General features: G+C 46.9%; 1 protein-coding gene across 2 annotated transcripts; it reads right to left on the bottom strand.

The window, feature by feature from the left end:
- Positions 1-25,825: 25,825 nt before the first annotated feature.
- On the bottom strand, positions 25,826-53,147 carry HDAC11 (histone deacetylase 11). Of its 2 annotated transcripts, none has more exons than XM_050328307.1 (10): positions 53,030-53,147; positions 51,135-51,283; positions 48,053-48,153; positions 42,310-42,426; positions 39,065-39,107; positions 38,057-38,133; positions 36,914-36,976; positions 34,978-35,074; positions 31,776-31,954; positions 25,826-27,662 (listed from the first exon to the last, which is right to left on the bottom strand). In XM_050328307.1, coding segments are annotated over exons 1-10 (1,071 nt in total). In that variant the 5' UTR covers positions 53,032-53,147; the 3' UTR covers positions 25,826-27,419. The 2 variants fall into 2 exon arrangements, with proteins under 2 accessions (XP_050184264.1, XP_050184266.1); XM_050328309.1 differs by lacking the exon at positions 53,030-53,147 and adding an exon at positions 52,690-52,708.
- Between the last annotated feature and the right edge of the window lie 1,241 nt (positions 53,148-54,388).

Below are 54,388 nucleotides of genomic sequence, written 5' to 3'. Positions count from 1 at the left end.
AAAGTAAATGAAACTTGGTTGGATTTTAATCTAACTTCGTTGGATTTTTCTCTAAGGTGGGCAGGGGGTTTGGGGTTGTTATAAGGAAATGAAACAAAGCTGAAATATAGCAATAAAAATTTATTGAAGATTTATGTAAAATGCAAATAAGCAAAACAGCATACTGGGCGGCCTGGGGGGCCCCTGCTCCACTCACGGCACGCAAGTGCAGTAAGCAAAACCAGTAACTTTTATTCTCTTATCAGTTTCCTTCCCATAGTCACTTGTTATCCTTCTATTGGATCCGAGTTTCAAGGTCTGGTTCTGGTTGGTTTCCCTGCAGGCCCGTTTTAGTTACCAGGTGCTTTCCTGTCCATAGTTTTAATTAGTCCTTAGTCCTTGAGGCCTAGTGTTTAGCTTAGTGTGTAGGTATTTCCAGATGTCCCCATTCCAGAGCCAGCAGGGGAAGGGTCCCCAGCCTTTCCAAAACGGGGGTTCCTGATTCTTTGCTGCTGCTCGGCCCCCCTGTCTCTGGGCAAACTGCACCTCTCTGTGTCTGACAACTGCGCAGCCCGGCACTTGTCACCTCACTGCAGACTGTGCAGGAACACCGATTCACACCTAATGGAGCCAAACACTCCCTCACAGCCCCGGGCTTGGCGAGGGCACAGGAGGCACTGCGGGGGGACAGCTGAGCCCGTGGCTTCTCACACCAACCGGAGCCTGGCACTGTGAGTTCCGAGGCCACGGCTTAGATGGCAGTGACCACGGCCCACGAGGTGGGAAGGTGTTGAGGGCCTGAGACTTTCAGTGCTTCTCCCCGGGAAGAGTGGCTGATGCTGTTTGGTTTTTTCTTTACAGTAACTGCCCTCAGTTTATTTTTCTGGAGAGCAAATGTCATAACATACCCAAAAGTGGCTTCTTATTCAGTGTTGTCATAGCTGAGATACTCGGACAGACGGTACAATTCAAGCTCTTGGATGCAAAGCTGTCTGAAGGCAGCAAAGGATAAAGTGACAGAGGACACTGTTCAGTTCTTAGGGCAGAGAGAGTGGAAACAGAAAGGGCTCCCACAACTAAAGAGCTGCATGTTCACTGTTGGTGTTTAATACATCCCTTTCCCTGCAGCAGAGCTTGTTATTTCTTTCCAAGGCTGGTGTTTCTCCATTCCAGTCACTGGAAGCCCATGGCTGCCGGAATGCAAATGCCATTGCAACTGTCAAGGGAACTGGGAGCCTAACTTGCAATAGAGGCACAGCCAGCCTTTTTCCTTGAATCTCGAGGAAGTCCAGTCTGCAATGGATTCATTGCTTGCTGGTGTTGGCTAAGCCTTGTGCTGGAACAAAGGGCCCAGCACTTGGATGGAGCAGGCAGGGACGGATCACGGGCCCACGGTGCTGGCGTTTCTGCAGCTGCCCTGATTGCCTGCCTTGGGTTGTTTTTAGGAATTACGGCACAGAGTCCTTCCCTGTTTAAATATGGGCCAAACCCCAGCACGGAGTGCACAGCACACACTCGGTGTCGGCGTGGCGGGGGAAGAGCTGGCAGGTGCTGCCTGCAAGAGTGGGAATCCCTGAGAGGAGCTGAATGTTGGACTTGGCATTGATATTGCAGGTAGAGCCATGAAACTCTCCCTTGTGCAGTGTCACATAAACCAGTTCTGATGAAAACAAGTGGATTGGACAGAGCTGTGTGGGGGGACGTGCTCCCCTTCTGTGAGGGCAGCTCCTGAGATGTGTCCTCACAATCCCACCCAGGCAGTGAGGTCACAGCAGGGTTGTGAGGTCACAGAGCCCCGTGGTCCCACAGCACCACAATGACCAACCACTCGGTCCCTGACTACAACTGTTGCGGCAGCAGCGGCGGCGGCAGCGGTGTCAGAGTTGGTGGCGTTTGGAGAGTGATTTCTGGACAGTGATTACTGGACAGAGCTTAAACAACAGCAGTGTCAGGACAGAGGGGGCAGCAGTAGCTGCGGGACGGTGTGAGGGCGAGGGGCCATGGCCCTTGCTCTGCGCCTCTCCCTCCTCCTCCTCCTGGCAGTGGCCCTGCACGCCAGGGCTGCCCAGGCTGCTCCGGTGCCAGCGCGGGGAGCAGGTGAGCCGGCGGCCTGGGGCACCTTTCCCGGCCCAGCGGGCTCTTCTCCCCGGGAAGGGTCAGGGATGGTTTTCCCCAGGGCTTTAGCCAGGGTTTCCTGGGTGCGGGAGAGAGCCCCGAGGGGCCCTTGGCTGCTCCAGCCACTCCTCCAGGGATGTTGCACAGGGATGGGAAGAGTGTGCAGAGCGGCCAGGAGCCAGCCCAGAGCTGCCCAGGCCCCTCTGCAGCTCTGGCCATGTCCATTGACATCTGGCCCCCACAGTGCTCCCCGACCCCCTGCAGTGCCACAGTTCTCTGAGGCAGAAGGGGATCCCAGCACGCAATGGAAATGGTTCCCACCTCTGTTTGCTTCTAGATGGGGAGAATGACTTGGATTATCTGGAAATTCTTGTGGATGACGCTTTGAATTTCCTGGAGAAACCTGGAGGCAAGTTCTCAGTGTCCCTTTCCTGACAGAATAATCCCTGTCAATGTGGCAAGAGCTCATTCAGGTGCCCTTTTCCTTAAGACCCTCTCGAGGTTGCTGCACTCTGGCAATCTTGGCCTGCTCCGTTCTCAGGCCCAAGAGGGATCCCACAGGATCCCTGTCCGTGGGAGCAGGAAGGAGCATTTAGCTTTTCATCTCCTTTCCATGGAAATGCCAGTTGGTCCCTCCGTGGCCGCTGTGCAGACACGGAGAAGGGCAGAGAGGGAAGGGGTCGGGCCCAGGGCTGTGCCCGGGGCTGTGCCTGGCGCGGCTCCTTTGCCGGCCCCTGGGAGCCTGAGGTGCTCCCGCTGCGGCTGCCGAGCCACGGCCCTGGCTGGGGCTGAGTTGAGAGCTGGGGCAGCTCCAGGGAGTCCCTTGTGCCCTGACAGCTCTGTCTGGGGCTCCTTTGGTCCCAGCCAGGGGCCACTGCAGGCCCGTGGGAGCTCTGCCCCTGCTCCTGAGGGGAGGGCAGAGATGAGGGCCCTGCAGGGATCCCGTGGCCGAGCTGCCCTCACTGCCCCTCCGGCTGAGGGAGAGTCTGCAGCTGTGTCAGGGAGCTCTTCTGTCCTGCCCTTCTTTGCAGCCGAGCCTGTGGGTGACGGGGGTCAGGAACCTGCAGTGGGGCCCAGGGCTGAGCCTCTGGAAGGTCGTGTGGGTACGTCATGGCTTTTCCCCCTTGGAGAGCTGCCAGCTCAGAGCCCAAAGCTGGGCCAGGACAGAGACCTGCCCGTGTGTGCCCTGTCCCCGTGGGATCCCCTCACCCCTCCTGCGCCTCAGGGCTGCCCGTGCAGATCCCCAGAGATGGCAGAAGCTTCTCTGGCTGTTGAGTTACAGGGGTGTCCCCAGGGAGCACTTTTCCAGCTCCTGAGGTGGATGCTGCCTGTCCCTGCTGACCTCACAGGCCGAGCACTGGTTTTCTCTAATCCGTTCATGTCAAACTACTTCCCATTCAGGTCCTCCAACAGCCAAGAATCAAGCTAAAAAAGACACAAACTCTCAGGTTTCACTCGAAGTCTTGAGACAAATGCTGAAGGAAATGCTGCAGGGACGGCACGGTGGGTGTGTTTCCCTCAGCCTGAGCCGTGAGACTCATCAGTGGGGCTTTAGATGCTCTGTGGACACGCAGGGGCTGCACAGCGGGAAGGGATCCATCGCAGCCTCGCTGCCCCGCTGCTGCTTTCACGCCTTGCGGGGCTGTTTCCCCGCCTGGCCTGGCTGCAGCTTCTCCCCGGCCTCTGCAGGAAGGCCTTGAGCATCCCCTGAGCCTGTGCCCAAAATGCCCCACGGGCCCTGCAGAGCAGGAGATCCCCTGCAATTGCCTGGTCTCCCGGCAGCTCCGGTGTGGCGGCTGTTTGGAGGAGGGAGTGCCCTGACCCAGCCCCAAAAGCCCGGCTGTTTTCCTGGACCTTTTCCATGTCTTTTCTAAGCATTGCCTCCTGAGGATGCCTCCTCCCTTATGGAGAACAGCTCCATCTGACCCAGCTGTCCCTCTTGCTTCCCCTAGAGATGGACCAAGAGGCTGTTGAGGAGTCAGTGTCCCCCGAAGGAAGCAGTGGCTCCGTGCCAGGCTCTGCTGATGGAAGGGAGGCGATGCCAGGCACAGGCACACGGGGTAATTGCTGTGGCGTGCTCAGCCGGTGTGGGCCATCGGGGTGGCTGTGGCAGCAGCTCTTCCCCAGTGCCCGCTCGTGCCCGTCATGGCAGCAGCCAAAGCTGAAAGCGCGACGGGTTCGCGGCATCTGGAGCACGTTCTGCAGCCCCTGGAAACAGAACTCTGACCCCAAGGTCCCTCCCGCTGCAGCTGCTCCCGGAGCTGGCCCTGAGTCTCGAGGGGCCCAAGGCACCAGAGCAGCCCAGAGCGGGATCCCTCCCACGAGCCGAGGGCCAGAGCAATTCCTGGCCCCCACACTGGGCAGAGGCTCCCGTGTCTCCTGAGAGGGCCTGACTCTGTCCCCTTGGGCTGTGGGAGCTGTCCCGGGGCAGGGAGGGTCAGGGCTGGCACTGCCTGCTGCAGGGATGGGTTGTGTGCGTGTCCTTCGAAGGAGTGACTGCTCAAGCAGCTCCGCTCCCCCTAGGCTCTCTTCCCAGCCTTCTGGGTTTGCTTTGGTGGGACAGCCAGTCCCCAGGACTGGGAGCCTCCAGGCACCCACACTGAGGGAAACAGAGAACGTCCTGGCCGTCTCCAACGTGCTGTCAGCTTAGCAGGGGTGCCCAGGACAGGCTGACGCTCCCAATTGCTCCCACAGATGCAGCCGGTGCCACAACACGTGCTCCCGATGTCCAGGAGAGCATTAGAAGAGGTTTCTGTTCAGGAACGCGATGTTGGATTGTGATAATGGCATGTGTCATGGGCTGGCAGCTTGTCATCACCTTGTGCTGTGCTGGAATGTGGTACTGGTGGGAAAGAAAACGGTGAGTTGTTTGCTGCTCTCCCCCTCCAACAGCTTCCTTTGAAGGCAGCTCAGAGCCATGGAACATTCCCAGTCTGGCTGCTGGGGAGCGGCCAGTTAGTCCTTGGCCAGAGAACTCTGCTGAGGGCTCTGTTGCTGTGCAGTGCTGTCACTGCCTCTCCCTGTGTGCCACCCGCAGCTGGGCCTCAGACACCTCCTCTCTCCACAGGCTGCCCTCTGCACCTGCTCCAGACAAGCCAGACCCCGCGGTCAGGAAGAAGGAGATCTCTCATCTTAACTCTCCCAACCTATACCCGGCTGTGGTGCCGCAGCTTCAGAAGCTCCTGGTCCAGCTGCCACCCAAACAAGCCACTCTGTCCCCGAGCCCCCTGGCCCTGCACTCCAGCCAGTTCTGAAGGTGGGCCCCCCACCAGGTTGGGGTTGGCCTAAATCTTATGAACAAATAAAGAGAGACTGAGCCATCACTGAGTGTCTGGGTGGACAGCCCTGGCTGAGCTCTGTGCCCGGGCACAGCTGTGGATGCCCAAGGTGTGGGCAGGCAGGAGCCAGGCTGGGGCTCCTGTGACCAGCAGCAGCCAGCTACAGTCTTTGCTTTCCATGGACATGGCAAAGTTTAAAAGTATTTTTCGTAGAAACGCCCCCCCCCCCCAAACAACTTAGTGTCCTTCTTTTCTCCAACAGTTCTTTGTTTCTCAAGCTCTTTTTACAATTCTGGAAACCAAGAACATTCTGACATTTCTTCAATAATAAGTAAAATTACATTTAATCTTTACTGTAGAAAGTCCTAGTAAGGACCAGTCTGCTGGAGAGCCTCTTATTCTGCAGGAGTTTTGTACCTACTCACAGCCAAATAACCTAAAATCTTTCCCCAGATATTTTTCAGGATTTCTGACAAGCTCACCTCTCAGCCTCCAAAGGCAAGCTTTGAGCACAGTGGGCTGTGGGAAGCTCTTGAAGTCACAATCTTTGTTTATTTCTGGAAGAACTCCCTCTCTTCTACAGGGCTGCTCTCAGCTCCCTGCCACCTCCTGCCCTCCCAGCCTGTCCCGAGTGGTCCCCACCCCTTCTGCTCTCTCAGTCCCTGGCTCTCCTCCCCATGGAACTGCTGGAGAACACATTACCTCTGCAAAACCAGCTCAGCAGGATTTAAGCTTTATCCCCTTGTTTACATTAGCTTGTTGGCTTCTCTAAACACAAGTTTAGCTTTTGAGTGACAAATTTCACCTGGCAGAAGAACTGATGCCCCGTTTCTCATGTAGGCTAAACTCCCATTGACTTTATAGCTGTCTGGCCAGCTTAAGGCCTGGAAAACCATTTAATGGAGCCATTTAATACTAAAATGGCCCAATATATGTATGAAAAGGAGCTTGTTTAAATGTTGGAGCCCATTAGAGCATGCCTTTAATTAGTCAGTGGTACATCTGTCTCCCTCCCACCTCTCCCCCCATGAATGCCCAACAGCAGGTTTGACAGTTCTTTTCCCCAGAAACTGAACTGCCCCATTTCACTCTGGGGGAAAAAAAAAAATCAAATCAAATTAAATATTCTTTGTTCTCATCATCATCAGAATGAGGTGCTTGATAAATTACATGAACAACTCAGACTGTGGAGTTTCTTCCTCAGACTGCAACACTGGCTTTATCGTGAGGTGAAAGAGTGGAAGTGCTGCAATCTTTAAAGTCAGTTGGATGCAATCGTAGCTCTGGAGTCAAGCACAGTAGTACAAGAACTTCAGGGATCAGGCCTAACCTGCCCCCAGTGTCTGTCTGGAGTAAACTGCCCCAAGCCATCTCCCACCTGCAGGCTGGAGAGGGGCTCTGGCTGCAGGACACCCATACCTCTCAGGACTAACACTATCATCCTGCATTAGGATTGGGTTTGGATGGAGACCAGAATTAATATCTGGCAAAAGGGAAACAAGACAGAAAGGTCCCTGGAGTCCCTGGGCAGGCTGGACAAGGTCAGGACAGAGGGCATCCAGAAGGGCTGCCCACCCCAGAGCTCTTTGGAACTCACTGTGCTTGGGCCTGGAGTGAGTCCAGAGCTCAAGATTTATTCTGAAACTGCAGCAGTGAACACAATAAAATAAAGCAAATACCACTCAGATCTCAGGAACAGGTCAAACCCAGCCAGCCCATAGTCCTGCTGCTCTGCCACTGTCCTGCTCCATCCCAGCTGCACCCGCTGTGCTCTAAATTTAGAGTAAACTGCCCTTTTCTGTTGGGTGTGTTGGGGTGACGAGAGCAAAGCTCCCAGAAGAGAATCAGTGTCAGCAGACAGCACTCCCCCAGCTCCACAGAGCAAACACAGACCTGGGCCTGCAAGATAACCTTCAGATATTCTGGGACTACAGACTTGCCGCCCTGAGGGCAGGAAGAGAAGCCCAGGGACATGTTGTCTCTTGTTTTATCAAAATGCTTCGGATGGGGATGAGGAAACCACAGTATTTATAACTAAAGCTCCCCTGCCCTTTGAGGACAGGAGCTTTCTCTTTGTTCTTCTGGCATTTGCCTTACACTGGAAAAGACCAGAGGGATCAAATTTATGAGGCATCTTCAGTAACTCAGCTGAGGGGTACAGGAATATCTGTGTTAACTTCTCAGCTATGCCCTCACCAATGCCCATGCACAGTTTCAGTTTTGCCTACCTGACCAAAAGAACTTGTGTGCTTTAGGAAACTACATAAGTTTTTTCTTTTTTTTTCCTTAATTACTTTTTAGCAATTCTAAAAGGAAAATTATATTTTAAATTTAAAACCCTTTCTGACTGTGACAGAGATCAGAAAATCTTCCCTGACATGTACAAAACCAGAAGTGGTCTCAGGTTGTGCCAAGGGAGGTTTAGACTGGGCATGAGGAAGATTTTTTTCACAGAAAGGGCTGACCGGCCCTGGCACAGGCTGTCCAGGGCAGTGGAGGAATCACCATCCCTGGAAGTATCCAAAAAGACATGCAGATGTGGCACCTGGAGACCTGGTTTAGTGGTGAACATGGCGATGATGCTGTGTTGACAGTTGGACTGAGTGAACTTAAAGGGATTTTCCAGCCTCAACAGTTCTGTCATTCTGAGTATGAAGAAATGAGCAAAATGCCAAGATAACAAGAATTTTCTGTAGAAAATATTTCCCCTTGTTTCCTAAAACCCGACCCATCCCCTAAACCACACAAAACCAAACAAGAAAGCAGCCTCCTGACCTTCTCTCCCAGCAGAAGGACCTGCTGAGCTCCAAGATCCCTCTTTGTCCTTCAGAGCATCCCCCAGTCTGGATCTCCCCCTGCTTTGCATCTCCAACACTCAGCGGGCTCGGGGGTCCCCTGTGAGTCATGAAAACAAACAAGAAGGTGCCTGCAATGAATTCTGTGCAAGTGCTGCTGGTGTAGCAGCAGTTACTGAGGACACAAGTCAGGGCACATTTCATGCTCGTCCTTACAGCTGCTGCGCCTTGGCCGCTCCTCCCGAGCCTCCCGCTCTCGGAAAGCAGCACCAGAGTTCCAGAAACAGAAATACAGGGAATGCAATGTGGCATGAGAGGGGAAACAGAGGTCAGCTTTTCGGTGCTGCATACCTCTGCCTTAAATTCCTCCCATATTACTGTTGCTTAAAAACCCTTCCAAGCCTTTTCCCACTTGGAGGCAAAAGAACAAAACTAGATGCAACACCTCAGATGGGACAGGGAGAAAGAGCAACCACGTTGCCCCCCCAGAGAACAAACAAAATGCTGTTGCTGATGAACTTGGGAAGGACTGCAAGGTTCAGATTTCCTGCCAGAGTTTCATGTCGCTCATCCTGCCAGAGTCAAAGTATTTCTTTAATAAAAACCAAACCCAGGCACTCTGATAAAAACCTGGTTTCAGTTGTGACCAAGGTAAATGCAGACGTGGAACAGAAAACAGTGTTGTAGTTGGACTCAGCTGTGCAGCCAAATCACCTGAAAGCAAATCCCTTGCAGTTATTGTAGGCACTTGAAAATGTGTCTGTTAACTTTGAAATGAATAATGAAAAATGTCTCTTTTCCTAAAAGGACAGTTATATTGTTGTGTAATAAAGAGCAGATGTCAAAAAAGGATTTCAAAGACCCGAGAACAAACCTTAGCAAAATGACACCGGGGCTGCTCTTGCTCACTTTGCCAGAGCTGCTCCAGCTTGCAAACGTGACACTACATGTGTTGTCACTTGGCTTTAATTTGGGAGCACAGTCCCTTGGGAGCTCTATCCAGCCTGTGCAGCCAGTCCAGCCCAGCCATGTCCTGAGCAGGGAATCTCTTCCCAGCAGCAGGGAATTTCCTTAGTGCACTGGCAGCAAAGGACCAGTCCCTCTGAGGGGGCCTGGCAGGCCAGATGTGCGGGGAAGCTCAGCCCGAAGCACCGAGGGTGAGGCACAGCCGAGCAGGGCAGCGATGGGGACAGCGGCCATCCAGCTGCCCCAGCTCTGCTCCTCCTCATCCTCCGCCTCCAGGGGCCAGGACTCTCCCAGGGAGAGCCCAGGGCTGGATCCTCAGTGGATGTATCCCAGCAGGCTGGATTTGGCTGCAGGGAGTGTCCAGTTCACACCGCTGAGCAACCAGTTTGTTTCTGAGAGTGTTTAAACCGCAGAGCTGAGTTCGAGTTTCACGAACAATTTTATTAGAGGGCAGAACTGCAGCCAACTGTTTATCTGGTGTCTGGCCTAAGTGCTGATAAAGACTTGGCTGAAATTTCTCTAATCTGCCATTAATAAATGCAATTTACGACAGTCTCAAGGAAAGACATGACCACTGCTGGCTCCGCTAATGCTGTGCTCGGCCCAGGCCAGGGATTGAGTCTGTACAGAGACAGGACTTAATTCATTTCTTGTCCCTAAATGCTTGTGATTTAGTCAGGCCCAAGACAAAATACAACGTAACTCTAAAGGCTCCACGGCCAGGCTTTGCTAATATGAGCTCAGCTGCTTTAATACAACCCCAGTACCCTACTTTATAATCCCAGGGACCCATCTAAAGGCAACTTTGGCTGCAGTGACCACACTCCAGTCAGAGTGATAAGCCCTGAGCCTGACATGATGGATGTACAGGCTTCACTTGTACACCCCAGAAGTGCAGCAGGACCGAGCACAGCTCATAAACACCGTCCAGGACTGGAGGCATCGAGATCAGAGACAGAGAAAACCTATTACACCAGGTAGTCCAGGACCCTGCTCTGCTCTCCCCCCAGTCCTCTTTTTTTGGCTGCCTTTCGGTACCCTGTGAGCTGGCACAGACTGACCTTGTCTCTGCCTTTGCCCAAAGCTCAGCCCAGTCCAGTGCACAGCTCCAGATGAGGGGTTTGGTGCTGAGCACCCCAGTGCAGACTCTGTAAGGACAAACAGCACGTGCCAGCTGAGCAAAAAGAAATACCCAGCAGGAACTTCGGTCTCCATTCATGGTGCCTCAGCTGAACAGAATTAATTCAGGAAATCAGTTTATTTGACAAATTCTGCCATATTTAAACCCAGCTTAACATAAAGGTGATGCCCTGGCACAGGTTGCCCAGAGAAGCTGTGGCTGCCCCATCCCTGGAAGTGTCCAAGGCCAGGTTGGACAGGGCTTGGAGCAACCTGGGATAGTGGAAGGTGTCCCTGCCCATGGCAGGGGTGGAACTGGATGGGCTTTAAGGTCCCTTCCAACCCAACCCAAGCTGTGATCCTATATTCCACTGCTTACAACAGATTTAAAAATCACACTTACCATTAATGGAATGTACACAAACCTGATCCTTACAGAAGCTCTGCATATTTAAAGGAACCTACATTTAAATGCACATACACTTTATAATTCCAATTCAACCTCTGAAAAATTCTGAGGCCCTCTCTGCAAGCCAAAGGACATTTCTCTTCAAGATCTGTGATGAATGAGATCCAGACCCAGGACTGTTTCATAAAGAATCATCCATGCCAAAATCTTCATCCAAAGAAAAATTCCAGGAACAATTATGAGGGTTCTGAATATCAAAGACCTAGTTCTGCTTTATTCAAAGCAAAATAGAAAATTATAAATGCACAGATAAATCACTTTAAAAGTACCTGTCAGAAAATATTAAAAAGCAGGTATCTAAAATAATTTCTAAAATATTACTAAATGAGTGATTTTTGGATTATCTTTTCAGTATTTAATATAGCTCACTGTGATTTAGTGCTAAAAGATCCCAATGTGTTTACTCATTTTAACATGGAATTTAATCATCAGAGTTTAATTCCTCTACATAATCTGACCCTGCAACAGGGTGAAATTCAAAGGGGACAGTGCAAACAACAGCAAACACTGCAGAATTTCACTGAAAAACATCTTAAAACTCATCTGGACTCTTTCCTCTCTCTATCCCCACCTCTTCTGAACTTCTCCAACCCTCCCAACCAGACAGAACAAAAAATTCTTGGCCTCAGAGGTTACACCACTGCTCAAGTTTGGCTCCAGGTATGAAGTTGTCCTGAGTAAACTTTCTCTGACAGCTCTTGCCAAAAGACCCGGTGTAGGTGCCCTGCCTGGTCTGTCCACCCTGCCCCTGCATCCCTTCAGCTGCTGGGATCCCCGTGGGTGCAGCTCCAGCCCAAACATTCCCAAGGGAGCAGGGGAGAGCTGAGCTCCATCCGTGCAGACGGAGCATTTCGGAACTGGGGTGACCGTGGCAGTGCCAAGGAGGGTTGGTGGAGGTGGGCCCTGGTTACAGCCACTAAGGAGGGATGGATTTGGCCTCTTCTGAGCCCAAGACAAAACCTGAGTGTGCAGGGGGTGACAGATCCCACCTGGTGCATCTGCTGAGCTCCAAGGAAGGTGCTGCTGCCCCGGGGTTCCTGCCAGACACCTCAGTCCCTCACCACTGCCATGCAGGAAAAACATCCAGGAAAAGCTGGATGGACCAGAGCCCTGAGGACTCTCTTTGACTGGGCTCTGGATCCTCCAGGTACTGAGGAGTGACCAGGACGACTCTTGGTGGTTTCCCAAGCAGAACAGCCCAACTCACGAGCACTTCTGTGCTAAAAACAGTCCTCAGCTGAACACTGATGTACCTAAAACCATTTCCATTAACCCCGAGGAGCAGAGATCTTGATGAAATGACAGCAAAATGGCACAGGTGTCACAGAGAGGGTGTGCACTCCCCATCCCCAGAAGTGCCCAAGGCCAGGTTGGAGCAACCTGGGCTACTGGAAGGTGTCCCTGCCCATGGCAGGGGGTGGAATGAGAGGAGCTTTGAGGTTCCTTCCAACCCAAACCATTCTGAGACTCTGTAAAACATCACAGGGCTGAGTCAGTGACCCAGTAACAGTGTCTGTTTAAAGAACACACAGGATGAGACTCAGGTGACCCACAATGCTCACACATCAAACCACTAAAACACTTTATAAAGGGAAAGAGCCTCTCAGACCCCAAACCAGCCCTCCCTGGACCCCCCCACGCTCAGGGCTCCCTGGGAATGTTATGACCCACCCCAGAACAGGAGGGTAACCACGGGTTTTTGTTAATAAATCCCTTGGGGTGGGTTAGAGTGAAAGGACACCGAATAATCGGTGTTTGTAAACATATATAGGTGGGGTTTATTTCAGAATAAGGTAATGAGGTCTCAAAGGCAAACAGGTCTGTTGCTGTTTTGGGTGTTACCATCTACAGCTATACAACAATAGTAGAGCATAAAAATAACACTTAAGAAAATGTATAAGGGAGAGAAAGGGAGAGAAAGGATAAGGGTGGAAATATATATATATGATGATAAGAATGGCATGATAAGAAGGATTTGCTTCTTCCCTTATCTGGCAACCCAGTTTGTAGCTTCAGGTGTGCATCTGCACGGGATGGTTGGACCATGGCACCCACTTATCTGATCTGAAGGTCCTTTCCCAGGGGGCATTTTCAGGGAGGGGGGGCTTTGCTGGGAGAGCAGCTGTTTCTTTGCAGTTTGTAGAAGTCTTTTGGTGATCTTCCAACGTTTAAGCCGTTAACCATTTCAGTCCCTGACTGAGCTGCACCCCAGGATGGCTGAGGGTGTCTGTTTTGCTCCAGGAGGGTGGCACATCAGCATTTTCCAGCTCATCCACTAAACTGAGCTGACCTGGGCCACTTATCTGTTTGCTTTTGTGGGATCATTTCATAGAATTGAAGCCCCTCGAATAAAGCCCCTCACTTAAAGAGGGTTCTAACAAAGAGTTAAATAAAAGCAGTCTAAAACCTTAACGTTAGAGAATTAGGAAGGAAGTCATGAATTAACTTAGAAATAAATAAAACAGTCCTTGAGAAATAATTGCATTCCTCTCAGAGATAGCAATTCAGCCAATCACAGAACAGTCTTCGAGAGATAGCAGCATTCCTTTCAGAGATAGCAACTCAGCAAATTTAAGAATAAGCAAAAAGTCAACTCGACCTTATTATATTTGCCAAAACTGCCTTAAAAGGAGAAGATCGAAAGAAAGTTCAGAAGTTTACAGTGAGGAAGACTCAAGCGCGACCCCCGCCCAGAGGAAGGCAACAGGAACTCCCACCGTGAAATCTCCCCAAATTGAAGACTCCGCCCAGACTCCGCCTTCATATGAATATTACAATTAGATGTTGCAATTTAATGAATATGTATGATTGTGTTGTAATCCTATACTCAAAAACTGTATAAAAGAGCTATGCTAATTGTACACGTTGGAGCTCTTTTGCCCAGGGCGACCTGGAGAGCTACCCCAACGCGTTGTAATAAAATACCTCCTGCTTTAAAGAAACAAACTTTGTCTCTAAAGCAGTCTCTCTGTGCCTTTTGGGGCAAAAATTCGGCATCAGAATCATAGAATCAACTGGGTTGGAAAGGACCTCTGAGATCATCCAGTCCAACCCTTGCTCCAACCCTGCCGTGGTTCCCAGCCCATGGCACTGATGTCACATCCAGTCTGTCCTTAAACACCTCCAGGGATGGAGAATCCACCCCCTCCCTGGGCAGCCCATCCAATGGCTGAGCACTCTCTCTGGAAAGAATTCCTTCCTAATATCCAACCCAAACCTCTCCTGGCACAGCTCCAGACCGAGCCCTCTTGTCCTACTGCTGGTTCCTGGGATTAGAGACCAACCCCTACCTGGCTCCCCCCTCCTGTCAGGAGTTGCAGAGAGTGGTGAGGTCTCCCCTGAGCCTCCTCCTCTCCAGGCTCAACAACCCCAGCTCCCTCAGCCTCTCCTCACAGCACTTGTGCTCCAGTCCCTTCCCCAGCCTCCTTGCTCTTCTCTGCCCCTGCTCCAGCCCCTCCATGTCCTTCCTGACCTGAGGGGCCCAATTTCATTGTTTTTCTTCTAATTTCGTGCCCATATGCAGAGCCTGTTGAACACAAGCTTGAGGCTCTTTTCATCCCAGATTTAACTGGAGTTTGCTGTGCCCTTGCATCAGCTGCACTTAATGAGAGCAGAGACAGCCCTGAACATTATTCAGGCTGCACAGAGACTGCAGTGGCTGCTGGGGAGCTGTGCTGGCTCGGGCTGTCAGAAGCATCCCCAGAGAGAGGAGCCAGCCCGAGTTCCCAACACCAAGAACTGTTTGCATGTGCAGACAGGCCCGGGAGGCACAGCCCGAGGTGAGTGCAGCCTCAGCACAAACCACCTGCACAGAGGAGGGTTTGCTGCAGTCCTTCAGTAAGCTTTAAAGATAAACCCAAATGCTCCCCTAATAACGTGAACACAAACCAATTTACATTTATCATTGCTTCTGTAATTAATTTGGGCCTGTATCAAAGTGATCAAGCTCTCTAGATTTCCACGCACTAACAACCATCAACTCCCCATTCCTGACATTCCCCTTTTCCACTCTGAGCTCCCCTGTTTTTACCAGAAGCTTTAGGGCCACAAATCTCAGGTATCCATCAGTCAAAACCACATTTCCCATCTGGCTCTTTTGGTCAAACTCAAGCCCCAGGAGATCTTTGCACCAACAGAAGTCTAAAAACACCAGAAAACTTGCTCAGTGCACAAGAGAGGAAATCACCACAATTACAACAACAGAAATTAATAAAGCTCTTGTGCCTCTGTCAGTGAAATAATGCTTGCTGGCAGCAATCAGCACAGACAGCTGCATGGACATCTTCTGACTAAAGCACAGAAGGGCTTCCCAGGAGTGAAAACTGGGCCAGTTTTGATCTTCCAGGTACAGACTCTGCCAGTGGTGTTGATGAGGGTTCAGACACTCGGACTGACAGTTCTCTTTGCACTCTTTTTCAAGTTCCAGGAGGTTCTTTCCAACTGCAGTGTTAACACAACAATACCCCATTTTCCACATCCAGGGGGATTTGGGCTGTGTTTATGGGGAGCAGACACCTGCACTCATCAGGGCAGGAGCTGCTGAAAAGCAGCGAGAGGTGTTGCAGATAAAAGCACATGGGGATTGACACTGCACAGGAGCTGAGTGATGCAGACTTCCAGACTGTTCCATCTCTTCATGGCTCTAGCTCCACTTAGCAAAGCTGATTCACTCTGACACACCTCAGTGATTCACAGGGACCCAACACAGCCAGTTCTGTAACTTAACCCAGCAAAGTCCCTCTCCCATCTGCAGGGTGAGATGCACCAGGTACAAGCAATCAGCAGCTCCTGGATGGAACACATTTCTCTGATTCAGGAGGGACAGCTTCCCAATGCAGTAAGTTCATGATGCAATGGGACTGAGCTGTGGGATTCAACACAAGAATAATTACTGCCCTGCTCAGGTATTCCTCAAGGTTACAGCAGCTCTGTGAATGTAATCACAGTACTTACAAGCCTACACATTTGTGCTGCACACAGAGCTTAAATTCCTGCTCCACCCTGGGACTGGGTCACAGCCAGCACTCGGATCAGTGACAGCAGCAGCAAATTCCACCCATTTATCCTGGAGCATCTCCATGTTCTCCTGTTGGGATCTGACTACAGAAAACTATGGCTTTAAGGACTGCCTGCTTTTGAGGTGCTTCTGAGACAAAGACAGAAAAAGAATTGTGCCCTCCTGCTTGCCTTCCCAGGGGAAGAGAAGCTCTGCCTCCCACACAAGAGTCCCTTGGTGGCCTCCCCGTCCTGCCACAGCCAGAGCACAGGAGCAGCACCAGACCATCAGCACCAGTCTGCACTGCTGACAATCCCAGATGGAGAAAGGCAGGTGTATTTGCCACTCCACCTCAGCCAGCTGCCCTCTGCCTCCCCTGGAGCTGCCCACGGGACACGTGTGGGATCAGGACACCCTGGACAGGTCCTGTCCGAGTGCTGCAGAGGAAAGGCCAAAGCTTAACAAGCCCAAAAGGAAAAATAAATCTGAGCCTGACAGGTCACACAATCCCAGAATCTGCTGAGTTGGAAGGGACCCACAAGGATCATCCAAGGCAACTCCTGGCCCTGCCCAGACACCCCAACAATCCCAGCCTGTCCTTGAGTGTTGTCTCTGAGCTCTGGCAGCCTTGGGGCTGTGCCCACTGCCCTGGGGAGCCTGTTCAGTGCCAACCACCCTCTGGGGGAAGAACCTTTCCCTGAGATCCACCCTGAGCCTGCCCTGACACAGCTCCAGCCATTCCCTGGGGGCTGTCCCTGGTGCCCCCAGAGCAGAGATCAGAGCTGCCCATCCTGAGGAAGCTCCAGAGGTCTCCCCTCAGGCTCCTCCTGTCCAGCTGAACACACCAAGTGCCCTCAGCCACTCCTGGTGTGGTTTCCCATCGAGGCCCTTCCCCCAGCCAGTGCTCAGCTCTGAATATTCCAGGGTCTTCCCTCCAGGCCCTGAGCAGTGAGCTGGGGGCTCGCTGTCACCTGCAGAAGGGCAGCACAGCTCCAGCAGAACCTCAGCACCTGCCAGCACTGGGGATGGTTACAGGGCCAAACCAGCATCCTACCCAGCACGAGGCAACAGAAACACAACCCCTCTCATTTGCATTGGGATTAATTTCCCCAATAATAACGAGGCAGTGGCCTCTAGTGGTTAAAGGCCCAGCAGGGAACTCCTGCGTGGCCTTTGGCTTCTCCCCTCAGGGAGCTCCATAAAGCCACTGAGGGGCTTGTCATGCACTAAATAAGCCCAGGGTGCTCAAATGTTTTCAGACACCTGGGCCCCAGCCAGCACACACTGATGCCCCATTTGCAAGGTTAGGACTTTTTCTTTCCTAAGTCACAAAGACACAGAGACACCTCCCAGGGTTATCACAGCACTGCTGTAAGGACAGAACAGGCAGGGTATGGCAAAGGCCATGGACAACCCTTCACCTTGTGGAGAAGCTGCTGGGAGAGGCCCATAATGTGGAATATTCTAGCTCTGCTTCCCAAATTTCTCTTTAAATTAAAGGACATCAAGCTACTCTCTGTGAAGACTCCTGAAATCAGCTCAAATCGTGCCCATCCTAAAACAAAGGGGGTCCAGGGGATCCAGCAAATCATAGGATCGTAAATATGGAGTACTCTGAGACTCTGTGGAACATCAGTGCCCTGTTTTACTGGAAATTACTGTGTTATCAATGTCTTTGGGCTGGGTTGGTAAACAAAGGAAGAGTTTTTTGGTTCCACATGCAAATCACACCGTTCTAAACAACTTAATCAAGAGTGCCAAAGCCAAGAAAGGCCTGTGAGACTCGAGCTGTGCTGTCAGCTTAGCCCAGAGCACAGGGGCACTGCAGAGCTGTGAGCCAGGGAAGCTTTCTGTCTTTTCCCCAGAAAAGGGACAGTCCACAGGACCAGCTCAACACAGTTCTTGAAAATAAGTTCTTACAAAGATTCCAGATACTGAATGAAGCCATTATCATCAGGCTCCCAATTAGAGTGGCCACGACAGCATGACCAGCTCAGGGATTTGAAAGATCTCCTCAAGACAATGTTTTGACTTATGCCAAGTGCACTTCTCAAAGCACAGCTCATTTCTGCTTTAGACCAGATTCAAGTGACTGGATCCTGGACACATTACCCCAGGTGAGGGTGATTAAAAATGCTGTAATTAATAGAATTAGACCAGATGAATACTCAGTGTAACTCAACTCATCCAAAGCATGTAACCCACAGTAAAACAAGAGCATGTAACACAAACACTGTCTGAAACCAGAAGGGATGGAAATTATTTTAATCAGAGCTCTCTACTAAGAGAATGTCATCCAGCACGTATATATATATATATATATATATATATATAAAATACTCTCAGCTCATTGCAAAGTTGGTGGATTTCCAAGCAATAAGGATTGGGATACATGGGGACATGTTATAGGAAACTTGATGAAATGCTAGAGCTGAGAGAAAATCTTCTGACCTAGTGGGAGTCCTGGAATTTCTCAGAGCATTGCATATTTCTGCTGCATTTCGGCCAAAAGCAGCAGGCCAGCCTTCAACATTAAACGTTTCTCCAGAGCACTTGCAGCCTCTGCAGTGGAGACAGAAAGCCTAATCACATTTTAATTGAGCCAAATCAGACTTCCAAATTCAACAGTGTTCAAGAGATATTTCCTCCAATTAAAACATAAAACCACTGGGCCCTTCTGCATGAGCAAGGAGCTCAGAAAAGACAGATTGGAGGGGTTTAAATGGGACCATTTAAACACATCATCTGACAGAGTGCCCATAAGGAGCCTCCTTGGCAGTGCCTGCTCTGTGGGGCACTGGATTTCCCACTCCAGGATTATGCAACCTCCCAGGACAGCTGGGATTCCCATTAGCTGGTTGTAAACACTGGTCATCTTTCCCACTGCCCTGTTTTTTCAGACTCTTCCCTGTGGGGAGAGGCTGAATGAGGCTGGTGCTGAGACTGCCACGGGGCCAGGGAGGAGATTTACTGGAAACAAGCTGGGCCACACAGTTATGTTACCTGATGAGATGGACCTAGAAAGGGCTCCTGAAAAGATTGACACTTGTTAAACAGACCTTGTGGGGTTTGCATTGCAGAGCACTTAATCTGTTGTAAATGCAATAAAATTTTAAATAACTTCCTTTTAATCCTACCCCTCTTTGGTTACTGTACCTGTCCAACAGACCTGCAGTGTCTGTGTTAGGAGGGGATGCTGATCCATGACTGCACAGATCCTACAGGATCATCCCACAGACTCCTGCCTGCCCCTGCCATAACACATTTTTGACTCCCAACACACAGATCACCCCACTGAGCTGAGGAACAAGGAACACTGGTGGGAGCAGGTTTCAAGTGGGCCACTGGAAACAGTACATCTGCTTCAGTGTGATGTAACTAAGTCTCCCAAATCCAAAATCAGACTGGACTCAGCCATCCCTTGCACAATGGCAGGAGGAAACCTGTGTGAAACCAGTCCTGTTAACCCCTGGCAGAGTCAGTGCCAGCACAAATCTTCCCTGTGGGCTCCAGAACCAGCCGCTTGCAGAGCTGCAGACGCTGTTCCCGAGCTGTGCACCCAAACTGCTCTGCAGCTCCAACACCCAGCACCCTGCTGGCCTACAGGGTCACTCAGCAGCCCCCCTTGGCACTTTCAGCACCCCAAGCAGCCCCCAAAGGTCTTCTTTGCCTCGGGCTCAGGAGATACAAAGGCAGCAGTGACCATTATTGATGTTTAGCTGTGTATGTTCCAAACCCTGATGGCACCTGGGTGTGAGCCTGCACTGTTCTCTCTGACATACCAAAACTCTTCCCCATTTTATCCATCTTTAGTGCCACACAGAGAGCTCAAGATGCATTTCATGGTCCCAGAAGTACCAAGATGAAGTGTGGGCCTTTTCCTGCCACGTTTCTGGGTGAGGTGAGGTTGGAAAGATGAACCTCACACATCTCAAGGCCAGGCTGGACGGGGCTTGGAGCAACCTGGGCTAGTGGAAGGTGTCCCTGCCCAGGGCAGGGGGTGGCACTGGATGGGCTTTCAGGTTTCTTCCAGCCCAAACCAGTCTGGGATTCTATGATTTCAAAACCCATACACTGTCCAACACCTCAAGTGCTGACAATGATGACACACCCCCTCAATTCTCTCTGTTACCTGAAGGAACAAGTGTGGGTTTGTCTAAGACTGAGTTGTGTTTATAAGTGGTCTGAAAATGCAATGACCACAAACCCAATTCAGATTCTGATAATTTTGTGATAAATCTGATAAATGCTTTTATCTTCTATTCTAGACCTCATTCCTTTAAAAAGAGGAAAATATGCAATTCTCCACTCAGTGATTAATGTCCTTGTGAGCAGCAGGTGCTTCTAAGACACCTAACTCTGCACTCAACTGCTTTGACAAAAGCTGAGAGGGAAATCATTTCCCTGATCATCATATGCCCACGTTTAAAGGAAATCTATAGTTTGGTTGGAGCCAAGCATTGCTATTTCCTCCATGGAAATGGAAACTTTAAATCATACATTTTTCTTACATACCACATTTTGAAAGGTCTGCATTCTCTCACGTCTCAGGCTCAAATGTTCCCAACAACTAAAGCTGAATATAAAAGCATTCAACCCTTGAAGCACTCCCACCTCCAGCAACCCAAAAGACACCCCAGTTCTCACTGTAGCCTCATTAATCCAATATAAATAACTTGGGCTGTTCACTGGAGGTTTCTGCTCTCAGTGTGCTCATTTCACTGTTGGCCTTGGCAGAGATGTCCAGGTTTAGAATGAAAGATAGCAAAGAACTGACAAACCTTAAATCCCAGCGCTGCAGAATCCTGTTAGGTAACAGATGGAAAGGATAATTAGCCCACAGCTCAACCATCACATGCTTCATTAGGAGCCCAATTCCCATCACACACACACACATTCTCTCCCAGATTTTATCTCCAGGACAATAAAGGCCATTGTTTACCTTGAGCTGGTAAAAACCAAGGCAGGCTCAGGAGATCTGCAGAAGGAACAAGCCTATATCCTTCTCTCTTTCCAGCTGTAAGGTGGTCTGGGATTGCTGTGTCCAGGAGTTTCCTCATCAGCCTCTCTTTGCAAGGAGGAGTTTTACAGTCCTTGGTGGCAGGAGAAACTTAAACAGTCACCACGTGGTAGAATAAACACATGGACACAAACAGAGACAGCAATGGCAGCTTCCTCTTCACCTTCCATGCAGCCAAAACTTGGCCAGAGGTCTCTCTACCCCTGCTTATGGTCATAAAGAAACACTGAGAGAGCCTTGTGCCTCTGGGTCATCTGCTCCACAGCCCTGCACTTCCTGAGGAAACACTCCAAGGAAATGTCAATAGATGAAACAGCTTTTAACACTGACATGGTTTGTTGAAATGCATTCATTATTTGCACAGGTCAGACCAGTTTTCCTCTAGAAACCTCTGGAAAAACAATAAATGTTATTTTCTAGGATTTGTGGCCTCCCCCTCCCTCGATGAGTTATTTATTGGTAGGACAAGCCCTCACCAGCTGTCAGGCTCCAACTCCTCAGTCCCACATCTCTCTTCTGAATCATTTTTAGGATATTCTGTAAGGGTGCTCATATTTACACTGTTTATAAACAGCTCAAGATTAATAACTGCATCTCCTGAAAGCATTGTGCACTGGTTTATCCACTGACACACAGATTATTGCAGTCAAAGCCCAGAACACCACCTATCTGTAACACTGGAACTTTCAGGGAGGAAATTCCACCCACAGTATTCTTTCATTTATGGATTAAGTCACCAAAAATGACCTGGCTTCTGGTTCCAACACAGAAATCGCATCTTCCCCTCTTCCACTTGAAAACCACCCCTACAGAGTGCGAAGGAAAAGCAAACCATTCCCAGGGAAGCAGGGGGAGGATCGTTATGAAAGCAGCACTTTTTTGGTTTTTTTTTTTCAGACCTACAATTTTATTCTCAATGGAATTCTTCCAAACAGCCAAAGGAAGAACTGAGACAGCCTCATGATTTGCAAAAATCTTTTCCACCTCCTTTTCAGCTGAACTGCAAAACAGCTACAGCCAAGGAAGAAAACAGAGGAGCACAACCAGAGCCCTAAATGTCAGATACACCAGGAGTGCAGTTTGGCCAACCCCAACTGCTGCCAGCAATGGAAGGCAAATATCAAAACCAAACAGAAGATAAAACATTTCTAAGCATTTGAACAATCAACTTCAAGTCCAGAACCACAGACCGTCCTGAGCTGGAAGGGACCCCCAAGGACCCTCCAGTCCAGCTCCTGGCCCTGCACAGGCACCCCAACAATCCCACTATGAATTTTTGTTTCCCCCCTCAGTGGTGAAAATTAAATGAAACCCAACCCTCTAAACACTGCCCTTGTAGCAGAAATGCACAATCAACAGGCCCACCTTTGTCAGTGCTGACCTTGACAATCCTGTATGGCTTCAGTGTCTGCATCCCAGCTCAAATATTCCTTGTCCTTAGCTGGGAAGGACCTCTGTGTGAGAACTAAAGCTTACAAGCTGCATTTATTAACAACAAATATAATCTCTTGCCTTCTCCACCTTTTTTTTTTTTAATAAAATTTAAACCTTAATAGACCTTAAATAAACCTTAAATTTAGACCTTAGTAATGGATAATTCAGATAACAGTGCACCACATGTAGTTATTTGGCTCAGACTACCTTAGGTGGGGCCTAAGTAAGGCTTGGTCATCCCTAGGGACAATTCAAAGGTTAGTCCTTGGCTTTTCCTGCACCCTCAAAATGTTTCTTTTCCATTTCCTCAAGTTCCTTGCTCCAGAGGGTGAAAGGGAGACAGCCTGTGTAATTCCCTGCTTGTGAACAGCATGGGAACAGCCAGGCTGCAACACAGGAACCCCTGAATCTCACTGCAGCATTTGGGGAAAATCAGCCTTGCCGCTTTCCTGAGGAGGAATTTCTAAAACCAGATGGCAGTGGCTGTGAGTGGAGTTTATTGCATTTTCATGTGGTGACTCAGCTTTGTTTCTCAAGCTGTGGAGACCCATTACATCGAGAGCCTCAGGTATTTAAAAATGAGATGGAATTACTGCAAGTGCAGCGTGAAGAACAGATCCCTGTTCCAGCCTGTTAACCTTCAGACATCCATATTCACTTTCCTGAGGTCAAAACAAGGTAAAAAACCTTTTGAATTCTCCAAGTTGTTCTCAGGCCAGCCCTGCCAGCCCTCGTGTGCAGCTGCCCAGCCCTGCTGCTGCCACTCCAGGATTCCCTGGAATCCCAAAGGTGGCAGGGGAGGCTCCACATCCACCCCCCAAGCTCCCACCTCTCCCAGCCCAGCTTTGCTCCTGGGGTGGGCAGAGCAAGAGCAGGCACAATGAACAAGCAGGGAGAGAGGAAAAAGCCACCAGGGATCACGAGTGCTGCCTCCTCCTCCTCCAAAACCAAGAATTTCTTTAGAGAAATTGTTATATATTCATCTTAATTTTACACGCATTAATTTGATAATGAGGCTACCTAGCCTTTCTCTTCCTTCCCCCACAGTGTATCTTTCTTTGAACCAGTTTTTCCAGTTAACCAGTGCAAAAATACAGCTCCTATTTCTATTAGCCAAGTGAAATCACTCCAGAGCATTGAGTAACCTCCAGGATTTTTATCCCAGCACAGGGAAAATTGTCCCCAGCAGCAGCTGAAGCCTCAGGAGTTATATGGAGTTGTGTTCATAGGCACAGTCAGAGACATTTTCAAATTAATTTATCAGCATCTGGCCTTGCATCCAATCACAACAAACAGCGGGAAAGCCTGATGGACCATGGAACCTCCACAGGTCTGATTCAATGTCCAACTCCCCAGATAGTAAATTAACACGGGCCAGAGAAAATACAAAACCACCTCCTGCCTTTAATGCAGCCTCTGCACACTGGGCTTCTTTTTCTGCCATGGGGTTAGGGGGTTTTTCTGCCATAGGAGAGTTCTGACTGGGCTGTCTGTAAAATCTGTGCTGAGTTAAGGATTGGGTATAACGTTCATCTCTTGCCCAGACCAGGGAAAGAGTCAAGTCTGAAACACTGCAGGTGTTCCCTGTTTTGTAAGAGCACTAAAAATAAGTCTTCTCTGGGACCTCTCCAAGCTTCCTAACACTGTCAGCAGGAGAGAGAAGAAATCACAAGGCAAGTTGGCTTGAGAGACATTGGTTGGCTCTGTCTATCAATTACTGGAGTTAGAGAAGAGTTAATTTACTGTCTTACAACCTGATGTGTTTTAAGTCCATTTACACAAGAAGGAACTGGGGGGAATCACCTGGGAAGCACATCTGGGGTGATTTCCCCTCCCAAAATGAACACCCAGCTGTTTTCCTACAGCTGCCACTCCCAAAGGGCATCTCTGAGACACTGAGTTCACATCCAGAAACAGGGACAGGAAAAGACAGACAAAAAATGGGCATCATTTGCTGGTTGATGATGCTGCAAACAAGAGGGAATGAAAGCCCAAGTTTGTTTTCTCTCCTTCTCAGACTTCTTTTTGCACACTCCTGCCTGTTTCTACCATCTAAAAAAATAACTCTTTGGTACTTGCACACCAATTCTAGACAAACTGTGATATCAAGCTCCACTCTGGCTTTACGTTCTCCTCACAGGATCTTTCTTGGAGCTGGGAGTGCATCGAATTTCTGCTTGGAGAACTCTGTTCTCTGCTCTCAATAGCTCCAAGTGTATTATTTCATTGCATGCACGAGTAAAAACCCCCCATAGTTCCTGTAAGACATTTAGCACTGCTAATACAGGTTTGGGGGATTACTTGTTTTAATTAAAAAAGGCTACCTTGAGAACCAGTGGCCAAGATAAAGAAAATTACCCTCAGGATTCATTTCAGAGACATGGAGGTGAAAGAATCCATCCAGAAAAGGTTCATTTCATCAGTATTTCTGTTTGCAGCTTCCAGCAGTGCAAGCACTTCCTCCAGCTGTATTTTAGGAAATTGTTGTAAACTCAGTAGAGATAAGGATGGCAACGAGCAGTGTGCTGTGAGAGCTCCCAGGGCTTCCTGACAGCAGAGACAAGGGATTCCTGAGCTCAGAACCAGATTCCTGGTGTTCAGAGGTGTTCCCATCCAGCTTCCCCAGGTTCCCACTGCTCCCCTGAGCTGCAGCCTGAGCTCAAGCTCTGCTGGGCTGTCCCTGAGCTTATGATGGCACTTTAAAAGGTATCACAGTGTTCAAATAAGCACATTTCAGCTCTTCTGGAAGAAGACACTAAATAGGAAGGAGACTCTTTAGAACCACTGAGGTGCTGCAGGAGTTCCCCCTGTTCCCCATGTCCCCAGAGCACCAAGCAGGGCTGATTCCCATCCTGGCAGGGCTGTCCCTGTCCCTGCAGAGCCAAACAGTGCCATCCTGGAGCTGGGAATGATCCTGCACCTCAGTTTCCCATTCATCTGCACTTGGAGGATCGTGGTGGAATGGAGCCTTGGCAAAGACCGACACATTCCATTTACAACAGCACCTTGAAATCGGGACTCACCACACACACGAGTTTTTGGACAACCCCCAGAAAGAAAACCCTCCCAAAAGCTCCATGTTTTTCCCATACACATTTACCTTGGGCTAGTATCTTAACATGTAAAAACCAACCTTTTGGTAAGCAAGTCGAATAATACCCTAATTAAACTCTGAGAAAAAGATGAAGGCCTGGTGTGTTTTGCCAGTGTAACCTTCCAGTGCACACGAAGGGCAGTCACTGTGTCTGCTGCTCAACCACCACAAATTCCACAGATGATCTGAGAGCTCCCAGGCTTTGCTGCCAACACCCAGTTCTCTGCAAAGACCTCTAAAACTACTGCAGCCTTATCAGAAGTTCAGAGTTTAACACCTGTAGCAGTAACAGATTAGGAGTTACGAGATAGGTAATGACGTGTAACTCGGAATTAGAGAGTGACTTTAACCCCTTATGACGACACCTTAAAAACTACTTGGATTCTTGCAAGCTCACTTAAGAAGTCACTCCAAAGAGCCTGTTGACACACCTTGAGATTCACTGCAGTTTCACTTACATTTTAAGTAAGAAAAATACATCTTCTTGTCTCTTCAAGAAACCGCCAGTCAAAGTTTTTGACAGCCAAGATCCATGTGAAGTGAAAAGAGAAGTCACTCAGCATTGTTCAACATCATTTTAATCTCCACCGAGGGAAAATTATAGAAACATGTTAACACAAACAGAAGATGCTTGGGGGAGAGACCATATGGTGCTATGACAGGTTTAGTTTATAGAAATGTAATTTATAATTTTATAAAAATCATACGAAAGAATAACAACATCTCTCAGTAACGTCAGACAGTATAGAAAAAATAAATCTCAACATTAGTCGTACTCTGATGGTCCTTCTAGTAAGAAATTTAAAAGTGCTTTTTAATCCCAGTGTAGCAACTTAAGCTTAGTGCAATATGTCAAATCTGGCTTAAAGCAGATATTTATAGCAATTGTGCAATTCTTACAACTGACAAACCCCATCTAAACATGAACACTAAGTGAGGTAAGGATTATAATTAGCATTAAACATTCCTGAAATAGCTTAGACAGCAACTCTACTACGAGCAAAATCTGGAGTGCTCCTTCCCAGGAAGGCTCAAACACAGACACGACGTGAAACCTGGAGTACAAATCAGTGAATACTCAGAAGTTATAAAAGCTCTTGCAAAATATACAGTTTAGTACATTTACAACCCACTGCTACAATGCAAAACATACCAACTTAAACAGAGCCAAACTTTACAAGCAGTGCACGGGGTTTGCTGGGAATACACTGTTTTGTTCCCAAATCCTCCTAGAAGCTCCACATAAAGCCAGCACATTAAGTTCATGTAGAAATTCCACTGGATTTTTAGATGAACAATAATAATGAACAATTTGCTTACCAACTATGACTGCAGCTACAAGCACCATTACTCTCTGAGCAGGTGAAAAACACAGCACTAGCTGGGGAAAAAAAGAATTTCAACGTACCCATCCCTGTTTTATACATGCTAAGCTGGAAATAGTAAGATAATAACCTGTATTTCTACATAGTTGTTGCTGCAAGGCTGCTCAGAACTCTACCCTTAGCTTTGATTTGCCCGTAGTTTCTTTACTCTGTGAGTTAAAATGCAACTATTGCCTTTCACGTGCAGGGCTCGTTTAAGGAGAGGCAAACACCAGACTGTTAATGTTGAGCCCTTATGGCTCATTTGCATATAGAGCCAAAGGTGTTTCCTATTCTATTTTTCCAGGTGTTTATGAGTAAGATTTAAATCACTACCAACAACAGGAATAAGCTACAAATCAATGGCCTTTCCTTCTAACAGGCCATGGCTTCAAAGCCCTCCAACTGCACTGGTTTTTACAGTATTGCACTTAACTTTAGTGTTAAACTGACACTGAAGTCTCCACAGAACACGTTTTACAACAATATTTCTGTTAAAAAAGCAATAAATAAAATGCAGTATCTAAAAAAACCCAAGAAACTGTGGGTTTAGTCCATATTTCCCCCTACACACACAGACAAAGCTGCACCATCTGAAACAAGGCTGGGACAGTCTTTGGATACCAACTGCATAGTTCTTTCCACAATCAGAGAAGCAATTAAAGCTTTCTACAGCACTATCAGACACGAAGACAGTACCTGTGAGTCTCAGTTAGCTTAGGACGGGCTGCCTTTCCCGGGGTGAATGCGGGAGTTACGCGGGGTTATTGCACTGCCCCTCGGGCGCTCCTCACTGCAGGGACAAGTTGCCCAAGTCTTTGGCCGAGTCCCTGACCATCTGCTCCAGGCTGGGGTGTGCAGCCCCCCTGGCTGCCAGCTGGCTGTGGATGAGCCCCAGGCTGTGCAGGTTGAGGATGGAGTCTGCGATGATCCGCGCCGTCCTCTTCTGGTACCCGCCGGACGTCACCATCAGCACGGGGATCCTGCGGCGCCGCGCGGCCTTGAACACCACCTCGTCCCTCTTCACGATGCCCTGCAGGTCAGCACGGCCACAGGGGGCAAAAAAACTGCTATCAACACCATTGCCCGGGATAAACACCTTTCCTTCTGATCTGCTCCGGTCTGGGGGAAAAAACCCCACCCTGACCTTTGAGTTGCAGGATCCTTTACAGCTACTCTGTTGGAACTGCACCCAAGCCCAGCTGGGGGCTTCTTGTGATTTCAGATTAAAAAAAAACCAAAATAACACAACCAAAAAAAAGGCAATATTTGACTTCTTGGCACCTGAGTTTAATAGGATATTGGAGCTGGAGATGATGCTGAACTTTGTATCAGCTTAGAAAGATTCACGCCTGTCTTGATTTCCAAGAGCAGAGTGACAGGACAGGGGGCAGTGGCCTCAAACAGCAAGAGAGCAGGCTCAGATCAGGTATTAGGAAGAAATTCTTTGCTGTGGGGGTGAGGCATTGGAAGAGGCTGCCAGTGAAGTCATGGATGCCCCATCCCTGGAAGTGTCCAGGGCCAGGCTGGATGGGGCTCTGAGCAATCTGGTCCAGGGGGAGATGTCCCTGCCCATGGAAGGGGCTGGGAACTGCATGAGCTTCAAGGTCCCTTCCAGTCCAGGCCATTCCATGATTCTGTGAGATGCAGGCTGGAAGATCTCTAGCCCAGTCTCCTGCCTGGAGCAGCACAACCACCAGCAGTGGCTGAGGGCAGTGGTGCCTTCACATGGATGAGGCCTGGGAATGTCAATTCACGTAAACCAGCTAACAAGACTTATAAATGAACTTTTAATTCAGTCACTGGCGTGAGTTTTGGGGTGTCCTGTGCAGGGCCAGGAGCTGGACTTGATGATTCTTGTGGGCCCCTTCCAGCTCAGGGTATTCTGTGATATTTTAGTTCTAACCTGTGGGTTATGGATTTATAATATTGGATGCCTGGGAAGTGTTTAAGCCTTACATTTTACAGTAGAAATTAAAAGTTCATGTAAAAGTCCTGTTAGCTGGTTTACATGAATAAACATTAATGAAAAAAAAAACACCAAAAAAACCCCCACTCCAACCAACCAAAAAAAAAAAAAAAAAAAAAAACCACAACCAACCAACCAACCAAAAAACCCAAACCCAACCAAAACCAAACCAAACCAAACAAAAAAAAACAAACACAAAACAGCATATCAAATATCCTGGACTAGTTTTAGAAGACACAGCAGCTAAAAGTCTTTAGCACAAATTCCTAGAAGAATTCCTGCTCGAAGGACATAGAGGTCTACACTGACTACGAATTTTAGAAATGTTCACCCTATTTAATTGAGACTAAAAAAGATTGTCTGAATTCAAAGTGCTTTAGTTTGTGCTCAACTTGCACAGCACCCTCTGACTAAAGTTTAGCAACTCCATCAAGATTTCCCAATCCCACAGAAGAACCCAAAATTCAAATCAGATTTTACACATTTACAATCACTGGCTGAATTTTAAGTCCCAGTTTCTTTAGTAAAAGCCTGTAGATAATGATAAAAGAATCTATGGCTGAAGGAGGAGTTGCAGAATGTGAGTAATGGTAGACCCATAAAAAAAATAAACAGGAAAAAGGAAATAAATTCTAAGTAACTTCTTACTAAGAGAAGGGTATGGAACTAAAAATTAACAAAGGCTGCTGACCAAGAGGAATTGTGCTGTCACTGAACCCAGACTACAGGAGAGTTTGAGCCTTCTGGGTTTCAAAAAGTGCATGTGGGGAAAAAACACTTCAAAAATGAGTGAGAACAGAACCAAAATTTACTTTTACTTTTTGTAAAAGCAGAGTGTTCCAGATATATATAACTCATTACAACTCCTCAAAAAAAACCCAACCTAAAAGCTTAGCAACATAACAGACAATGAATGGACAGCTCAGAACTTCAGTAACTGCAAAGCTGGAGAAGGGGATCTGCCAATAATTTTAGATAACAATCAGCTAATAAAGGGAAAAAAATAAAATAATTTTGCTAATAATAATAAATGCTACAAACGTAGCAGGAAAAAATACCTTGTAAAAACACACAACAGTCCTGCTTATTGTGCAGTTTGACACAGCCCTGTGAAAGGACAAGGAGTAACAACTGGGCAGTGAGACAAAGGAAAGTGAGGAATTCTATTAGAAACAGATCCCTCAAGGAAGGCACAGAATTACAGGAGAAGCTGTGGATCCCACGGGCCCATCTCTGGCTGCAGCACTGTTATCCCACCCAAGAACCGGGAGCAGCCACTGTTCACAGGAGCCTCTGCTCCAGCAGCTCTCCTGGCTGAGCCTGGAGGAGCTGAGGGCAAAACAGGGGCCTATTCCCACCTTTCTGGGTTACCAAGGAAGAAAACAGATCCACTGGGAGCAACAGCCCAGCACAGTTCCCACTCCCACCCAAAGGGAACAGGGACTGCTGCTACCCCTCAGGTTTCCCTGCAGCCTCAAGGACCACAAACCCATCGCCCAGAGCACTGAGGAGCCCAATCCTGAGCAGAGCTGGCACTGCAAAAAGAGCTTAGGACACCTTCGGGGGTAGGACCAAAGACTGGACTGAGGAACCTCAAGAGATGAACCATCCAGGCACAGTGCCTTCAGTTTTGACCCTTCCAGCAGCCTGGGATTCCAAACCTGGTGAAATGGGCCTTCTTCACACTTACAACAACCAGACCAGAGGCACAGCAAACCCTGCCCTCAGTGAGACAGCAAAGGTGGGAGCTACAGCAACCTCTGCTCCACCAGGCTGGGCAGAGAAACGGCACCCTCTGCCTTTCACCTCTCCTTGGGACCAGGAAAGCTGCTCCACCTTCCCTTCCCCATCCTGGCATTCTCTCTCTACACAGCACCCAGCAACCCACAGCAGCTTTTTCTTGGCAGCTGACCCTGCTCCTGACCCTGCTCCTTCTCCAAGGGCAAACCTCCACATATTCCCCACCTACCACTGCTCACCAACCACCCCTCACACCTCAGGCTGTGTCCTCTCCAAGGTCAAATCAAGCCCAAACCCCTCAGCTCTGCCTTTGTGCAAGAGATCTGAACAGAAAACTGAACAGAAAACTGAACAGAAAACTGAACAGAAAACTGAACAGATGGAGTGGTGGCTCCGTCAGGGGGGAACCTGAGAGAGCTCCCAAACCAAGCACTTCTCTGTATTGAACGGGTGGCCATTAAAGGTGAAACAGGAGAGAGGCAGCACAGAGGAGCTGTCAGAGGAGGGATCATTAAAAACCACAGAGGAAACAGAAGATCTGGAGGGTTTTGTTTGCTTTGAGAAAAGCAGAGTGTTTTGGAAAAGCAGTGAAGGTGGAACGTGAAGGGACACAAACTGGGAGGTGAAGACTTCCATGAAGTGTACAGAATAAGTAAAAATTTAAGCCTGCTAACAGTGGGGAGAGAAAGTACATGGTATCTGCAAGGAAAAGGCTCAGGAGAAAGAAAATAGGTGTTCATTTGTTAGGAATACACAGACAGGCTGCACAAAATTGTTACAGCTGGAAGACACCACAAGGGCAGTTTAAAACAGCTGGGAGTGCTACAGAGGAAATTAAGTGTAAGATACATACTGGGGGCAGGTGACAAAAGAAATACACTGCAAAATGGGTCATGTGAGGGGAAAAACAAACCAACCAAATCAGGGAAATAGAAGTCAAGTGAAGTGTGAAAATGTCTGTCTCTCTGGTTACTGCCTGGGAGCTCAAACCAGTGTATTTTAGAGATGGACTATACTCAAAACAGCCACTGGAAGGACAAAAATATTTGGAGGCAGGAAGAAAAACCAAGAAAAAAAAAAAGGGTGAAAGAGGAAGAGACGGATCTCTGGTGCCTGTAAGAGGGAAATGCTCTGGCTGAGTGCATGGGGTGCACTTCCCTTCAGCTCCCAAACTGCCTGCAGGGCGTGTGGGGAGCAGGGCTGGGGATGGCAGTGCCACACAGACCTGGGAAACAGCCAGTCCTGCCTGGGATTCCAGGATGGCAGTGCCACACAAACCTGGGAAATAGCCAGTCCTGCCTGGGATTCCAGGATGGCAGTGCCACACAGACCTGGGAAATGGTCAGTCCTGCCAAAGATTCCAGGATGGCAGTGCCACACAGACCTGGGAAATGGTCAGTCCTGCCTGGGATTCCAGGATGGCAGTGCCACACAAACCTGGGGGGAAATGGCCAGGCCTCCCAAGGGATCCCCATCCAGGATGTCGGTGCCAGCATTATAGACCAGGATGTCAGGTTTGAACTCGTTCAGGGCTCCCTCCACGTGGGTGTGCACCTTCTGAAGGTACTCTGTGTCCTCTGTGCCCCACTCCAGCTCCACTTTGCGTTTTATGGCACCTGAAAGCAAACAAACCAACCACTGCTCAGTAAGAAAAGGGCTGCTTTGAAAGGACATGCAAGTTTTAGGGAAGCAAGAAAAAAAAAAACCACCACATTTCTGGAAGTCTTCTCAATACATTGTATTTTCACAGAACTTTGAATTAAAGAAAATGACTCAACTATTTGTTTTCCCAGCAAATGTTAAGCACAATGACCTTGGGAAAAAAACAAACAAACAAACAAAAAACTAGAAGAGAAAAAATTAGATGCAGGAAGAAAAAAAAAATCTCTAATATCTCTGAGATGCAAGTGGAAAATGTTATTGAAAAGCAGCTGATCTACATGTCCAGTTACCAATCAGCAGAGAAATCATAAAGGAAATTATTAACTTAAAAGCAACATAAATAAAACATAAGGCAAAGAAAACACTGAACTGCTATTGCAGAGGCAACAGCTGGGGGAAAAACAAGATAAATATCACTGAGAAATTATGAATATGTTTTATTTTTATCACAACACTCAAAACTTCACAGCAAAGGATCATGAATTTATGTGAACTGCTTTATGAATGTATAACAGGATTGAGCTTTGCCCTGAGCATTTTCAATTTAATGTTCTTACCCTGTAATCCTACCAAAAGAGTAAATATCTATTCTTCATTTAAATCAAATTATTTCTAATGCTTCTAATAAAGCAACAGAAGTAGAAGAGGAGGGCTGAGAAGGTGAAGGGGAGAAGCCCAAGGTTAGGCAGCCTAGTTTGGGGGTTTTTATGGAGGTATTTGTAACTGTACCTGTGAATTAATATCAAATCCATGCCAGAGGTGTTCCAAGGAATGACTTCTGCCTCAAATTAACTGCCTGGGATAGAGGGATTCAGCACACCCCAAGTGTGCATTCAGCACAGAATGACACTTAATTACTCTTGGGATTGCTGGGTAGGGTTTCTCTCTGCTTTCCATCCTAGTTCAACAGCAGGGAAGGATTCTTTCTCATTCCTATTTTATTGCATCAACGTGAGTTGTGAAGATTTTTTTGGTTTTTATGGTATTTTCCTGGATTCTTCTCTTATTGTTACATAAATGTCCCCTAAGTCTGCACAGCTCTTTGAACAGCACCTGGAGCCTCTTCAGGGTCCGGGATCTGGCTGGAGCTGTGGAGGAGGGGACACACAGGTATTGTTCTGATGGAACCATGAAGAAGCTGAGGGATGTTGAACAGGATCCCCTGCCTTCACAGGCCTCTTGCCCTCATCTCCAGACACAGAAGTGCAGAGATCAGGGATGGACCTGGATCAGGATGGACACAGCTATTCCATGTGTTCATTGTCCATCTCCTGCTCGCCAGTGAAGGCACTTGTACAGCTCTGTGAAATGACACTCAGAGCATGAGATTTTTAAGGCCTGAACTTTGAGTTTCAGCTGCCAAATTCTGTGCTCACCCTTCACTGAATTAGTCCCATTCCCCATCCATCTCCTCCTAAGCTTGTGTCATTCCAAACTGCTCCCTCTCAGGGACTCAGTGTGCTTATGGCTCAGCATCAGGCAGTGGGAGTTGGGCTCTTTTTTCCCCTTCCCCAATGATGGGCAAAAAAATGTGCAGAAGAGGCTCCTGTAATAAAACATGGAAAAGATGGGCAGGAAGTCCAAGGAGCCAGTTGGAATTTACTCCCAAGTTCAAGCCTCTGCCTTGCTTCAGAGATCCCCTCTGTGATCCCACCTTTGCCTGGCCATTTAGCAGGAAGGATTTAAAGGATTTAGCCAGCAAAACCCTACTCATTCTTATGCAAGGACCTACATGTTCACATGCCTTTGGCACCTCATCCTTAGAAAGGGAATGCTGGTATTCCCAGGCTCACAGGGGAGGGGTGAGCTCAGTGGTTCAGATTTGCTAACAAGGACTCACTCTGTTTTGGCCTTGACCCATCTGCTCAAATGTTGCCATGTGATATATTGAATAAAGGGATGCTTTTCCTGGGGGGGGGGGGGAGAAACCCCACATTTATTTGTCTGCTTACAGACATGATGTGCTTTAAATGGTCATTTTTTAGTTTAATACCTTGAAATACTAGAGTTCTCAAAACCTTTACAAGCCAAAATCCAGCAGTGCAATGCACTGCACCTCACTCTTGCCAAGAATCCCAATGAAGGCTTTACAGAACAATGGGCTCACTGAAGACATCCAAGAGCACCCAACAACCTCTGACTCAGGGAACAAATTAAGCCTGTAATAAATGAGTGTAGCAGAATCAAAGATCAAATCAACTTTGGGCTTTGGCATTCCCATTTAAGCATTATCAAAGCCCCGCTAATTAATTGTGGCAGGTCACAAGACACAACGGGCACATCACAGCAGGGATAAACAAACCCCAACCAAGAACAATCAAGCACCAGCTCCTGTCACTGGTCTGACAGGCTGCCCAGGGCAGGGGGAGGTCCCCATCCCTGCAGGGATCTCATGTGCCTGTGGCACTTGGGGACGTGGCTTCCTGGTGGCCTTGGCAGGGCTGGGGTTGGACTCGATCTTAAAGGGCTTTTCCAACCTTAATGATTCTTTTCCATGACTTGTTTTGCTTCCCAACTCGTTTCACACTCAGGTGCAGTTTGTTTTCTAGATGCCTACAAAACAAGTTCTACTGGCAAGACAACACACCTAAACATGTTAAAATTTATAGTTTTCAAAAGAACATGAAACCTTTTTACATGGCATCAGCTAATCCTCAGGGAATGCCATCACAAATGTAGTGCAAGGCAGAGATGAAGTTCTAACCATTCTCTTAAAATCCAAGGATGATTTAACTCCCTGCTCTGAGTCTGGCAGGAGCACTGAACATCCACCCACACCCTGCAGCCCAGGAATTCATCCCAGAAGTGAGGGGAAACAGTGCTGTGATATATCCCAGTGATCACTGAAAAGGATGTGACATGAAAAACATTAAAATCCAATTAACGCTGTCTCAAGGAAATTTTATTAGTAAATGAAGCTGTGTAGCAGCTCAGGAGGTGTTTTGGATTGTGGAATGTGAATTTCAGCTGTACTCACGTTTAGCAAAGCCATCCCCTGGGTAAATATATCTGTTGTAGGCATCCATAATATACACCCGAGGATCATCCAGGAAGTCCCTCTCATGGCCATTCCCCTGGAGGAAATCCACAGTTAGTTATTCCCAGCACAGCATTAAACACCCTGCAAACCCTGCAGCAACAACACTACAGAGTTCTAGTGCTCAGGACTCCCTGGGTCTCTCTCTTATTTATAGTCTTAAAGGTTATTTTGAGGTGTAGAGGGTTGGTTTTTTTTGGGGGGTGATAATACCTGAAGACTGCAGGTATTACCACAAACAAAATCCCTGTGTCTTTGGGAAGGGAATTAGCATAGAGCTCATTACACATGTAAGGAAAAAGAAGGAAAAATAGAAGACAAATGTCCTCAGCAGCATCACAAAAGCAACTGTGACCACCCAACAGATCTGTCATCCTCCAGCTGTGCAAGAGAAAGTCCCTTTCAGCTGCTCCTGGGAACTGAGTGTTCCTGTGCAAGGATTAATAAATAAATAAAGCTGACTACAGCTCTCCTGGCAGTTCAGGCCTTGGTGAGATAAGTGATCCCTGGAAAAATGACAAACACTAAAGACCCAACAGTTTAACAATTTCTTGTTTAACAACAGGAATTCCCTACAAAAACCTGTGCTGGGGGTAAAACGGATGCTCGAGAGAAAACTCAGATTTTGAGTATTTCCCCCTTCCCCATTTCTGAATTTAAATATTCTTCTTCTGGCTCTCATTTCGACTTCTTTCACTAATATAAAAATCATTTTTTCACAGCAATGACTAAGATAACGTAGTTTAAATCAGTGTATCATACAGCAGCACAGCCCCTACCCCCAGAAGAATTTCATTTAAACTACAAAAACAGACATTTCCACAGATACAGCTTCTGTAATTCAGTTTTTATGCTAAAAAATGGCAACTCCAACTTATTTCTTCAGCATTCTTTGGTCCACAAATAACCAGCTCATGCACACCAGTCTGGGAGTGTGAAAGGCTCTGATGAACCATTTTCTTATAGAAGGTGGAACTCGCCACTGCACTCAGAATTGGGACAGTCACAAGATGAGAAAATCTGCATTTTTAAACAGGATCTGCTGAGCTCCTTCACACACCTCCCATTCCCCAAAGGAAGGAAGCAAGGGGTGATTCCATGTGCACACAGACTCCCAGCACAGCTGAAAAACCAAAACACGTGCCAAGAATTTATCAAAACCAAACCACCCCACCCCCAAAAAGCACAAAATAGATCCACACCCGAGAGAGAGGAACACAAAATAATGGTCCTGGTATCATGGTAATTTTAGGATGCAGATAAGGAAAGTGATAGAAGATGACAAACTTGCAGCCATTAGGATTCCTCCCTGCCCTGGAGCTATTTAAAAATGGTTTCTTTACACACAATAAATGACCTGAAACGCTTCAGATTGGACACCACTCTGGTGCACTAACTGCTAAAAATACCATTTCTGACCTCTCAGGCTTTATTTTGTGAATCCTACCAGAGCTGAGGTGTGATCTCAGTGCCCACAGTAAACCACACACCAGGGGAGGGGGTTGAATCCTCTCCTTGATGAACTCTGTGGCCAGGCTTTCTCTGAACACTGAGGGGCAGGTTCCCCCCTGCAGAGGCTGCTGAACCCCCTGAATTCTGGCCCAGGAGATCCTTGGTCCTCATCGCAGGAAACACAGCAGGATTTTTCCATCCAGCCACATGATGGAGCTGCAACTCAGGTTAATTTTACTAAACTGGCTTCAGAGCCTTCAGGACCACAAAATAAACAACTGAACTGTTCCCAGTTTCCAGCATCTCTGATGACCTGTGTATTCTGCCAGTCAAGAGTTTGTAGCAGCACTGAAAGAGGGGATTTGTCACCCACTTGTATTTCAAGCACAACGTCTGCAGCACTGAACAACAGGCAAACACTCACCTGATGGGCATCCAGATCAATAATTGTGGCTTTAGACACCCCTGGTACTCTCTCAAATAAGAACTGGATAGACAAACAAAGAAAGACATGGAGAAATTCAGGAAATCAGGTGGCAGATTAAACTGGAGGCTTGAAGCTCCCCCAGTCTATTTGCTTCAGTCACCAAGTAAACTGCTAAATTATTCCAATAAATGTAATTACAAAAGCTCCTCTCATTATTTGACATAGAAAGATAATTGTTGTGGTTATACAGTAACAAACCCTCTACATTTCCACCAGAACAAACACAGTCAACATGAATTTGAGTTGTAGACTCACAGGATGGTTTAGGCTGGAAGGGATCTTAAGAATCCTCTCGTTCCATCCCACCTTTAATACAGACATGGTAAACCCCAAAGATTTTGTACAAATTCCCACCCACTATAATTTCTCAATCTGTACTTTAATGGTAGGGAGAAAAAAAACCAACCCACTGTGGGTTGGTTTTCTGCAAATTACCATGTACAGAAATTAGGGTGTTATGTCACATGGTGTGCTGCAATCATTAGAGCTCTTTAATGTTTGATTATTATTGATACTTTATAAATATTCTATTATACAAATAAACCCCAGTTCATTTGGTAGAAATGAGCCCTAATTGCAGCAGGCTTTTACTTCAGCCTTTCAACAGCCAAATACCGAACGTATTCATTCACATTCAGCGACTGTTTTGGAGTCATTCACATTTTTATTCCTGAGCCTGAACCAGTCTGAGCTCTGCACAGTTGCAGCTCGACTCAGAGAGAGGATTTCTGTCCCTGCAGGCTCGACTGCAACCACTGCAATGACTGTGGAGGGCTCAGGTTCAACTGCCAGGCTTGGAAGATTATCACTGAGCAGATTAAAAGTCCACCTGGAGTGGGTTCTGCAGGCCAACATTATTAATGCAACTGCAGTGGTTCCTATTTACACTGATAATTCTGACCCCTGCCAATCTCCCCTCCCACCTCCCAACACTGCATGTCCTTATTCCCACCCCTCTGGAGATGGCTTTGTTTGCTCCTGTTAAGGTGTAAATGAATTCTTAGGAATTTATGTTGGGGTTTTTTTTTTCCCTCCATTTGCACAAAGAGCAGAAAAGACTGGTTTAAGAGCAGTCCTTACCTTGATGGCCAGTGTGATGTCAGCATATGCACAAAACCCCCCTCCTTTGTCACTGGAGCAGTGATGGAAACCACCCCCTGCACGGAGAAAGGCAGACATCACTGACATGGCAGGCACAAGCAGCAGCTGGAAAGGACCTGGAAAGTTATTTTCTATGCTGAACATCCCCAAAAATATACTAAAAAAACCCCAAAACCCAAACTAAGAGCTATGGTGTTATCGTTATTTGCAGATGCCACTGTCTTCTGAAAACACTCAGACCAAAAAGCTTCAGGAACTGCTCTTGGAAACAGGAAGGGAACACACAGTAAATATGACAGGCCTTGGTTGTTTGCTTTTAATTTCTATTTCATTTTTAACCATGGCTATTCACTTTGGAGAAGAGGCATGCAAGAAATAATGGAAAAATCTGCAATGGGTGAATTTTATGAGAACAACAAGCAAAGGCTCCTGTGACATAAAATGTTGCTTCAGTGGCTCACTGGGTTTGCACTGCTGTTTGCTGTGAGCAGGAGAGCACATTTATATTCACTATATCCTTCAGAACTTGTTCATTCAAGGCTTTCTCGGGAAAAACTGCTCAGCCAAAAATAGACACTGACTGGTCCAGCTCTGCTCTCCCACACACCAACCCCTGAGCTGCCGGAACGTAGATAAGATGAAAAATATTTTATAATTTAATGAAAACAAAGATTGTATTGAAATATTTATATTTAGTCCAAACATTTTTCCTCAGGTTTTTTTTTTCCAAACACCTGCCCTTATAAATGATTCATATCTTTATTCCAATTATATTTTTTCCTTCCCAAAAAGATTTTTAAAATAAAACTGCAACAGTGGGTGAGAGAACAAATCCAGTACTTTCTCCATTTTTTTCCCTTTGGAGTTGATTTTAGTCAACCACCATCACCCCTCTCTGTTTTTATGAACAGAACACACACCAGAGAAATGACAATCCTGCTTCCACACACACAATTCCAAGCATCACAGTGCCCTGTTTGCACTCACCCACGTTGATGGCCCAGCCTCTCTCCACAGCCAGTTTTCCTGCCTAAAAAAAACAATTACAGTCAGAATTCCAAGAATGAAGGAGGTAAATTCCACCCCAAGTAACTGTTGGCATGGAATCTGCAGATGCTTTACCACTGGAGGTGATTCTGACCCAGATCCCTGAACACAAAACTCCCCCTCAGCACCGGGAGTTGAAGGAATATTTGCTGTGTCATCTGGATTTCCTTCTCTGGCAGCTGCAGAAGGGAAATGGCAGTACTGGGAAGAGTGAAAAGGGAGCAAGGATATCACAGCATCCTTCCTGCCCATGGAAAAACAGCAGGAATGTAAACTCAGACTCCTGAAAATACAGAATTCCAGCTGGGATGGGGCCAGGAAAGTGTTACAGTGTGAAGGGTCCTGTGAGTTCTTATTCTTGAAATCATGCATGGTATAGAATATCATCAACCTTTTCCCCTCCAATAGGGGGAAACTGTGCCTGTATCTCCTCACTGAACTCAAATGACCTTCAGGAAAGTGCTGACAAAAAATGAGATACAAAAGACTCAAATGATGAAATTTTAACTGAAAAACCCGACTTGTTTCAGCCAGGAAGAACCAAGCAAGTGTTTAAGTGCAGTATTCCTTATCTGGCATGATAACAAATGAAGATATTACTAGCTCCAATTAAAAAATTAAAAAAAGAGAGAGAGAGAGAGAAAACATGTAAAAATGGATGAATTCTTGCCCATAGTCATGGAAAGAACATATTGCACATCTTACACAAAATGAAGTTTGGACAGTCAGCTGAGAAGTCTTCCTCACCAATACTTCCATCTGAACAGTTCTAGTTCAGTCCTAAGGAAATTGTTGGGAAGGTAAACATCACCCTGATCTGATCATGCCAACTTACAAAAATTAGATCCTGGGGAAAGATTGCAGCTTCTGAACTATAAAACCCATTAAGTCCCAGGGAAAGCACATTATCAGCAATTTATCACACTTCCTAGGGATTCCTCACCAAAACCCAATCTTCCCATAGTGCTAAAATATCATTAAAAAGTAGAGAAACTCAACAGGGATGTTTGTGATAAAGAGGCCCATCAGGAATAGCAGAAGATGCACTCCTGACTGGCACTGCACAAATTTTATTGTCTGATTAATCAAAATTGCTTCTCAAGTACATACTTATTCCCCCATAACAGAGGGAAAAAAAAAAAGGTAAAAACAAGAGCATATGGCATCAGGATGAATCCCAAAGTGCCAGGGATGGCATCTGTGTTTCAGGAGGCACAGACAGAGCAGACAGCTGTAATAAGAGAAGTCTCTGCACGTCCCTGCTCAGCAGGACTTGCTCTGGGAGTGACAACCAAATATATTTAAGCACTTTGCACTATATAATGGCATAAAACTGAAATTCTTTCTCTCCAGTCCTCCCCACCTCTGCTTTTGCCAGTTCACCCCTACTGAAGAGGCAGCACCACGAGAGAATTAAAGCAGAATTAGGAGCTTCAGATTTTTACATATCTAAGCCCAGCGTTTTGGATATCACAAAGGGAGTTAAGCCACTAAATAGCCCTGTTTAAAGGTGCTTCTGAGCCCTATCAGTAGATATCTAAGCTTAGTCACAAGTCATCCAGTTCATTTCCAAGCCAACAACTGGCACAGTCACACAGCTGCAAATGCAGCAGCTGGATGGGACACAGGTTTAACAACAGAGCACTAAAGTACTGAAAGAAATTGCCACTTTTTTCAAATAAAAATCAGGCACTTCTGTCATTAAGAACATAAAAAACACAAAAAAATCAGGGTATTTCAACTGCTTCCCCAGGCCTTGGGGCTCCCTCATCCCTGTGCCAGCTCAGCCCCAGGGCAGGCCCACAGACACACCCAGCCCCTGTCCTTGTTCCTGAGCACTGTCCTGCACTGCCTTTTATGCCACAGAGGACCTTTTTATATACTATAGCTTAAATTATTTAAGTCTGAAACCTCAATACATTCACGATTGATTCCAGTGCAGATTGCCAAGGACCTGCATTTCTGCTGCCACCTCTTAGCCTATTCCTGAAAGTAATGCCAGGTTTTAGCATTCCCTGCTGGCTTCCCAGCCCTGCTCACCTTTGCTATCAGTAGTTGCAATAAATCCCGTTCCCAAATCTGGCACAGGGCACTGTGAAAGCTTTGCCAGCCCACAGGACAGGGGGTCAATGTCTGGCTCCAAACAGACACAGAAAAACCCAATATGGGCTGCAACCCCTTTCACATGGCCCCACTGCCACAGCTGCCTGCAAGAGGATCTATTCGTACCATAATATTAATCATTTCAGACAACATTATTTGTCTCCCATTAGAAATGTTTCAGCTCTGGACCTGCCAAGAGAGCTCAGGACTGGTCCCATCTCCTCCCAGCAGCAAGCTGGAAGGTTGGTCAACTCCAGTAAGACAAAGGTTAATAAAAACAGGGCAGAAAAGACCCCACTAGTTCCCAGTTCACACTTGTGAGGGCATGTTGTCCTCAACAGATGGTCTAAATACCTCATTCTTGGCTCCAGCTTTGAACTGTTTTCTTTCCTGGTATTTCCTCAACATCTCTAATGGCAGTTCCCAGGCAAAATGAAATGTCTGGTGAGCCTGCAGAGCAGAGCACTCCTTTAACTCAGGAGAGCACAGCTCTGCTCAGGTGAAAGTCTCACTTGAGTTCAGCTGAGCTGTTTCTGCAGGATTTACAACAGAAACAGCAGATGAACTAACTTTCCTCGTTAAAATGAACAAGGGGATATGATTTTTCAATTCAAGCACTTCCCTAGACTCAAGAACAACTAAACCACCCATCTCTTCCCCATCCACTGCCAAGGTCCTTTGGTAAATACGTGCTTTAAAAATGCTTCTGTCTTATCAGTTTTGAAACCTCCCATTCCTAGAATTTACCTGTACTTGAATGTTGTTGCAAACTAATTCAGTTCCTGTGTTTGCCACATCTCTCTCACTGCTTGCCCAGGCTGACCCTTCACTGTCTCTTCTGCAAATCACTGACCACAAAACCAGGAATGTCCTTCCCCTGCGGAGTTTGCTCATGTTTAGGACTCTGCACTAACCCACTTCCCTCTCCAGGCCCCAAAACTTTGAGTTATATAAACCAGTGCAACGATTATTTGATATTAATATATTACAAACTCTTATTTGAGTTACAGAAAACAGCACAACTCCCAGGTTTACTGTCAACAAGTTTAAAAGTGATTAAAAGGGAACCAAGAGCCCCTTACCATTATTGTTCCTCCTGTCTGGGTTCGGAGAGGCCTCAGAACTTTCCTCTGAACAACAAAATTGGGAAGAAAGGCCACGGGTGGGATTTCTGTGATTGTAGCCACAACAAAGGACCACTACAAGAGGGGAAAAGAGAGTTCCCATTATTGCAGGCTGGCTTGATGATGGCATTTAGATCTCTCATTAGTTGCTATTTCCTGCAAAGGAGCTCACAGGTCTTTAATAAGATTTTTTTAGATGGAGGTGACCCCACCACCCTTATCAGTGACCTCCAAATAGGCTCAGCCTCAAGTTGTTAACTGAGAATCACCACTTGGAGGTTTTAGCACCAAACAGTAATAAATCAGCAATTTCTCAGCAAGCTAGCATTTCAGAAAATCTAATATCCCTGGGGTTGGGAGGAAGGATTGTAGAATGTCCTTCAGCTACACTTGATATATTGTTCAAACCTAAAATATCTATTCCTGTGTGAAATCAAAAGGATGCAGCAAGGAGAAAGGAAACACAAACAAACAGACAACTGAGCTAAGAAGTTCAAACACTTAAGTGAACACACAATGCAAACTTAAGCATGGAGAACTGATTAAAATTTATTTAGCATATTAAACGCTTCTGGAAAACGTTTCAAGGAACAGTTTCGTTCCAAAGTCTTCAAGGTTAGAACACAAAATATTTGCAATATGTAAATGCCTTTTTTTTGCAAACACATAGATTACTTCAAAGAACTTCCACTAGCACTGCTCCCAGTGATAACACCGCTAAATATATTGCAAAGCATAAGTCACAAGCAAGGATGCACCTGCTCATCCAATCCTGAAACATTTAGGGACAAGGACCGTGACTTTCCCACCCTGCACAGATTCTGGGTAGATCCATTTTCTTGAGAGTTAGGAATTAAAACTGGATTTAGTGCATTTGTTGCCCCATTACTGTGAGCTGTTCACAGCAGGATGTCCAAAGTGGCAATCTGAACCAAAGACAATCCCATCCCAATCTCAGGGTCTCCTGATACTCAAAATAATTTCCCAATCATCAATATTTCAGCTACAAAACACTACTGGGTGGGGTGGAGGGGTGGCATCATTAATAAAGGTCTTCCAAGTACTAATTAAATTTTGCCAACAGTTCATTTGAAGCTTTTATTGCTGCTACATTTGAAGACATTACTCTGTTGACAAGTTACCAGCTCATTACTCTGTTACCCAGTCATCACAAAGTGCTTCAATTATTTTTCAATATAGCCAATCTTGGTGAAGTCTCCTTGCAAGGTATTTTAACTTTGGAACAAGCACATATTCAATCCTGTTGTTCTAAAAGGGGATTGACAAGGTCACATGTGGATAAAAAGCAAATCTGACCTCAGAAGTGAACGAGGATTGCAGAGGAAGTTTTAACAAAGTTTAAAAAGATTAATGTCAACAGGGAAAAGTGGGAGCAATAATGACCTAAATCAACAATTCTGCTGCTGCAGCTTTTTAGGAGATGGTAAAGCAATCCACAAGTGGCAGAAGGAAGGAGCAGACAAACCTTGCTGGGAACATTCCCAAGACACTCCCTGCTCCACACTCTGTGCTGAGCTCTGTGATTCCCAACACACGGGGCAGTCACTGGCTCTGAGGGAACTCTTGGGGTTCAGGAATGAAAAAGCTTCTTCAACCCCCTTAAAAGCTGAGGAATGCATTGTCTCAAACTGGGCAACGTTTCATGCTTTTTCCTTCAGTGTGCTGATGATGTTTTCCAGCATTTCCCACAAAAAATTCCCAGGACAGCTATGTACAGACTCAAAGAAGGGAATCACCAGGAATTTGGTTTATATAATTGGATAGACTTTTTCAGGCTGTAAAAATAAAAAATTAGGAGAGCTGAGGAACACATTAATTACACTTTCCAGGCTGTCAGTGCTTCCATAACACCAGCCTTCACACATCGGTTCCCTCTGAGAGAGAGAGCAAACCCTTCAAATATCTTAAATATCTTCTTTTTTTTTTTTATCAGTATTTTTCATATTCATATATCATGATTGCATATATCAGAATAATATCAGTTACTATTTCTTCTGGTAGACATTTGCTCTCCCTCAGCCATCAGGTTACTTCCCTGGAAGTGTCCAAGGCCAGGTTGGACAGGGCTTGGAACAACCTGGTCTATGGGAGGTGTCCCTGCCCTTGGCAGGGGGTGGCACTGGATGGGCTTTGAGGTCCCTTCCAGCCCAAACTATTCTGGGATTCTATAAAATTACTGATTTTCCAGTAGAGTGTTGTAGGTATGTAATTATGTGACTTAGAAATTAAAACTTGGTCCGGATTCAGGGAAGAGTAATAATCATATATAAAAACCATTCAACAAGTCTTCACTTATTCTTTGTAGTTATCAGCTCAATTTAACTCTTCCTATAATTTTTATTGCTAATACTGTAAGAGTTTCTTAAATTACTTTCTATATTTTGAATAAATAATTCAACAGATTAATTTAGGTTTCCATTTTTTAAAAATTAACTCCCTGTTTTCTTAAAAGAAGTAAAGAAGGTTAACCCTTAGCCAGGTGTATTTTCCTTTAATAAATGGAAATATTAACTACTGGGCAGTATCAATAACTGTGGCTAAATGTAACCCTGTACCAAGATGTTAATCTTAATCAAAAAAAAAAAAAACCAAAACCAAGCCCAAAACTGAAATGAAACAAAAAATTTAAGAGTTCTTAATTCCCCTTGCTGAAGCTCAAACTCAATAATAACACACACATTGAATGAGGATATTCTTGTAGGACCTCACTTATAAAATGTTATTAACTTTAATTCCTTAACTATAAAACTCTTCACAGTAAGGTTAAATGTCTTCAAATGATTACTCTTCAAGGACTAAAAGTTAAACTGAAAACCTAATATGAGGAAGATGTAAAGCTAAAGCAGTTGCTTTTGTGCTGATATCTCCTGGATTAATACAAAGAGATCATCAATGATCAAACCCACCCTCTGATGGTACTGCCTTTTATGTTATGCATTCATTGCATTCCAGCATTTTAAAATAGCCAACAACACGTCAAATTAAAAAAAAAAATGCAATTTTGTTCTTTAGTATCTAAATTTAAGCTGTGTTTAAATCTTTGATAAGTTCCTGGAATGAGTCCCAGCTCCAAGGGGAAAATTCACGGAGTTACAAATCCAACACCAAGCAGCAAACGTGATTTCTATTTAGAAGCTTCCCTGGGACAAAGTTATCTGGATCCATCTTCAGGAGGGAGAGAAAGTATGTGTTTAGCTTGAATTAACACAAGATCGAATCATAAGGGACAGCAGGAAGGTTGCAGCTCTGCCAGGAGTTTCCAGTTAAGGTTATCACCTGGAAGAAGGTGATGACACAGGGGGTGCACCCAAGGAGAACAACCAGCCACTTTGATCCCAGCCAAAGAGCTGGAAACATGAAAAGGAAGAAACCAAAGGCTGCCTCGTCCTTCAGAGCTTTGGCAGTTCTTTAGCTGCACAGGATGTCCCCCAGCACTTGCACAGAGGTGTGACACTAAACCTGTCACAACTCGTTCCCTGGCACTGGAACTCTTGTTTGGTGCTTTCCCCAAGTACCTTGAAAATAACATTTTTGTATGTTCCTACAGACCCTTACCTGACACGTTTTTACACGAAAACTGAGGTAAAAGGGATCAAATTATTTTATCTCCTCTCGTGACCTTTTAAATTAACATTTTGCAGCACTCCATTAATGGGTCACCAAGACACATTCTGTGCTGGTTTATCTGAACACCTAAAGCAGCCACAAGTAACACTGATTATTTCCTGAGCCTGCTCCTTCCTGAGAGCCCTCCCAGCCCCAGGCACTGCCAAACCCACCCCACACAGGCACCCCTGGGCAGATGAGCTCCCCTGGCAGGGCAGGAGCCAAAGCACACGAGCACCATCAGTCCACTCTTCATAGGTTTACACACAGACATTTCTAATAACATGATTAACTTCTTATTTTTAAACCTACATAATTTGCAATTCTATAGACCAGATGAGCCTTCCTGCCAGCACAGAACTGATTCCCAGCACTAGATCTTCTTGTGCCCCCTGTTCTGCTTCTCTTCACCCAACACTCATCTGCTGCAACCACCACCTCTTCTTGCAAGGGTAGGGTAGGAACTTCCTGCCAAATTCATGCTCAAGTTTGAAATGAATACTCCAGTGATCTGTTATTTTAGGAGATCTGGGCATTCCAAGAAAGACAAGCACCTTCACACTCTTCAGAGGTGATCTAATATAAAACAACACCATTTATAGGTATTTTTCTTCATTTAACACATAGCACAGCAGACTTTGGGAAAGGCAATACAGAGGATACCCAGGGATTTCTCATGTCTAACCATGTCATTTTTCTTTTGCAACTAAGCACTTTCTATCTTCACTGCTTGGCAGGAATTTGCTGGCATGACCAGCAATATCTTCCAATTTCTACAGCTGCAGGGAATAATCTCTCAGGAAAAGGGCAATGAGTGATCCCAGTTAATCCCATCTGGAAGCACACAAGAGTGCTGATTTTGACCACCAAGGCATGAGTTATGCAGACAATTGCCAGTGAAGCCATCCCGTGGGTACTAAAGATATTATTATGGCAGTGCAAACTGAGCTGGGCACATTCCACCCCTCTTCAAAGGAGTGATTCAGTAACAAGAGGTGGGTGGTTCTCTGGAATTAAAAGTTCAGTCTCAAGAATAGCTGCAATAAGATCAAACCTAATGATGTATGAAATTGCATGGAACTTCATAGCACGGAGTGAAGGAGCAGAAGAGAACTCAGGAACAGTAAGGAGTGGGGAAAAAGTTCACACAAATAACAGATCACTGAGAAAAATAAAACATTCCAGAAATAGCAATCCAAGGACTCTTCCACTGTGGAAGAGCACAGGTGAAATAACTCCTTTTGAATTACAAAAGGGGAGATTTCTTCTCTCATACAAATCTCTTCTGGATCCCCAAGTAGAATTTGAAAATGAAAACAATGTCACCCTGCACTGTCCAATTCCACCTACAGATGACTGGATGTAGGCAGAAACACATCTCACATGCTTATGCTCTAGAGTTCACTGAAGTCTAACAAATGGATGTTTCATATAGAAATAGCCAAGGAATGTTCTTTATCTCCTGTGGATATGCAATCACTGTGAGCTGGTACTGGAAACCTTCACACACAAATAACATGCAAGGCTGTTCTCCCCCACTGATCTTCCAGCTCTCTCCACATTCCAAGGACAAAGCCAGTACTTCCTCCCACAACAGACTGACCACAGAATCCCACATGGATGCTCTGTCAATGTGACATACCCCCAAATTCCACAAAGCCATCCCTGCATTAGGAAACACCCCATGAAATCCTCCCAATTGCTCCCCAATGCATTTCCAATTTCAGAACCATATTTTACCGGAGTAAATCAAAACTTAACACTGCTCAAGATCAGAACCTTGGCTCTAAGGGGACTGTTGCATGTCAAACATTAAGATTTGCCTTATGTCCATTTTACTTTGCTGAAATATCATTTCAGGCCACCTCCATATAACCCTTTGCCCTCCACCCCTCTACAGTGTGAGCAGCCACTCTTCCTGTGGTTTTCTTCCAGTATCCCCAGTAACAACCTGGTTCAAATACACCATTTATCATCTGTGAAGTTGGTTCTATAACAAATCTATAGGATGTGCACTGCCTTTGACACCAGTTGTGGACAGTTTGCTGGAAAAGCAGATGAACAAGCACAGCACCTTTAATTTATTAAGGTAGCGCCTCGTGTGAACAACCAGCAGATCTTCATCAGTCGCCTCCCGTGCCTGTACAATCAAGTCATCTGCAATTAGTTTTTCTTCTGCAACAGGAGAGAAATAACAATTGGCATTGTACACCATGGCTTAACCCCCCGTGTCCCACCCTGCCAAAGGTGCTGTTCTGACTTTGGTGGAACAACTTCAGCTGTTGGTTGTTGCTGGAACAACTTTGGTTACTCAGTGTTGGCAGGTTCTCCAAATACATCCCCCTGTCCCAGGTAAGTTATTCAGGGAGTGTGTGTATGAGAAAGACTGTTTGCAGCAAGTGTGACCGTGGTGACTCCTTGTTTAAACTCAGGAACAGACAGGTAAGTGGCAGAGCATGGACACACACAACAGAATCACAAGACACTTCAGTTTAGGGCTTGGCACACTGGGCAAATCTCGGTGCTCGTAACATCAAGTACTCATCACTTTTTAACATGCTTTAAGAAATCCCACTGTTTATACTAGAATTTAATCCCCCAAATCACAGCAGAATAAAATAATAATAAATCAGAATTCAAACCAAAATCATTGCTTGGATGTTCATGGAAGCAAACCAGCTCCATTAGGATATTTCTGTCACACTCCTACCTCAATTTAATTTCAAGAAATACCAGCAACCAGCTACAAGCTCTTTCTCTTAAACACCAAAAGATACATTAAAAACTCTGTTTTATAAGAGCAAGCTCCAAAGTATCACTCCCAAGATTTCAGGATGTGACCAAAGATAGCATATTTGAGTGCATCCACCAGGAAGTTCAGGTGTGGGCCAACCTCAAGGCCAGGTGGTGCAGAAGGACAATGGCACTCGGCATGTGATCACTGCTAACAATAATTATAAGGCATCCTGCTCACCTTCCCAGGCAAATTTTGATATTTAACTGCTGCATGCCTGCAGCCTCCTGTATCTTTTCTTTAATTTGATACTTGGAGGAGAAAGAAAACAACTCGGAAACGCGAGAGATCGTGTTCTCAAGTGTTGCACAAGCACAGCACCTGCAACAACATTTGCTTTGGCAAGGCTCTGATTCTCCTGACTGAGGCCTGAGGAACATTTCAGTGGTGCCCTGGTGTCAGACAGAACCCCGTTGCTGCCAGCTTCCCTCTCCAGGAGAGCAAACCCAGCACCCTGGGCTGCCCTGGGGCTTCTTCCTCCTTTCAAAGCAAGGACAGCAAAACAAGTGGGAAAACTCGTTTTCTGTGAAAGACTGAGACACTTCAGAGCAGGCACATCACGTGGGAAAGACCTGGAGGAAAAGACTTTCCACGGAGAAGGAACAGAAAGGCAAAGGTTCTGATTAATTACAAAAACTGCCATGGAACCCAAGCCTTAATTATTTAAGGCTGTTACAGGAAAAGGCCAAAACTCAGCTACTGTGTGTGTGTTAGAATTCACTTAACCTCAGTGAAATGAACACAGGGCAGCCTGAAGAGGGAAGGGCAACCCTGAACTGCAAAGGATTATCAGTTGAAGGAGTCATTGGGACCACATGAAGGGAAGAGGCCTGGCTTTGGGACAATCTCTGTATCTTTGTCTTGGCAAGAGAAAAAGCCTTTTTTTTTTAATTATTTTTTTTTTTAACACTTGGTGAGCAAGCTTGCCCTTTAAATGAAGAGATGCCAAGATTCTGTAGGCCCTGACCCTACCCCTGCTTCTTACATTTGTATTTCCTTAATGAATTTCTGCCTGTATCTTCCAGTTGGTTTAAACAGCAATTATGAGAGGCTTCATAAAATGCTCTGCCTGTCACCAGAGGCACCTCAAACACTATCAGAGCAATAGGATGAGGTTGCTAAAGAGTGGATTTACACAACCTGCAGCTCTCTCTCAGTCTGAGCAGCACCATTTGCCAGCTGGCCGAGCCAAACAACCGAGTTACACCTGCAGCAAAGCATCATCAGCACCTGTAGTTTCCCCAGCCACAGGAATGTCCCAGATCTTGCTCCACCAGGTGTAAAGCAAGAGTGGCAAAAGGCCCTAAGAAGCCACTCAGTGCACTCCCCCACTGCAGCTCAGCTGTTTGTAAGATTGCAGCTCACACAGGAAGGATTTTCCTTTCACTGATTCCTGAACTCAGGTCTGTGTGTCCTGACTGAGAGCCAGGCTTGGTCTTCAAAAGGAAGGACAAACTGCAGCTGCAAACAGCAGCTGTCCCCCAGAGGAAACTCCAAAGAAATACTGCTCCCATACACTCACCTAGAACTGAAAGGAAGAGTTGGAATCACTAAAAGATCAGCCAAGTATCAAAACACTGTATGCTGAGCTACATCCACCTCACTCAGCTGGGCTGAAAGCCAAGATCCCGGTGCTCACTTCAGAGGTGGAAGCAATTCTCAAATATCCCACAGGAACCTTTCTTGTAAAGGCCAGGCAACGAGATTCTGCTCACCTCAGGCCTTCCTTCCAGCTATAAAGACCAGAACTATTTTGGGATAGTCTAAGACATGGCTATGCTCACATTTCTTCTTCCTCCTTTTTACTCACAGCCTTGCAAAGCCCTGGGCCTGGCTGAAATGAACCAAACGAGTTACTCTGACTGGGGTTATTCGTGCCTCTGGGGAGAGCAAATCATTTCATGAGCCTCAATTTCCGGGCACATTTCACGAGTTTCTCTCTGCACAGACTGAGCTGAACCTAAAACTGTGGGTTTATTCAGTGGAGCAGGCTAGAAAATACATTTCCTAAGGACTGTGAATCAAACCTTTGTATTAAAAAGCCCTGGTGTAGGATGTTTGCTCTCACATTACAAATTAATCTTTTAAATACTTCATAGACAAGATCTTCAACAATGACATCCAACCCACCTCAAAAATCCTACCATTGATTTAACTTGTTAAGACTTCAGTCTGCAAATATATAAAAATACCAGAGCACTTCAAATATGCTTAAAGAATGTAGCTTAAATATACACAACAAGTAATGAAGAAATACAGTCTCTATTATATTGGCAATTATCAACATGAGGCTGCACTAACCACAAAATTTTCTTCAGTTTCTATGCAAATGTTGGTCTGAGAGGCACCCTTCTAATTTTACCTTTCAAGAAATTGATTACTTTCCCCCATTTCCCTGCATCGAAGGGGTGCAGTTTCTCAAGTCCCATGAAGGTGATGTTGTAGTCTGGGGAATACACGATGGGCCAACATCCTGATGGGGGGTCCTCGTACAGCTCCGTCCTGTGGGGCCTTGACAAGCACAAAAACAAACTCAGCACCAGTTCAGAAACTAGTTACCCTGGTTTTACCCCAAATTATCAACCAGAGTCCTTATCAATACCAGCTTTACACTGGGAATGATTCCTGCAAGTGCTTTTTCCAACAGTTATTGAAGGCAAGACTTGGTTGGTTTTTCAGCGGCTTTTTAGGGGTCAGGGAGTTAAAACTCTTGAATTAAGCAGTAGTGGGGAAAATAGAACAACTGATGGTTGAAAAATGCACACTAATGAATTATGCATAGGAAGTTCACTGCAGAACTTAAATAATGGACAGATTTGGTTCTCTAACCTTGTCTTCTCAAGTGCACCAACCAGCACCTCTACCTTCAAAGGTGCCTCCAGTCCACAGCCAACACAGGTCTCATATTTTAAGGTGTCTGTCAAAACACAACTGAAGAAACCACACCACGTTGCTCCTACACATGACACAAGCCTGGAAAGATTTCCAGGACCCTTTCCTAGAAGCAGCAGATTATCCTGAGACCAGGTGAGCACAATAAGAGGCTTGGGTTTGTATCTGCATAGCACAGAACCAGAGGACCACACTCTTAAGTCCAGATCTCATGCCTGTAACCCTTAATCAATATCCTCCTTCATTCCTCCTCCAAATTATTGTATTTTCCCAACAATCTTCTTCTCCTTTCCCAGCTGGAGAGACAGCGCAGCCCTCCTTCCCACCCCATCAGTGAACAGGCAGTGCTGTGTATTTACAAACACAAACACCAATTATTGGGTGGACACTTGTGTGCACAAGTGGGTCAGCAGGCCAGGAAGCCTGAGAGGGGACACTCAGCCCGTTCCACCACCTGTGGGTTCCTCCTGGGCCCCAAAGCCGCATCACTGAGTCACGCCGAGACCTCTCTCGCTCCCCAAAATTTACTTGAAGTTTTCAAAAGGCTCCGCAACGCACCGGGCAAGACACAAGAGCCTTTTGTCAGGGGAACAATGCACACATAAACCCCCTTATTTCCAGCGTAAATATGCTCAGAAACTGCCCTTTGAAAACCCAGTTATAAACAAACCAAACCAAGCCTGTGGACAAAGGCGGTTTTTCAGCAGAGCCCGCAGCACGGTGCCCACACAGCACCCACACAGAGCCGGGCTCCAGGCTGTGCCCTCACCCAGCCCGGGTGCAGACACACCTGGGGCAGGTGCTGTGCCCCCAGCCTGGGTACAGACACATCTGTGGGGCAGGTGCTGAGCCCCCTGTGCCCATCACACACCTGGGGGTAGGTGCTGTGCCCCCTGTGCCCATCTCACACCTGGGGCAGGTGCTGAGCCCCCTGTGCCCATCACACACCTGGGGCAGGTGCTGAGCCCCCTGTGCCCATCACACACCTGGGGGGCAGCCCCCTGTACCCTGTGCCCATCACACACCTGGGGGGCAGGTGCTGAGCCCCCGCCGGGCCTGGCAGCGCGGCCTCGGCGCCGCAGGGGCTGCGGGGACTGGTCCCTTCCCCGGGGTCCGCCCCGCTCCCGGAGGAACACGCCGCTTCCAGGGGCTCCTCGTCCTCCCGGCAGGACATCCCTCCCCGGGCAGGGCCGCTCCCGGCCGGCCGGGCCGAGCCGCGGTTGCGGGGCCGGACCCGCGGGGGGCTCGGGCGCTACCACTGCCGCAGCCCCGGCCCTGCCCTGCCCTGCAGGCCCGGCGGCTCCGCGGGCCCCCTGTCCCTATCCCCGTGCCCGTGCCCGGCCCCGTCCCCATGGCCGTACTCACATCCCCGCCTCCGCCGGGCCGCGCAGGGAAGGGGCGGTGCGGCCGCGGCTCCGCCCGGCGCGGGGCGGGCCCGGAGCGATCCCGGGAGCGATCCCGGCACCGCCTTCCCCCGGGAATCGACGGCATTGCCTTCCCCCGGGAATCGGCGGCATCGGCACCGCCTTCCCCCGGGAATCGACGGCATCGGCACCGCCTTCCCCCGGGAACCGGCGGCATTGCCTTCCCCCGGGAATGTGCGGCATCGGCACCGCCTTCCCCCGGGAATCGGCGGCATCGCCCAGGACGGGACAGCGCAGTGCCAGAGCCCCCCCGGCTCTCGGTACGGGCAGCTGAGGACTCGCAGGACGAGCCCTTGGTGTAATGTGGGACCTGGAGAGATTCAATCCCTGCCTGTGGTTTTATGTCAAGGGCCTGGAAGTGATTCCACGCATCCTTCCTCCTTTGGGTAGGAAAACACCATCCTCTTCGCAGCAAAATTAAGATACCAGTAGCTGAAGAGATGTAGCAGGCCAGCAGCAAAATGAGGGAAACAACGGTGAAATACTGATCTTGCCGAACAGCAGCAGAACTCCTGCTGATTTTGGCAGGTCAGGATTCACACCAGAACACCATCCCTAAATTCAGGCACACAAGCAAGCTAGACTAAGCATGCTTGACTAATCCTACTTGAATATATACAGAAAGCATTTCTTGTGCAGGTGTACAACTAAATCAGGAACACCATCATGAAGGATGGTCCATCGATAGCAGCAATATCTGTCAAACCCGGCATAAACGCCCAAAAGCATTTAGGCATTAGGAGTAATATGAGCACTCCAGATACATATCTTTTTATGACAATTCCAGATTAATGTCTTTCTTCTTAAAATACTCCAGCTTTGGCTTGACATTCAGTTTTGATGGATGCCTGGACTTCACCTTGGTATTTATTTAGCAGCAGGGGACTGTTATCCCATGAAAACATTCTATCCCTTTGACATTATCTTTTAATTACCATTTCTTTTGTTCTGCCCCTTTGTGTGCTGCCTCAGTATTCCTTCAGCATATCTACCTTTTCTTTCTTTTTCCAGGCTACTTAAAGCTTGGGGCTTAATTAATTAGAGTTTGAGTGTTTGGTTAATAAGCTACAAATGTAAGGTGTTCTTATTGAATTTTATTTATATTAACTTTTAGTTAAATTAAAAATCAACTTGCAGACTCGTTTCCATATTTGTTGGATGTCATAAATTGTTTTTCAGATTCACTTTCCCATTAACAGGCCCTGGCACAGGGTGCCCAGAGAAGCTGTGGCTGCCCCATCCCTGGAAGTGTCCAAGGCCAGGCTGGATGGGGCTTGGAGCAGCCTGGTCTAATGGGAGG

This window comes from Myiozetetes cayanensis, unplaced genomic scaffold (genome assembly GCF_022539395.1).
Source record: "Myiozetetes cayanensis isolate MyiCay16 unplaced genomic scaffold, myiCay2020 scf39, whole genome shotgun sequence".
In the NCBI taxonomy this organism is placed as follows: domain Eukaryota; kingdom Metazoa; phylum Chordata; class Aves; order Passeriformes; family Tyrannidae; genus Myiozetetes; species Myiozetetes cayanensis.
This window is presented reverse-complemented; position numbering and strand designations above follow the sequence as displayed.

Coding starts and splice junctions, on each gene's coding strand:
- HDAC11 (XM_050328307.1), bottom strand. Junction 42,427..48,052: donor GCTACCTTAATAAATTAAAG/GTGCTGTGCTTG, acceptor CCCCTCTTGTAG/TGGTCCTTTGTTGTGGCTAC. Junction 38,134..39,064: donor AGGCTGGGCCATCAACGTGG/GTGAGTGCAAAC, acceptor TTCTCCGTGCAG/GGGGTGGTTTCCATCACTGC.